Source organism: Vicia villosa, linkage group LG5 (genome assembly GCF_029867415.1).
Source record: "Vicia villosa cultivar HV-30 ecotype Madison, WI linkage group LG5, Vvil1.0, whole genome shotgun sequence".
NCBI lineage: Eukaryota > Viridiplantae > Streptophyta > Magnoliopsida > Fabales > Fabaceae > Vicia > Vicia villosa.
The window spans coordinates 25,135,080-25,207,168 of NC_081184.1; the positions used below are offsets into that span (position 1 = coordinate 25,135,080).

General features: G+C 35.4%; 1 protein-coding gene across 1 annotated transcript; it reads right to left on the reverse strand.

The window, feature by feature from the left end:
• Positions 1-33,903: 33,903 nt before the first annotated feature.
• On the reverse strand, positions 33,904-37,822 carry LOC131606406 (axial regulator YABBY 1-like). Its single transcript, XM_058878636.1, has 7 exons — positions 37,400-37,822; positions 37,167-37,319; positions 36,836-36,968; positions 35,941-35,989; positions 34,890-34,965; positions 34,376-34,450; positions 33,904-34,249 (listed from the first exon to the last, which is right to left on the reverse strand). The coding sequence occupies exons 1-7, from the start codon at positions 37,517-37,519 to the stop codon at positions 34,181-34,183; spliced, it is 675 nt and encodes a 224-aa protein (XP_058734619.1). The 5' UTR covers positions 37,520-37,822; the 3' UTR covers positions 33,904-34,180.
• Positions 37,823-72,089: the final 34,267 nt, after the last annotated feature.

Sequence of the window (72,089 nt, forward strand, 5' to 3'; positions counted from 1 at the left end):
GTCTTAAGAATATTCTAGATAACATTATAATATAAAACTAATAAAACTAATAATAATTGATTCTATTAAGCTCTATATCATTACTCACCCCTTTAAAATCAACATTGTCCTCAGGGTTGTAGAGAGAAAAATTTTGTTGATGGAATATTTTCTCTTCCTTCACGATTGAATAGGGAGGTGTAGAGGACTTTATTTCACCAGGAGAAAGCATAAAAGACAATTTCCAATTGCAAAACAACTTAAAATTCATCCTCTTAATAGGAACAAGACAATTCCAATTGTTAATACACTTTAACAAACTGCTTGTGCTGAGAACAAGATGAAGGGTGAACTTTTTCCCTTCTGCATTACAAATGGTATGCCCAGCATTAGTTCCACCCTGAAATAGAGAAACAATTTCTAAATGTTGAGATAATATGTCAACTAGCTTTCCCTTAATTTCCCCAGTAACCACAACAATTGTTGCCTTATACCACCACCTTGCTTGTGTTGTCTTTCTTAAGATGTGTAACCTTGAGCAACCTTTAACAGTGTTGTAGAGCATAATATTGGAGCAATACGAATCAGCTTCATCAAAAGAGAACAAAAGAAAATCTTCAATGTTCCTAAAGATTGAATTGGTAATGCTCATTGTGTCTTCCGTCAATGTCAAGCCATATCCAACACAGCAATGTCGCGTGTGGCGTGGTCCAGGGTCAAAAACCAGAGTAGCAGTTAGTAGCAGATTTGCAAAGTTCCGACAAAATTCCTTAACTACAACAAGAATCCTTCTATTCATACTGGACTGGAGGATGAGAGCTAAAGAATTTGTCTCTTGAATAATAAGACCAACATGAGAACAAGCAAAAATGACACATAACTTTGTGATCTTATCAAGAAGTATGCTTTGTCGTATCATTTCATTGAGCAATTTAAGAGTCTCTCGAGGCCGATTACTTTCAGCATAACGAAATATCATTTCACTCCAACACACCAAGTCATTTCCAATCATATGGTCAAATATGAAACAAGCATCCTTAAACATTCCAAGTTTTGCAAAACCATAAAGCATTTCAGTTGAAACAAATAAATATGTGGAAGAAAGCCTGACTGATATTTCCTCAAAATTGAAGGCATGGTAACATAAACCACCTGGAGCAATATAACTTTCATACTGATATAGGAAAAGTTTATTGGCATATGGGGGCATAGATGAACCAACAGTGGGAAAAAAATGAGCTCAAGCCAAATTCTACTAGATAGAGAACAACTTTGACAAAAATCAAAATTAGGAAACAAAATAACAGTTCCATTATAAAGCCCAACAATGATTACCTCTAGGCCCTTCCACTGAATTATGTTCTTGATCTTTTTCTCTATAAGGCCGATCCCTTCAAGAACATTTGTTATATCATATATCCTCCTCTTTTGCACCTCGAAAGAGTTGTCATATCGACATGGGTCAGCAAAAGTCGTCAAAACACCGGCAAAGCCAATAGCCGGGAAGAAAGTTGTAGATGTGAAGAAAGTTGTGGTTGCAAAGAAAATTCCGATCAAGAACGTGTCACTACGCCAAATTTAATCTTTAACAGCACCCCTACTAAAGCGCTTCTAGTAAAAAGCGCTCTTATAGGTTGCACTAAAAACAAAATAAAAAAACACGCTAAAAAAGCGCTCTTAAAGGGGGGGGTATGAGAGCGCTTCTGAAAAGCGCTGTGGTAGGGGGGGTGTATGAGAGCGCTTTTGAAAAGCGCTTTGGTAAGGGGGGGTATGAGAGCGCTTTTGAAAAGCGCTTTGGTAAGGGGGGGGGGGGGGGTATGAGAGCGCTTTTCAAAGTGCTGCTATAGGGGGGTTTAATGAGAGCGCTTTTTGCTAAAAAGCGCTGGTATAGACCAGGCTATGAGAGCGCTTTTCAGAAGCGCTTTAGTAGCCTTTATTAGTAAAAGTTAAAAACAAAAACACGCTTTCACTTTCTCACTTTCTCTCTTTCGTTTTCTTTTTATTATTGTTTCTCACTTTCTCTGCAACCGAAAAACCCTCCGTCGTCGCCAGCCACAGCCACCACCGTTCGTCCCTCCGTCGCCAGCCACCACCGTTCGTCCCTCCGTCGCCAGCCACCACCGTTCGTCCCTCCGTCGCCAGCCACCACGAGCAACCTCCGCCGTTCTTCTTCCTTTCAGATCCAAAACACACGAGTTTATGGTGAGTTGAGGTTCGTGTTGTTGCTGAGTTCGGTTTCGATTCTGAATCTACAAACCAAAACCGGGTGAGACCTTTCTGAGTTTATTTCTTATTCTCTCTTCCTCTCTCAAATTTCTGAAGGGTTTGTTTGATTAGGAAAGTGATGAACAAATGTTTGGGTTTGATGAATGTTTGTCTGGTTATGTTTGATGATGATTTGTGAATGGTTTTGTTTCTGATGAATGGTTATGTATGAGAAAGATGAACAATTAGGGTTTTGGTTAGTGTTTGCGGCTGTGTATTGTGATTGTTGTTGGATGAATATGAACAATGTATTTATAGTTTCTGGAGAGGTTTTTCGAAGATGATGAACAGAATTTTTTTTAGGGTTTTTGGTTGTTGGCTCTACGGCTCTACGGCTGATTTTTTTTAGGGTTTTTGGTTGTTGGCTCAATTGACTTGTTCTTTTATCAAAAACTATTTTTATGTGCATGTGGTTGTTAATTGATTTCTTATAAATTGGTTTCTGTTCTGGTATAGCACTATTTTTATTAACTATTTTGTCTTTTGTTCGGAGATGAGGAAATTTTTGGTTGATAGAGAAAATATTGAGAATGTGAATGTTGTGTAAATAATCACGTTTTTCTATTGTAGGTTGAGCTTCAAACAGTGGATGGACTGGTAAAGGATAGAATACAATGTGCCCCTGCCGATTATGTTCCACAGAATAAGAATCAAGTAATGTACCCCGAAGCTAAGTCTTCTGTGGCAGGATCGTTCGGGGTACAGTTATTTGATTCATATTCTGTGACACAATACAACATAGCTCAGGTGACTACTGGTTCTCCACTAAAGCATCAATACAACATAGCTCCAGATAATACAGGAAGCGTACATTGGTTGCATAAGAACTCGGAAGTTGTTTCCCATTTAGTTGTTTTGGTTTAGAAATATGTGAATTGGTTTAGTTGTTTTGGTTTATAAATATGTATATATGTATTTTGATTTACATTAATGGTATATAATATAATACTTTTTTGTATATAATCGATATCGATTATAATGGTATTTATCGATTTGAAATGATAAATTATAGGTTCATGAAAAAATACTGCCAAAAAATAGTAAATTACAGGTTCTAAAATATTGCTGCCAAAAGTGCAGGTTTAGAAATAATAAAAAGCATAAAAAAAAAAAAAAAACGCAACATACGAAAGCGCTTTTGAAAAAAGCGCTCTTATAGGGGTGCCTACCAGAGCGCTTTTTCTTGAAAAGCGCTCTTAAAGGGGGGCCTACAAGAGCGCTTTTTCCAGAAAAGCACTCTTATAGGGGGGCCTACCAGAGCGCTTTTAAAAGCGCTTTCGTAGCCTATGCCAGCGCTGGCTTTGGCAGCGCTTTAAAGCGCTGTTAAAGGCCAAAAAAAGCGCTTTTAAAAGCCTTGCGCGTTGTAGTGGTGTAACACATGACGCGTAGAAACCACTTGTGTCTATCTCGTTCACAGTTTTCGAGGAATAAATGGAAATGTTCTTGCAACTCCACTGATGCATAGCATAGAGATTCATAATTAATAGTTCGTACATAATAATTAAGTGGCTCAATAAAGATAACAAAAGGAAACGGTGGAATATTCCTTTTCATTAACAACTGGATTCCATGTATTGGCATTTCTTGAAAAATAAAGTGTTCAGATATAAACATGTAACAACAAAGCAACGATTGTGATGCATCTGCACTTGTAAGGCGTGGAACAACTAACATTGAATGTTGAGGTGGAATAAAATATTTTGAACATAATACGTGGCACACAGTGGTTGGATGAGAGTTGGTCACACAGATTATGCTTTCACTTAATGGTTGAGATATACTTTTGCATGAAAGATTCCGATCTACCGGTGAAAAATAAATCAAATTTGTTGGTATCATGGCAGCTTGTAACAAGATGTGAAACATGAAAATTTCTGGGTATGCCTGAGATAATTGGTAATCAATGTAAAAATTACCAGACAATGAAATATGATTTGAAATGGATTTAGTAATTTCCATGTTGAACGAATTCAACGGTGGTGGTTTTGGGGGTGGTGACAAATATGAAGTAATACTTATTGGTTTCCATGATGGTGGTGAGATGAATCTGTTCGGAGGTTTTAATGGCGGTTTCAAGGGTGGCGACTCTGTTTCTGCTGGGAGTGGTGGTGGAGTTACCAACGATTGCTCATGTAGCAATGTTAGTGGTGGAAGATTAGGAGTAGATGATATTAAACCCAAATATGTATAATCTTTTTGTGTCTTATTTATTTGTTTGAACCTGCAAGCATCAAATGGCTTCAGCGTTGGATTAGGAGCATCTGAAACATCTGTTTCACCTTTTTGTTCTTCAACAACTTGTTTTGGAAAAAATATTTTTATGAATTTCATAGATTTCATATGTGGCTCTTTTAAGAATGACGGTTCTTGAACAGTTTCTTCTTCGTTCTCTAAGACAGAATTATTATCCGTTGATTCATATGAAGGTTTATCTTCTTCATCATCTAGCGGTAAAATGAGTCTCCACTCCGGCTTGAAACGCCATAATAGTGCTGTTGTAAATGTATCCCAATTATATCTACGATGAACACGACACCACCATATCCACCATGTGAAAGCAGAACCTCTCAATGCTCCAACAACTTTCAAAACCTTCAACGACTCGGGTGTTTTATGTTCCTTGAAAAATTTCTCAAAACAAAGAATCCACCAATAAGCATCTTCTTCCCCATCAAACAATAATATTGTCATGAACTCAAACGGAAGTGAGATCGAAAATGAAAGCACCAATTGATAGGAAGTTATTCCTAACAAACTAATAATCTAGGATTTCTACTAGAAAAGGGGAAGAACACTAAAATGAGTAAATAAAATAAAAAGAATAAAGATAAATTTCATTTGATTTCTTTGATACCTTAAAATGTGTCAAAGACACTACATATATAATGCTTCTAATGGATAAATAACTAAAAGCCCAAAAAGTCTTAAGAATATTCTAGATAACATTATAATATAAAACTAATAAAACTAATAATAATTGATTCTATTAAGCTCTCTATCATATAGGGCTTTGTAGCTTTGAGAAGGGGATAACAATACAAGTTATTTTCATGCTTTCTTCAAGAGTAAGATGAAGAGATATGTAGTTTTGGACCTTCTTGTCGGTGATTACTGGGTCAAAAAGGTATGTGAGGTTAGGGAAGTTGTTAAGGTTTTGTTTGCGAGTTTGGAGGGGAAAGGAGAGGAAGGCTTCCGAAAACGAAATTTAAAAAAAATATAGGAAAATAAATGACATTTTTTGAAAAAAATGACTTTATTTAAAATGATAAAAGAGTCATTATCATTACTATATTTTTAATTTTCACAGTACTATAACAACCTAAAAGATATTCGGAAAATTTATATTAACCCTCTAAAACCCTCATTCAATACAATTTTTGAGTTCCTCCATATTATGGGCTTTTTGGTGTTATGAATAAAATCAAATCCTCCAAAACACTCATACTCAAAATCTTTCTATTCTTTTCACCCAATCCTTCTTATTTTTCAAAGTCATCCCCTCCCTTCCCCTTCAAACTCGCAAATAAAGCCAAATATTTATAAAATTAATTCTTAGAATTTTTATTTGACATACGTTATCTTGATAAATTTGAGCTTCAGAATATCTCTGATATCTCTGTTGTGGATGATCAAGCTTAGTCATCCCATTTCTGTAACACTCCATTTATTTTCATAATTTAATTTAATTAATTTAATTGAATTATGGGGAATTATTTGGAATTATGGAAAATTATGAGGAATTAAGCAAATGGGCTTGAGTTGTGGTTAGTAAGGAAGGGGGTGCATTGGTAGGCCCTATTACTAACTAAAACAATTTTATTTCAATTTTAATAAAATAGAAGGAGTTGTGGAATAGAGAGGGTTACAGCATTTTGGGAAAAGAGTCTGAACGTGAAAAGAGAAGAGGAGCGGAGAAGTGAGACAAGAGGAAGAACGAAGAATCAACCTTCAGGTAAGGGGGGACTCTTCCGTTTATCTTCTATTATGGGATTATAGGTAGTATGATAGAATTTGATCGTGTTATTCGTATCAATTGAGTTATGCTTAGGTTGTAGAATTGTTAGGTTTTTGGGAGAATTGATTTATAATGATTGTATTGATCATGTATGGTGTTAATTGGATGATTTAAATGTATTATGATGTGTTATAATATGCGTTTGTTTCACTGTATGCGAAATCTGGTTGGAATGGGATTGGTTTGGTAGTGATTCGGTGAAAGAGGGACGAAATCGCAGGTTGTTTTCTGCGATTCGGAGTTCTGGAAATCGCCAGTTCGCGCCGCGTCCAGGGGTTGGCGCCGCGAACTGCTTGGGAGAAAGCCAGGAAGTTTTGTTGTGTTCAGTACGCGCCGCGAGCATATGGTCGTGCCGTGAAGGCGTACTTCTTTCTCGTTTCGCGCCGCGAACACATGTTTGCACCGCGAAGTGCTTGGCAGAATGTTGGGGATTTTTTACTCGCTCAGTTCGCGCCGCGAACCAAGTTTGGCGCCGCGTGCTGTTGGTGACAGGCCATTTTGAAAAGTTTAAAAATGTGTAACTTTTAAACCGTAAGCCGGATTTTGGTGCCGTTTCGAGTACAGTGAAGCTAATCAAATAATTTATGTAATCAAATGGTGTTTTGAGTTGTGGCTTGAATTATTTTTAAAACACTTGATCTTATTTGGTTGTGGTGGGTTATGCTTATAGGTACACTAATGAATGTTTTACCTACATGATGTCGTGGTTGTAACCGGTGTTTGTTATACATGTATTGTTGGTATAAAATATGTGTTTTACTATGGTCGAGGAATAGTATGATTGTGTGTGACTATTTGCTATTGTAATTAATGATTATGATATTTGGTTGATTTATGTGGGTGATGAGCATGTTATGGTTGATGCATGCATTCATAATCATTATGTGGCTGGTCCTTGACGATGGTGGATCAGTGGTAGCTAATTCCCATTGTGTGGAATTAGTGAGTGGGTGTTACCGTATCCTTGACGATGGTGGGTCGGTGAGTTGGGTTATCCCAGATTTTGGTACCACATGCATGTAGTTGCATTGCATTAGGCTGTTTGTGCTATTATAACATGAATGGAAGATTGTCCAATGTTATAATATGTGTTGATTGGTTGTTTGCTTACTGATTGCATGGTTTGAATCTGATTGTAACTGTGATTGGGTGAATGGCATGTGAAATGATACTTTATTATCTATATCTTATAACATTGGTTAAATGTGAATGAGACTCACCCTTACTGTTGTTATTTTTCAGATTGAGGAGTAGCTCTTGTACTTGGTGAGGATTAGCTCGTCAAGTAGTTCGTTAGAGTCAGTTGGGTCCGTGTCATGCTCTGATCGTGTAACACTAGGGACGTTGTTTAGAGTCATTTGTGGAACTCTTTTTATTTCAGTAATCTATTATGGTGGTGTTTTTAAGTCTATGACTTTGGATGTTGCATTGTTCAGATGTTAAATATATTTCCGCTGTGTTGACATGACGATCTGAATGATATTTGGGTTTAACGTTCCTTTTTATGGCATGGCATGAGTATTAATTTAATTATATGGAAGTTGTAATGCCCTTTTCATGTTTTACTCTGATTATTGTTTAATATTTACGCGGGGTATTAGAAGGGTGTTACAATAGTGGTATCAGAGCATAGTCGGTCGTTTGAGTCAAAGTCTTAGTGTCGGTTAATCCCTCGTATGCGATTAGTGTAAGATTGACACTGTCGATACTTCTTGTTCTAATAAATATTGTTTTATACTTAGCAGAACGATGGCCGGAAGAGGAGGAAGAAACGACGACGCGATTGCTGAGGCTCTCGGTATGATTGCTGGTGTGTTGGGAGGGAATGCCAATGGGGCTGGAATTGGTGCTGACAGGCAGCTGAGCAGTTTTCAGAGGAACAACCCTCCGTTGTTCAAAGGCACTCACGATCCCGAAGGCGCCCAGAAGTGGCTAAAGGAAATTGAAAGGATCTTCCGGGTGATTGATTGTGACGAAAATCTGAAGGTGAGATATGGTACTCACATGCTGTCTGAAGAAGCTGATGATTGGTGGATGGCTAGTAGGGACGAACTGCAAGCTGCAGGTGTTGCAATCACTTGGGCTGTGTTCAAGAGGGAATTCTTGCGGAGGTACTTTCCTGAGGATGTTAGAGGCAGGAAAGAGATTGAATTTTTGGAGCTGACACAAGGTAACATGACCGTGCCAGAGTATGCGTCCAAGTTTGTTGAGCTGGAAAAGTATTATGTCCACTACAATAATGATGAGGCTAGCGAGTTCTCGAAGTGTGTTAAGTTTGAAAATGGTCTCCGTGATGAGATTAAACAGGGTATCAGATACCAGAGGATTCGCAGGTTTGTCGATTTGGTTGACTGTAGCCGAATCTTTGAAGAGGACAATATTAAGCTGAAGTCGTCACACTCTCGCGAGTTAGTCGACAGGAAAGGGAAAAAGCATATGGATCGCGGTAAGCCATATGGTAAGGGTAACTCGAAAGCTGGAGGCTGGAAGAAACCTAGTGGGGGAGACTCTAGTGCCCCTATTAAGTGCTTCAAGTGTGGAGAACCTGGACATCGCATTCACGAGTGCAAAAGTGAGGAAAAGAAGTGCTATAGATGTGGAAAGACAGGTCACATTGCTATTGAGTGCAAAGGGAACACTGTAACTTGTTTCAACTGCGGGGAAGAAGGTCATATTAGTCCTAAGTGTCCTAAGCTGAGGAAGAATCAAGCTGGTGGTAAGGTGTTCGCCTTATCTGGTTCAGAGACTACTCCAGAGGATCGGTTGATTAAAGGTACGTGTTTTATCCATGGCACTCCTTTAATTGCAATAATAGATACTGGAGCAACTCACTCGTTTATTTCATTGGATTGTGCTAAACGCCTGAATTTGGAAATATCTGATATTAACGGAAGTATGATCATTGACACTCCTGCGTCGGGTTCAGTGACTACTTCGTTTGCTTGTTTGAACTGTCCAATTGATATTTTTGGTAGAGAGTTCGGAATGGACTTAGTGTGCCTTCCGTTGGAACAACTTGATGTTATCCTGGGCATGAATTGGTTGCAATTTAATCGGGTTCACATCAACTGTTTCGTGAAGACGGTTATTTTTCCTGAGGATGTCAGTGTTGAGGATTTAGCGATGACGGCTAAACAAGTGGATGAAGCAATGAAGGACAGAGCTGCCGTGTTTATGTTGATTGCATCCATGGAAGTGAAAAAGAAAGCGGTGAGTAGTGACTTACCGGTAGTATGTGAATTTCCGGAAGTTTTCCCAGAAGATGTAAGAGAATTACCGCCAGAGAGGGAGGTAGATTTTGCTATTGAATTAATTCCTGGAACTAGTCCTGTGTCGATGGCACCTTATCGTATGTCGGCATCGGAATTGACTGAGTTGAAGAGTCAATTGGAAGAGTTACTTGAGAAGAAATTTATTCGTCCTAGTGTCTCACCGTGGGGTGCACCGGTGTTACTAGTGAAGAAGAAAGAAGGCTCAATGAGGCTGTGTCTGGATTATAGGCAATTGAATAAAGTTACTATCAAGAATCGGTATCCATTGCCGAGGATTGATGATTTAATGGATCAACTGGTTGGTGCGAGCGTGTTCAGCAAAATTGACTTGAGGTCGGGATATCATCAGATTCGGGTGAAGACAGACGATATTCAGAAGACTGCATTTAGAACGAGGTATGGTCATTACGAATATACTGTGATGCCATTTGGAGTTACTAATGCACCTGGTATTTTCATGGAATATATGAATAGGATTTTTCATCCATATCTCGACCAGTTCGTAGTAGTATTTATTGATGACATTTTAATATATTCTAAGAATGAAGAAGAGCATGCAGATCATCTTAGAGTGGTATTGGAACTATTGAAGGAAAAGAAACTTTATGCAAAACTGTCAAAGTGTGAGTTCTGGTTAAATGAAGTAAGCTTTCTTGGGCATGTAATTTCTAAGGATGGTATTGCCGTTGACCCAACGAAAGTAGAAGCAGTGTCTCAGTGGGAAGCTCCGAAGTCAGTTTCCGAAATCCGTAGTTTCCTTGGTCTTGCGGGTTACTATAGAAAGTTCATTGAATGTTTTTCAAAGTTAGCGTTGCCGTTAACTAAGTTGACTAGGAAGGGTCAAGCTTTCGTCTGGGATTCGAAATGTGAAGAAGGATTCCAAGAGTTGAAGAAGAGGTTGACTAGTGCGCCGATCTTGATTTTGCCAAATCCGGCAGAATCTTTTGTTATTTATTGTGATGCTTCATTGATGGGATTATGAGGTGTACTAATGCAGAATCAACAGGTAGTCGCTTATGCGTCGAGACAACTCAAGGTGCATGAGAGAAACTATCCGACTCATGACTTAGAGTTGGCAGCAGTGGTATTTGTGTTGAAATTGTGGAGGCATTACCTATATGGTTCAAGGTTTGAAGTATTTAGTGATCACAAGAGTTTGAAGTATCTCTTCGACCAAAAAGAGCTGAATATGAGACAAAGAAGATGGTTAGAATTTCTCAAGGATTATGATTTTGAACTGAATTACCATCCGGGTAAAGCAAATGTTGTTGCCGATGCATTGAGTAGGAAGTCCCTGCATATGTCTATGCTTATGGTGAGAGAATTGGATTTAATTGAGCAATTCAGAGATTTGAGTTTAGTATGCGAAGACACTCCTGTCAGTGTTAAGTTGGGAATGCTGAAGCTGACTAGTGGTATTTTGGAAGAGATTCGAGAGGGTCAGAAAGCTGATGTAGAGTTGGTGGATAAATTGACTCTGATTAACCGAGGCAAGGGAGGTGAATTTAGAATTGACGAAAATGGTATTATAAGGTTTGGTAGTCGTGTTTGTGTTCCTGACGTTGCCGAATTGAGGAAGAGTATTCTTGAAGAAGGACATCGTAGCGGATTGAGTATTCATCCTGGTGCTACCAAGATGTATCATGACTTAAAGAAGCTGTTTTGGTGGCCTGGAATGAAAAAGGAGATAGCTGAATTTGTCTATGCTTGTTTGACTTGCCAGAAGTCGAAGATTGAGCATCAGAAACCGTATGGAGCTATGCAACCGTTATTTATTCCGGAATGGAAGTGGGATAGTATATCTATGGATTTTGTTTCAGGTTTGCCAAGGACGGTGAAGAATTGTGAAGCTATTTGGGTTATTGTGGATAGGTTGACAAAGTCTGCTCACTTTATACCAATGAGAATGGATTACCCGATGGAGAAGCTGGCTCAATTGTATATTGAGAAGATAGTGAGTTTACATGGTATTCCTTCGAGTATCGTGTCAGATAGAGATCCAAGGTTTACATCCAGATTCTGGGAAGGTTTGCAGAAGGCTTTGGGTACTAAGCTGAGATTGAGTTCTGCTTATCACCCGCAGACGGATGGACAGACGGAAAGAACTATTCAATCACTAGAAGATTTGTTGCGTGCTTGTGTGTTGGAAAAAGGCGGTGCTTGGGATAGTTATCTACCCTTGATCGAATTTACTTACAATAATAGTTTTCACTCGAGTATTGGTATGGCTCCGTTTGAAGCTTTGTATGGTCGGAGGTGTAGGTCGCCTTTATGTTGGTATGAATCTGGCGAAAGTACTGTGATTGGGTCGGAAATTGTTCAGGAGACAACAGAAAGGATTAAGATGATTCAGGAGAAGATGAAGACTTCTCAGAGTCGTCAGAAGAGTTATCATGATAAAAGAAGAAGGACACTTGAATTTCAAGAAGGAGATCATGTGTTCTTGAGGGTGACTCCTACAACTGGGGTTGGTAGAGCACTGAAGTCAAGGAAGTTGACTCCGCGTTTCATTGGTCCGTTTCAGATTACGGAGAGGGTTGGAGAAGTGGCGTATCGTATTGCGTTGCCACCGACACTTGCGAATCTGCATGATGTATTCCATGTGTCGCAGTTGAGGAAATACATTGCTGATCCATCTCATGTGATCCAAGTCGATGATGTACAGGTGAAGGATAACATGACAGTTGAAGCTTTGCCTATGAGGATTGAAGATCGAAGGCTGAAACAATTGCGTGGCAAAGAGATAGCACTGGTCAAAGTAGCTTGGGGAGGACCAGCAGGTGGGAATGTGACTTGGGAACTGGAAAGTCAGATGAAGGATTCCTATCCAGAGTTATTTGCCTAAGGTATGTTTTCGAGGATGAAAACTATTTAGTGGGGGAGAGTTGTAACACTCCATTTATTTTCATAATTTAATTTAATTAATTTAATTGAATTATGGGGAATTATTTGGAATTATGGAAAATTATGAGGAATTAAGCAAATGGGCTTGAGTTGTGGTTAGTAAGGAAGGGGGTGCATTGGTAGGCTCTATTACTAACTAAAACAATTTTATTTCAATTTTAATAAAATAGAAGGAGTTGTGGAATAGAGAGGGTTACAGCATTTTGGGAAAAGAGTCTGAACGTGAAAAGAGAAGAGGAGCGGAGAAGTGCAACAAGAGGAAGAACGAAGAATCAACCATCAGGTAAGGGGGGACTCTTCCGTTTATCTTCTATTATGGGATTATAGGTAGTATGATAGAATTTGATCGTGTTATTCGTATCAATTTAGTTATGCTTAGGTTGTAGAATTGTTAGGTTTTTGGGAGAATTGATTTATAATGATTGTATTGATCATGTATGGTGTTAATTGGATGATTTAAATGTATTATGATGTGTTATAATATGCGTTTGTTTCACTGTATGCGAAATCTGGTTGGAATGGGATTGGTTTGGTAGTGATTCGGTGAAAGAGGGACGAAATCGCAGGTTGTTTTCTGCGATTCGGAGTTATGGAAATCGCCAGTTCGCGCCGCGTCCAGGGGTTGGCGCCGCGAACTGCTTGGCAGAAAGCCAAGAAGTTTTGTTGTGTTCAGTACGCGCCGCGAGCATATGGCCGCGCCGCGAAGGCGTACTTCTTTCTCGTTTCGCGCCGCGAACACATGTTTGCGCCGCGAAGTGCTTGGCAGAATGTTGGGGATTTTTTACTCGCTCAGTTCGCGTCGCGAACGAAGGTTGGCGCCGCGTGCTGTTGGTGACAGGCCATTTTGAAAAGTTTAAAAATGTGTAACTTTTAAACCGTAAGCCGGATTTTGGTGCCGTTTCGAGTACAGTGAAGCTAATCAAATAATTTATGTAATCAAATGGTGGTTTGAGTTGTGGCTTGAATTATTTTTAAAACACTTGATCTTATTTGGTTGTGGTGGGTTATGCTTATAGGTACACTAATGAATGTTTTACCTACATGATGTCGTGGTTGTAACCGGTGTTTGTTATACATGTATTGTTGGTATAAAATATGTGTTTTACTGTGGTCGAGGAATAGTATGATTGTGTGTGGCTATTTGCTATTGTAATTAATGATTATGATATTTGGTTGATTTATGTGGGTGATGAGCATGTTATGGTTGATGCATGCATTCATAATCATTATGTGGCTGGTCCTTGACGATGGTGGATCAGTGGTAGCTAATTCCCATTGTGTGGAATTAGTGAGTGGGTGTTACCGTATCCTTGACGATGGTGGGTCGGTGAGTTGGGTTATCCCAGATTTTGGTACCACATGCATGTAGTTGCATTGCATTAGGTTGTTTGTGCTATTATAACATGAATGGAAGATTGTCCAATGTTATAATATGTGTTGATTGGTTGTTTGCTTACTGATTGTATGGTTTGAATCTGATTGTAACTGTGATTGGGTGAATGGCATGTGAAATGATATTTTATTATCTATATCTTATAACGTTGGTTAAATGTGAGTGAGACTCACCCTTACTGTTGTTATTTTTCAGATTGAGGAGTAGCTCTTGTACTTGGTGAGGATTAGCTCGTCAAGTAGTTCGTTAGAGTCAGTTGGGTCCGTGTCATGCTCTGGTCGTGTAACACTAGGGACGTTGTTTAGAGTCATTTGTGGAACTCTTTTTATTTCAGTAATCTATTATGGTGGTGTTTTTAAGTCTATGACTTTGGATGTTGCATTGTTCAGATGTTAAATATATTTCCGCTGTGTTGACATGACGATCTGAATGATATTTGGGTTTAACGTTCCTTTTTATGGCATGGCATGAGTATTAATTTAATTATATGGAAGTTGTAATGCCCTTTTCATGTTTTACTCTGATTATTATTTAATATTTACGCGGGGTATTAGAAGGGTGTTACAATTTCCTTCTCTTAGAGTTAGAAATTGTGGTGGTACAATGTAATGGCAACAAGACCATGGGACCGGAAAGTTTCAATTTCTCTATCTCAAAATGTTTTGGCATTGATGACTGAATTTCCGTTTGTGTTTTGAGATATTTTTAGTATAACATGTCTTATTTTAAGAGGAAAATGGAACAATATTAAGAAGTTGAAGAAATATGACAAAGATGAACTTTTGTGAAGAATTTTTGAAGAAAAACTTGAATTAGCCCCTGAAAATTTCGCGCCAAGATTCCTACCATACCACGTGCAAAAAAACAAATCGTGCCATGGTGCAAATGTGTTGTGGCACAATCCAACATTAAAACATAATTTCGTGGCAAGAAGAAAAGCTGACGTGGCACAATTTCTTCATATTTTTAGCGTGTTTAAAAGGATGGAGGGCTTATTTGACAAGGGTTGGCAGTTTTTGGAGAAGATTTCTTACGAAAGAATGGTGCAATCGAACAAAGGTTTTCACCAGCAAAGATCAAATTCCATCAAGAGTTTCATTTATTATTCTAGTAAACTTATTGCTGTCAATTTCTTTACTATGAGTAGCTAAGTTTCTTTCAAATTAGGTCTTGTTAGATAAACCTGTATGGATTTGTTGGAACATATGTTTGGTTTTTGCATTATTTGCAAGAATTTATATCCATTATTACATGCAGTTAATCTCTTGTTTAAAGCTTTTTTAAGTGTTGACGAACTCAAAGATTGAACCTAGGTATGTAGGGATTACTGACTCTAACTCTATGAACCTAAACCTGATTAATTGTTCAACTCAGTAATTGATTTAAAAATAAATGAATATAAGTTGCGACTTAAAAATTAACGTATCAAATTTTTATATTTTTAAATTGAACTGATCTAAGGGATTATGGAGTTGCAATGTAAATTAGTGAGTTATACACCAAGGAATTAGGTATAAAGGCTTTGTTTAATCATCGTAATTTATGAGAACTCAATTTACAACAAATTGGCACATTCATCAACAATGGCATACATGGTATTTGAAATAAAACCTGATCGTCTATTTCTGATAATTTTGGACAATTTTTTAATATCATGTTTAACCAAAATCATGGCAAAGCCCCCAGTTTTATATTTTTATTACACGTTACAATTTCTTTGTTAGAATACAACAATCTCTATGGAGATAAATTATTTTATTACTTGCGATATTTTTTTGTACACTTGCTAGAAATCCATCAAGTTTTTGGCGTCAGTGTCATAGATTGTTAAATCATTTCAACAAGGAATTTTAGGTGTTTTGAATTTTTTATTTTTATTTGTTTTTATTTTAATTTATTAATTTTTTATTCTTCTTATTTTCATTTTTTATTTTAAATTTTTAATCTATTTTGTACTCGGTGTTGTGCTACTAAGATATTTTCTTATTGATTATGTGAGGTTCAAGATCAATGTTACTACCTTTTGATTCTGAGATCGAGAATATAATTAGAGAAAATCGAAAAGCAGCGAGAGTAGCACATGCAGTTCAAGAACAAGTAGAAGAGGAACATACACCAATTTCTTCAGATCATGAAAATGAGCAAGAGGAAGTAGTTATGGCTAATACACGACATAGGAGTTCTATCTATAACTATTGTAGGAGAATTGACGCTGAGTAGACTTTTATACGTTTCCAGCTAGCGAACTTTATTGCTTTTTGAAATTATGTTCTCCTTCAGGAATTCCAAACACAATGTGCATGATAATATGTTTGAGAAGATTATTAATGAATCAATTAAAATGCAACAAGGTAAATTGAACACAAGAATGTGGTAACCCAGTTCGTTGCAATAACACCTACGTTTAGAGGGTGTTATCCCAAGAAAGGAAATCCACTCTTAATAATAAAAATACAAATTAGTCTTAGATGAGCTCTTGTAGTTCAAAACTTTTTTTCTTAATACTACTTGGGAATTTCTATTTAGGACTCCCCATATATATGAGACCCCTCTTATTTTATCTAAACCATTATCCCTAGTGTTGGAATAATAATAAAATAACTTGAATGATGAAACGATTAGAACTCGACGCAAACTCTATTTCGTTGTATATGAATGATTCAAACGAATAGAGTTTCAGAAATCAGAACAAAGAAAATACACAAAGACTTAAAATACTAAAACACGCCTTGCTCAATATCCCAAAAGTCAGAGTATTCTAAATGGAAACCTTCTCTTTAAATAGAAAAGAATCCAGCTGCATAATATGTTAGGGTTTTGATGAAAAACTTGCGGCTGAAGTAAAATTCAAAAAGCGTAACTCAAGAGTCCAAAATTTATTTTTGATTTGCAAACAAACACTAATTAAATATTAGTTAATCTAATTTGGTGTTGATAATTGATATTTGAGAATTATTTCTTAATTCTAGAAAGGACACAAATAATCAAACAAATAAGGAAACAAATCAGGCGCAATTTTTTTCTGCGTAGCTGGCTTCTGAGGCAGAATTTTCCTCAATGTGTGGGACATCTTGATCGACACCATTGCCTCATATTTTGAGCTCATAGAGACCAGATGTCTCAACATAATGTCATTGCATCTTGCATTACATATTGTCTATAAAATTATGCCAATCACTTGTAACAACAATCTCCCACCTTTGATCAATTTTTAGGCAAATACAATATGCAAGATGTGCTACCAAAAGATGAGAACAAGCTTCATGACGTGTTTCAAAAAACATCAAAGTGCAGCGAAAAACAAACAACATATGTTAAACCAATTTTGAGGATCTATAAAACTAGCATATCATAATATGATTAGCAAAAATATGTCTCGCATTACCATATTTGAATCATTTTATCATAAAATTTGTTCTCTCCCTAATTGCCTCAAAATGGGCATGGGATTATAAATTCCAACCATATAAAAAAAGAGTCTAGAAGGGGTAGAAAACCATAGAAAAAACTCAGAAGAAATAAAATGGAACTAACCCAGGAGGGTTCTTGGATCCATTATCCTGTTCTGAGGGCTATTAAACAAACTTAAGAAAAATCCATGCATGGGTAAGAAATTATTAGAACACACAACATTAATCAACAAGGACTTTAATTTTCAGAGTCTTCAAACGCCCCATATTCAGAACCATTTTCATTACTTTCACTCTTAGATTTAGTCTCATTCTTAAAAGTATATGCAACATTTCTTCCATTATTCTCTTCAGCAACTTGAGATGTAGTAGCTTCAACACCCTTGGGAACCATCATCTTGATCAGGTCATCCCCTTTGTTCTGGAGAACAGTGGAGGTCAGTATGATTTCCAACAATCTTTCTATTCTTCTTGACAAGACTTACCAAAATTTCGACCAAAATTTCGTCCACATCATCTTCAACAATTCGTGTAGCAGAACCAACCTTTCTTTTAGGAGTTTCTTTCTTCTGACCAGTATACCTATCAGTGACTGCCACACTTTTTGTTTTTTACCTAGAGATCAATGCACAAGGCTACCCATTCCAATATTGTATCAATGCTACAATGTACAAGCAAAAAAATTGTTTTCGAAAATATTCTTAAACTCTTAATTTCATTAACATGCATCAACATTGAGATCAAATTTTGATTATGGTTATTGTGTATAAATGTATTTCATCACTTTCCCCTTCATGCGATCGAAGAATGCTTAAGGCCCAACCAAATAGAGATCAACATTGTTGATATTGATACAGAGCATGTCTACCCTTGTGTTGTCAAGACTGGTAGGTTGGAGAAGGAGTAATATATTTGTGCTAGTGGGTACGAGTATGTTCATGATAATTTTCTTAGGGATGATGATGTTCTGATGTGTACTGTTCTCCATCATCCAACTATTATGTAATTTTCTTAGGGATAGTCTTCTTAACCTAAGTCTTTGAGCCTTCAAAACCTGTTCAGCAGAACCTTGTGTTCAAAGTCTTTAGTACTTGGTCTTCAGAAGTGATGTCTTCAGGTCTTCATAACTCATTCGACAAAACCTTGTCTTCAGCATCTTCAGAACTTGGTACATGGAAGAAAAGTCACGATCAGAAGCTCTTGTACTAACGTTTCTTAGAACCGTTTCATAAGAAGCATTAGAGAATCTTGACTTACTTTGTAACACATCAAATGTATTCTTCCAGAGTGTTGAGTTTAGAATCTGATGACATTATACGCCTTCTTACCAAAGTCAGAACCTGTTTAGCGAAAGCTATACACTAGACAGAAACCATTAAAGCATACAATTTCTCTTTAAGATAACATGTAATGTTATCATTAAAACTCAATTCCAGATGCAAAACCAATCTTATTCTTACAATCTCCCCATTTTTTATGATGACAAAACCATGTATTTTGATAGAATAATTCATACAGGGTAATCACCAATAGAAGGGAAATTCAAAAAAAGCTAACTAGCTCCCCCTAAATCTGTTAATTGTAACACCCGGAAATTCGATTATTCGCTAAATCGACGTTCGGAGTGTTTAGTGAAGTTTTCGTATTTTGAGATGATTTAGTCGGTATTAGTTCGGGATAGCGGATTGATATTTAATCAAGAGTTTTGATATTTTCAGTATTAGAAATATTATTGAAATAATATTTGAAGTTTTGGGAATTTTCTGAGTAATTAAGATTAGACCGGAAATACGATATATTAGTTAAATTTGGATTGTCGGTGTTATTTTCAGAAGCGTATTTGAATATATTAAGTTAAAAGTCGGATTTTAGTCGGACGGTCGAAGAATAATATTAATAATAATATTATTTACAAGTCGAAATTTATTATATTGTTGGAATATTATTATAAGTGATATATTGGTCATTTTGAGTTATTAGACTTATTGGCCTAAAATTGGTTTGTGGAGTATAATAAAGAAGAGTTGTTATATTCTAAGCCCAATTGGAATGATAAATTAGGGTTTTAGAGATATGAAGTGTAGTGTTATCATTTCGGGAGAAAAAAAAGATTGAAGAGAAAGAGGCAAGTCTTGAAGAAGAGGAATGAGGTTGAAGATTTCCATTCATGGTGCCCAATCGAAAATGCAATCGGAGACCCATTGAGTTGCTTCAATTGATAAGGTAAGGGTGGGGTTCTCTTCCTATAATGGGGCTCATGAACAATTGTATGTGGGAATTGAGTGTATAGATTTATTGCATTTGTTATGTTATTTGTTGCTGGAAATTATGAATTTGTACCATGAATAAATGATTTTGAGTTGCTATGTTGAATCCTTTGCTGTTATTGTTTTTAAATTGATGCGCGTATTTGAAATAACGGAGGAAATGAGAAACAAAGGGTACAGGCGTCTTTGATGCCTAACGGACGGCATCCTTGGAACATGATGCTGACGGTCGGCTGGTCCTTTGGCATGACGGGCGGCAAGGGCATGTGTCCATATTCATTTCATTTCCTTTCATTTGGTCTTCTGTACATTGCTACTGTTCGTGTTCATTGTTCTATGCATACATAAGGTATATAAGTTTAGTTAGTAAGTTAAATAAAATATTTTATCAAAGAATCACGTTTTGGAATTATATCAGTTTAGTCAGTAGAAATTATAAGGTATATAAGTTTAGTCACTAGAAATTATATGATGCAAAACAGACCCATTTGATCGAAATAGCCGAATTATGAGGTATAATTAGTTGCCCGGAATTTGATGAAAATTGACGTGGTAGCTAAATTTAATTAGTACATTAACATGGTGGTGTTATTTTGTCGTAATTGTGATATTAATCGGTCGATTAATTAATGATTGAATTAATATCCAATAAACCTATTTAATTGGAATAAACTTGAACTTAGATTAACTATTCGGTTTATCGGTAAATTACGATATCTTGAGAATTTAACCGAACGAATCGAATAAGCGGTAAATGATAGAATTGTATCCGAATTAACCGGTTGAGTTGTGTTTTTGGTGACTTGGAAGTGTAACCCGAAGACTCATAAAGTCGTGAATATTAAGAATATAACCGAAAATTAGATAACCGGTAGCGACGCGAAATTTGCACAATTAATTGAAGTATGCTTTGTGAATAATTTTGGTTAGTTGCTAGTGGATTAGTGAGTTAATTAGAAGACTAATTTATAGAGGATTATGAGACTAATGTGAATTGACTTAATGAATTGAATTGTTGTGATATACCGAAGCATGACGTTGTCGTTTTGATACTTAACATGATATCTAATTTAGTTAAATGTTAATTGGAATTTGATTCGGTTTACTTGATAAATTAGCATGTTGAGATTACTCTATGAACCGATCGAAAATTGTGATTTCGATTTAAATGCCTTTGTTGCGAATAATGTTGTGATTTCCAATATGTTTATTAATGTGCATCATATGTGATTAGACTTATGGCATGAACCCTAGCAAGTTGTCGTTAGTTTAGTCGATTACGATGATAGTTGTGATAGTCCTGATGAAGTGTGTATTTGTGATGACGTGTCGAACATGATGATAATTGTGATGATCTTGTTTATATGAGAAGTAGTATAATTACGATGATGTGTCGAAACATAACAATGTTTGTGATGATTGATAATATGTGATGTTGTATATATTTGTGATGATAATTTTGTGTCTAAGTGAAGATGAATGATTAATTGTGACGTTGAATTACCTCTAATAATTGGTAATTATAAGTGACGTGGGCGCATGCCTAGTGATAATGTGTGATTGTGATGAGTATGTTGTGTATGTCTTGTTTGTCGAGTCACATTTCATATGCATACTCTGTGACGGCCTGGATTGGCAAATTGGTGACGACCTGGATTGGCAAATTAGTGACGAAGGCTTATGCCTTATGCCTCATATTCGAGCAATTGGTGACGGGGGCTGAAGCTCCGATTGGTACCACATGCATATACATGAGTCATGTCCCATGTGTCATATGTGATTCATAGTTGTGACATTTTGTGACTATACCGTGATTGTATTTCGTGACTTATTAAATGATGAATGTATGTGAAAATGTGAATTGATGATTTTATGAATAGTATGAGGATATCAATACTTGGGAATGCGATTAACTGAACATGTCTTATGTGAATTATATGTGATGTTTTGTGACTAGATGTGTGACTTATATGTAATGTTTTGTGACTATATGTATGACTTATATGCGGTGATGTTTTAGGACTAGAATTGTGATTCATACATGTGATGTATCGTGAATTGGCTTGCAAAGTAAGTGAATGAGATATATTTATAATTGATGTAAATATGACGTGTAGTGACTTGCAGTAAGACGAAAAGTATGTGAGATTTGTGAGTTAGTGAAAGCATGAAGTGTATAGCAATGTTAATACTTGCGATGTAATATCTATATATGCCTGAATCCTAATATACAATTTATCATGCGCTCACTTATATGATTTGATATCTCACCCTTTTCTTTTGTTCGTCGTTGCCTTTATATTGGTAACGTGCAGGTATTCAAGTATGAAGATTTAGTTGCCGTTAATCGAGTCGGTTGTCGCTCTGATACGTAGCACTCAGGGGAACGATTTATGATGTTATGATGTTATGATGTTGTTGTTTATTTTTTTGTCTTAGCTGAATAAGTGTTATTGATTTAAAGATTGAGAACTATGATTCCGCCATGTTTTCATAAAAGAAATTATTCTGTTTGAAAGTATTATATGTTGAGCACTTGTTTGATTGAATTAAAGAAGTTCTATGTATCCGCTAAATGCAATGAAGTGATTTATTTTAAGTAAATATGTGACTCCCCATTTGTTTGTCGAGAAATTTTGAAACCCTGATTCTTGAATAATTGCCCGGTAGAAATGGGGTGGTACATTAATACCCAAAATTCATTTATGCTTGTTCAGAGTCTCCCGCTGAGCCCAAGATTCACATAATAAATTCTACAATAAAGAATTGAACATAGAGAAGGAATACTTTGAATTAATGTCTCATTAGAGTCTGACTAGAATGTCCTGGTCTTCATCTCAGAACCTGGCTTACTATCAGAACACTATGAGGTATCAAAACCTATTTACTAACAGTCTTGATGCCTCACATCAAACATCATAACTAAAAACTTTGGTTCTTCCAGAAACTTGATCATGCCATCAGACAGTGCAATGAATTATGTCATCAGAAGGTTCAGAACCTGAACCGTGTGTTAGATTATGTCTTCTGACCATATCTTAGACCATGTCTTAGATTATGTCTTCTGACCATGTCTTAGATCATGTATTTAGACCATGTCTTCTGAACAAATCTTTAGAAGGTCCACAACCTCTAAACGATGCCAAATTGAGAGCAGACTTACTATTCTTCAAGAAATTTCACAACTTCTGAAATATCAGAGTTTCGTTTATCAGAATCTGGTTACAAATTTTTTAGACAGCTTACAACTTCAGAACAGCTTCATAGAAACGAAGCAAATGTTGCCAAAGCACACGTTGACATGCTTTCAAACAGTTTATAACTTCTGAAAAATGCTAAGTAATCGATTACCCTTGTCATGCTTCTAGAAAGTTCACAACTTCTGAAGCGTTAGAGTCTGATCACCATAAAAAGTTCACAACCTCTGAACAATAGGTGTTATTAAAACACGATTACCTTACTTTTAGACAGTTCACAACTTTGAATAGTGTGGGTATCAGAGCTTGATTTAACCATATTTTTAGGAAGTCCATAACTTCTGAAACATATGTTGTATTAGAGCAAACATGTGTTGTATCATAGCGTAGGTCAAAACTACTTCACTCAGAAGGTTCACAACTTTTAAAGTATTCATAATATTAGAGCAAAATTAAATTCTTTGAAGAATTCATAGTGTCAGAGAAGGAATTGTTTTAGAAAGTTCACAACTTCTAACGGATACAATGTTCCCATATGATTAACTCATCAGAGCATATTTCATGCATCTTGATCAAATCTTTTGATGCCATCTCTTTACCTCTTCTGATGCCTGATGATCTTATGCTTATGCCAGATGATAATCTTTTGATCGCTAATTAACTTGTCTATGAAAATCAATGAACTTTCACAAAGTTCCTGAATCAAAGATCAAACATATGGTTAGAAGCAAAAGCATTATATCATGTTTAGGCTTACAATTCTGAGATTAGATACTATCAAAATCATAACTCTTTCTCCTCTTTTGTCAGAAATCAAAAATATTTAAATGTCAAAAATAAATATTTCATTGAAAATAAGGGATAGAGATACAATTATTTTAGAAACAGAAGAAAAACTATTCTTAAGTTCTAATACAAAGGGCTAAGGCTAAGGGTTTAGGCATACTTCTTGTCAAGCCATGAACTGCATCAACACTTCAAACAGTTGCTTGAACGAAGTATCCTGAGCAGAAATCTTTTCATCCTGCTTATCTAAGCGTTGATGGATGAGAAGATTGTCGTCCCGCTGTTTTACCAAAACAACCTTCATCCCAGCTGGCGGGTCTTCGGTTTCCATAACTTGTTTCCCCTTAAAACCATAAGGTTGACCATCAACTAAAATCCTTTCAGACCTAGAAGCTTTAGAAGCAGCACCTTCTAAAATACCAGCGAAAATATCAACTTGTTTAATAGAATCAGAAATCGGAACCTCTAGAGCAAGCAAACTTAAAGGAAAGTTTGTGAAGGTTTTGAGCCATTCCTCATACTTCCTCTCAGTCTCTTGACGAAAAATGGATTTCATGATATCACAGTTAATCTCCATCCATCTTATGAAGTTCATCCAGATAGCTTATGTCTTCTCAGGATCCATGTCAGAAGAAGAGCTTTCCAGCGTATGCTGAAACGTGAGAAAACATTTTGCTTAAACTATTCCATACGTTCAAGGAAGGTTGGTGGATGAACATAAGTTTTATGAAAGTCAGGATGTAAATAGGTGTTTGTAAAGTTATAGAAGGTGTTGGAGGGAAGTTGTATGTGGGTGATTTCTGGTAAAGGAACATAAGGACTTGCTTTTGAAACCAATTGATTTATTTTAGGAGATTTTGTTCCAAGTGTGGAATCAGATGGGATAGTTGAGGTGGTAGGTATTGGTGTATGAACTGAAGTGTCATAATAAGAATCATTAGATTCCTTCCTAGGAATATCTGAGACATGCATTTTTGTGTGATGGTTTGAAATATGTTCTTCTTCTGAATCAGATGAGAGCTCAACAATTTGATCAGAACTAGAAGAGGTTTCATTATCAAAGGAGTTTAGAAATTTTGTAACTTGATGAATGTTGATAAAGTTGGGTTTAGAAGAAGACAAAAGGATTGTTTGAAGGGTAAGTGGTTCAGAGGAGAATGAAGGTGGTATAGCATGTGGAGCAAAAGATGAACTTAAATTATCTTCACTAGATAAACTATCATACTCCATGCTTGAAGAGTGTTCACTATCAAACTTCTGATGAAAAACATCTTATTTCCTTTAGATTGTTGCATAAACTTCAGAGATATCTGGAAGTTTATCAGCATACTCATAGAACTCAGCAATAGCGTAGATACTACTGAGAACTTAATGAGAAATGATTTTAAGAAGATCAAGAAAAATTGATACCACAATTTTAGGAGACATACTGGGTGGTTCCTTCATAATAAGACATTCTTCCAAATAGCTGAGAAGAGTCATAGGTCCATGTACCGTTGTGAACAAGTATCCATCATCTATGTCGAGTGAATGATAAGGTATAGATCTTGCCATAAAATCTTCTTGAGGGAGATTAATTAAGGAGAGTATAGACTTCAAATTTCTTCCATCAAATAGCTTTCCAGATCAAGGAGACAAATATTCCATCATTTTTGTGCTCTAGAGAGGGTCTACTAAACCACGATTTTTTTTAAATATTGGTATCCATCCTTGCGACCGACTAATCCACGAGGACCAATCCCACCGTCCACTAGCAGAGGTCCCGTTTAAACCAAAATTAATAAGAAAAACTGTAATAAGTCTTCCTAGAGGATTCCACCTCGTAGGTTCTTTCACATCAAGTCTAGAGCTTTTGAGCAAGTTCCTTAAATACTTAAAGAGTATAAAGGGAAGATTAACCTATTTCTTGCAAGCTAGTTTGAACAATATCTCTTTCACATCACCGTTGATTCTGGATGATGCGTTGGTAGAGGGCTTCTAGTAAATGCATTCTAGGATGATTTTAGTCTAGATGCTGAGGGAAGGTAGAAGATCTTTGACCATTGTGGAACTCTTGCTGTTTCTAAAGATCTTTGAATTAACATATTTTCGTTTCCTTATACTGGTGTTCTTGTCATTCAAGCTACAACATTTCATGTCAGTTCCATCATGATTAAGTAAGTGAGCAATTGATTCCTTAATAATACTTACTTCCATTCCAACCACATTTGCTAAAATACTGTGTCTTGACTCCTTCGCCATTACCACAAATTTCTTTACTAAATCCGAGAGAGTACTACCTTTGAGGATTTCAAAGAAGCTTTACCATCCTTGAATATGTAAATCTTTAGAAAGGTCAAAACCATTTTCCTTTAGATTTTCAATGTTCACAATAGACTCGGGAAGAACCACCAACTGAGATACAAGAATGACACATTAAAGCTCAGGAAAATTATCATTCACTTGACCTTGTTGAGAAGAGGAGAACCCAGATTGTTGTAGATATTGTTTTTGAGCGGTCATTGTTGAAGAATAACAACCACAAACATGAACCGACGGTTTTTAGGGTTTGAGAACTTTTAGGATTTAAAAGATGATAGTGTAGGATAATATAGTGTAAGTGTCTGAAGTGGAGTGAGTGGGTTTTAAAGAGTTTTTGCAATGATAAAAAAAGGTTTTGAATAATGCAAAAAAATCTTATAGATGTAAAGTGATGTGATTTATATTTTAATCCCAAGATTACCTCGTTTCCCAAAGTGTCGCATTGAATGCTAGGTGTGGTTCAGAAAAGACAGTTGTCTTATATTGAATCACTGACCTTTCACTATATTGACACCTCATTTAATGAAGTAAACTCTTCAGTTTCTAACGGATAGAGAAATTCTTAAGAGAGTATTCTGACCATGGATACTTATGATATATTAGAACTTCACTAGTCTAAAGCATCACATCCCAGAAGTCAATGATCCCTAAAGCATCACATCCCAAAAGCCAATGATCCTTAAAGCATCACAATAATCTCCATTTGGATGGCAAGCTTTTAATAATCTTTTTCACGTGATGTGTAACATCCCATTTTTGTAGTTATTATTTTATTAATAATTTTATGTATTATTTTGTTATTCATTTGGTTTATTAATTATTTTGTTGTTTGTTTATTTTATTAATTATTATGCGGTGTGATAAGTAATTAAATATATGTTTTGTAGTATATTTGTGATAATTGTGTTTTTGGTTAGTAAGTGTGAAAATGAGAAAATAGTCTATTGGGCCTAATGTTGATTAGAATGAGAAATGGTGTGGTGTTAATGAGTAAGCCCATTTAGATAATAAGAATTAGTAAGGTTTCACAAAACAAAAGAGAAGGAGAAAGATAGTAAGAAAAGAGAAGAAAAGATGAAAAGAAGAGAGAAGAGAAGGAAGAGAAGAGGAGAGAAGAAGGAGGCTAACCCTAGGAGGATAAATCACTAAGGTAAGGGTGGGATTTCTTTATTTATGGATTATATGATTGTATGCAATGTTTAGAAACATGTTAAGATTGGGAATTTGTTGATTCTAGTTTTAACATGTTAGGTTTTGTTCAGATTTCATGAAATTGAATTATTGAAGAATGTTTTGATTATTATACTTGTTGTTATATGGTGAATACATGCTAAGAGTGTTTCTACTTCATGAGATTATGGATTGTTCATCATTTTCATAGTTTTGAAATGTTAGGGTTTGAACATGAGTGATGAAATTAGTATTATGAAATTTTGTTTTTATGATGATAAATGATTCTTTATAGTATGTATATGTCAGAATACATCATTTTCATGATTAAATTGTTGTTTTGGATGGGTTTCAGTGAAGAATTCGTGTTGGACATAATGTTGTTCGCACAGGAATTTTTCTGCAGAATCGCAAGGCCGCTTAGCAAGCCTGATCGGGCTAAGCGCGGTCTGCAATTCAAAATTTTATATTTTCAAAAATTGGATGGATTTCATGTATGGTTATTATTTATCATGAATTGTGGTGAATTTTCCATAATTCTTTGGAATCGTTTGGTGTGGTTTTGAATGAATTCTTTAAGATAACATGATACTTGAATTTTCATGTATGTATGTTGTGAATTGTGATTACTTGAGAATAACATTGTTGAGCTATGTTTTGCTATTTGTTATTTGGTAAGTTTTGTGGAGAATGTTTTCATGTATTATTGATGACATGAATTATATGTATGTTTGTGCAAATGTGTGGTGAATTCATAAGTGATCAATTGGTGAGATATATGCTTGTATAATTAAAATTGAGAGATGGTCTTGATTTCACATGTTGGTCAATATTTGCACATGAATTCATTTATCAGGTGAGAAAGAGGCAATGTTTGGTAGTTTCGAGGAGTATTGACTTGTCCCAAACCAGGAGATGAGTTTGAAATCTAGATGACGAACTTATTTGGTGGTTATCTGTCTTGAGATGATAGACGCAGAGAATCCTCTAAGGATAACATTGGTACCATATGCATTTGCATTGAGTCTCATTGGTGTCACATGTGTCGATGTGAATTGCATTTGGTGTGTTTGTGTGCTATTTATGTAATTGGTGCTTTGTGGATAATTGTGATTATATTACGTGATATCTTGAATTGGTTGAACTATGTTGTGTATGTAATGGTATGATATGTATCTTATAAGGTGTTGAATACATGTATACTTGAAGTGTGTGGAATACGATATTGTATATGTTATACATTGCTCATTATAATATATTTCCATAATGATATGAATTCTCACCCTTCTATTGGAATGATATTTTGTACGACATCGCTTAGGTACCAAGGAGTATAGGTGCTCGTTTGCTTACGAGGATTTAGCCGATGAGCTTTTCATTCGTTTTATCATTTTCCTAGGTAGAAATAATCTCATGCTCTGGTTATGTAACACTTGGGATTACGTTTGGTTTCTTGTTATGTTTTGAGAGATATTGTATTACTCTCTATATAATTTCGAACATGTTGGATTTTGTGATGTAGCCTTAGTTCTTAATGCTTGTATGCATGGATTATTACATGTTGAGATATTGTTAATTGGTATCATTTTTTTATTCCGCTGTGATGTTCATATGAAACATGATATTCAAATGTGTGTTATGAACATAACCAGAGGTTTTATGTCGCTTTTGTTTTGTTGTATTTTAAATTAAATGTGACCCCCTATTTGATATGCATGCTTTTACTCTGATTATTCAATATATTTTCCTGGGATTTAGAGGGTATTACAATCCAATGTTGAATGCCCTTTGTTCAGAACTCTCATTCCTACAACTAAGGTTTGAAAACTTGAGAACATAGTCTCAACAATTTATTGTCCTCCATCTTGAAGGCTTCATACTTCTGAATCAAGGCCAGAGCCTTGGTCTCCTTGACTTGATCATTTCCTTCATGATTCATTCCGAGAGAGTCAAATATAGACTTAGTTGAGTCTCTATTTGTGATATTCTCATACTCAGTATAAAAATTAGCATTCAACAAGATGGTTGTTTCTTTATGATGCTTCTTATAATCATTTTTCTGTTGATCAGTCATAGCTTTCCTTTCAAGTTGCTTTCCATTAGCATCTGTGGGATGTTCATAGCCATCAACTACCGTATCCCAAAAACCAACATTATGACCTAGAAAGAAACTTTCTAATCTATATTTTCAATATTCAAACTTTTCACCATCAAAGATGGGAGAGTAAGAATTGTAATTATCATTTGAAACTAGAGCAGGTGGTGGTGGTGTAGGATCAACTATAGTGTTTCTAAAACTCGTGTGGATATTTAATTGACACGGTTAAGTGTTTGATAATAATCAGTTCCAGAACCGGAGCTTTGATACCAATTGAAGGTGCGAGAAACATAAGAAAGTGGGGGATTTGAATTGGGTTACACCAAATGTAATCTTTTCGCAACTCAAACACAAAGCTAAAAGTGAATAAATTAAATGAACACAATTACTTTTATCCTAGTTCATTATTAACGAATTTACTCCAGTTCTCCCACCAAGGTGATTTTGCCTTATCAACAAGGATTTAATCTAGTATAACCAAACACATTACAAACGACCACAATAAGTCTGATCAACCTTGTTGAATAGTCTAACTAGACCGTTGATCCTTAATGTCAAGCTGCACACAAACACACTAAGTCTGATCAACCTTAATGACAACCCCAACAAGTTCAGCTGATCTTCAATGTCATGCTAGAGACAACCGCAATAAGTTAGATCAACCTTGCTGACAACCCCATAATGTTCATTTGATCCTTATTGCTAAACCACTATGACCACAGTCAAACTCTTCTTGAGAATTCTGACTAAACCTAGTCTCTCAAGGAACCTATCAACAACTATTGATTACAAAAGTGTGTAAACAAAAATGCTTCTAATAAGTAGATTACATAATGTTTAAGTGCAACAACACAAATGTTGAAAGCATGATATGAACAAAAGCTCCTTGTTAAAAATATAAAATTATACAAAAAAAATCTCAACAGAGTTTGTGAAGCGCTTTGGTGTAGTTTTGTAGAAATGATTCGTTATATTCAAATTCTTCCAAGTCTTCCTTTTATAGTTGAAGAAAAAGATCCGTTGGAGGGTATAATAGGAAACCCAAATGCAGTTGTAATGTCCCCAACAGTCATGGTGGAAATGGTAGATAACAAGTAAAAATAGGATCGTCCTTACGCCATCCAATAAGAGTAGAGGTCACAATGTACTATTTACTTTTATAATCACCATCTCACGCAAGCCATTCTTGGTCTTTGTCTTATATATCTTCACAGACTTTTGATTGTATGTTGATTGAAGCATGTTATAGAAGGATAAGAACTTGAGTCTTCTTAACCTAAGTCTTTGAGTCTTGAAAACCTGTTCAACAGAACTTGTCATCAAAATTCAAGACCAGATGATGAACCAATCTTGTTCTTACAACTATCACTTGTATAAGTTGTCATTAGAGTACTTTTGAGGGCTTTGGAGTAATTTTGAGTACTTTAGTGTTGTTGTTGAAGTTATAAAATATTGTTGTGGAGTGGTTTAGATATTTTGAGAACTATGTTGAGTTATAAATAATAAAATACCTTGTTGAGATGTTTTGAGGGTTTTGGTTGATTTTTGAGTTGTTGAGTAACAATATGCCTTTATTCAATTATTAATAATTTTTCAGTTGTAATACAATTATTTAGACTTAATTATATTTTTGAATAGATTAATTCAGTGGAATTATAGTGAGGCCAATTGTTGGCAAATTTATGGTTCAAGAGTGGAACCTATTTTGGGTATGAGTTTTTGAGATGATTTTGATGATTGAATTGAGTTGTGATTGTTATTCCATGATCATGCATATATATATATATATATATATATATATATATATATATATATATATATATATATATATATATATATATATATATATTTCTTTTGAGATGATTTTGATGATTGAATTGAGTTGTGATTGTTATTCCATGATATATATATATATATATATATATATATATATATATATATATATATATATATATATATATATATATATATATATATATATATATATATATATATATATATATATATATATTAGAGTAGCTAGGACTTCAGTCCAGTGAGGTTAGATTTAGAGAGGAGCCATGACGGTCTCATGTCTAAAGAGGGAAACCGTTCAGAGAGGAACGGGGGACATGGACAACTAGTAAAATACCTCTCATGTATATTCCACTTTTTTTTTTTGCAATTCAAGCTTTGGTATCCTGAAAATAAAATGAACAAAAACCAACCATACATCTTCTTTCTAGTTTGACATTATCAAAAAGAAGAAAGAAATAAAATCAAAAGCAAAGTACGGTAGGGAAAGATGCATCGTGAGTGATTAAGTGACTAGGTGAAGGAATATAATAGTCCATATTTAGACACTTATCTTTTTCACAATTATAAGTACTAATGTTGATGTTAGTCATGATAGGTGAACCAATACCAATGTTATTGCTCTTTTGAAATTGATTAGATGCTCTTTTGAAGGTACCAAACTTTCCAAATCACCTTTATCCAAAAAAAAAACATTTCATTCTTAACATATCATATAGTCTTAATTATTGTATCTTGAACAAATAATCTTAATTTAATAATTTTAGCACATGGTTTCCAAGTACCTACAAGAAACAATAAATAATACTTTCTAGGTACCCAATATTCTTTGGATCGTTTTGGGTTAGTTTCTTTTCTTACCCACACATACTCACCGTTAGGAATTCCAAAGTTTTTTATGTAGCAAGCATTAGGAGTATGACCTTTGTATTGCAATTAAATCATGTAGGCTTAAAGAATTCTTATCTTTAGAGACATAAGAATTATTTTTAATATAAGCCCTATTGTGATGAATTTCAACTTTCACTTTCCTTGATTCCACGTTATTGAATTTATTGTTATTATTAAAAAATAGTTTTTATTGTACTTGATTTATCAAATTTAGAGTATCCAAGCCCACATATATCATTAAAGAATTTTTGGTTTGCTTAGCACATTTTCTTGACCAAGTTTCTCATATTTCTTTAAGACTTTGTTCAATTCAAGAATATATGATTCAAGTGTCTACATTTATTACATTTTGAATTATTGGCTTTGTCTAATTACATTTTCATGTCATTAGCTTTACTTTCTAGAGATAAAATTATTTTATTTTGTTTTGAACATGTTCTAGAAAGTGTCAAATAATTTGCATGCAATTCAAGGAAAGAAGTATACAATTCATCATAAGATGGTTGAAGAACACTAACCTCGTTTCCTTCATCATTGGAATGGTGAGAAGTTATTATTTCCATGTGTGTTTGTTCTTCATCAAAAGATGAACATATCTCATTGTTTTTGCATGCCACATAAGCTTTTTTTTTTTATTTCATATCCTTTTTGTTATTGATTTTTATCTTCTTTTGAAGGGTAGAGCACAAACTTTTGACATGTACTCTTCTACCATATTCAAAAACATTTTCCATTTTTAATTTGGCGTTTTTCTTTGAGTAGTTTCCTTTATCTTCTCGTTTCTTAAGAATTTTTCAAAATTCTTTACTAGTGCATCATCTTTGTCTCTATCTGATTGCAATTCTTCTACACGAGAACTTTCATATTTAGACTTCAAAGCAAGGGATATAACTTTATCTTCACGGCCTTCATGTTTCTCCAATTTTTCAAGATTCGATTCGTATCTTTCCAATCAATCAAGTTCCATTTTATGTTCTTGAAATTTGCCAAATAATGCAGCCAATGGAATTTTAGAAAGACTCTCCTTTTTAGATATTACTGCCACTTTTGGTTGCCATGCTCTAGATAGTGATCTAAAGATTTTTATGTTTGGTTCATCATTGGTGAGGACTTTTCCAAGAGTGTTCTAGTGGTTAGTTAGGAAGATGAACCTTATTTGCATATCAAGAATACTTTTCTAGGATAGCATTTTGAAGAATTCATATTATTGAGATAAAGTATTCAATTTTGATCTTTTGGCTTTTTCGATTCCTTCGGGTGTTACTTCCAATGTTTCCCATAATTCTTTGGCTTTTTGCAATTAGTTACTCGAAAAAATTCTTCCATTCCTAAGGCAATGCAAGTATTTTTTTTTGCCTTCTTATCTTACTACACTTTCTTCTTCTTGTTGTCATCATTCAAACATGAGTTGGTTTACATTATTTATGACAATTGTAGGAAAAAAGATTCCAACCTTGGCATCATCATTCAAACATGAGTTGGTTTACATTATTTATGACAATTGTAGGAAAGAAGATTCCAACCTTGGCAGCAAGCAAAATTTCATCCCATTCATCTTCTATGTATATTTTCATACGAGTTTTCCAAAAATTATTGTATTCACCAACAAAATATGGTTGTTCGTTGGTGCTTCCACCATCCGCTAAGAACGGTGTCACAAAATCTCTATATATTTGGATCGAGGAGAAAGTTAGCTTAACTTGCTCTGATGTCACTTATAATAATAAGATGCAACCTAAGGGGGTATGGCCTTTTTTATTGCAATTAAATCTTGTAGGCTTAAAGAATTCTTATCTTTAGAGACATAAGAACTAATTTTAATATAAGCCCTCTTGTGATGAATTTCAACATGCATTTTCCTTGATTCCACATTATTGAATTTATTGCTATCCTTAAAAAATAGTTTTCAGGTTTATCAAATTTAGAGTATCCAAACTTCCATTTATCATTGAAGAACTTTTGTTTGATTAGCACATTCATAATTAACTAAGTTATTCTACCATTGTTTTAATGGTTTTCACTAGTAGAGTTATTATTGATGTATTTTTATAAATATAATATAAGTATAAATATAAAGTTAATTTAATGTCACATATTTATTTTATCTTTATTTATTTCTTAAAACAATATCAATTAATTAAACAATTATCTCATTCAAAAATAAAATAAAAACGACAATTTTACTATCTTTCCAAGTCATTGAAATTCTAAACATTTTTCAAGTACAGATCCAGGAGTGACCCATATTAGAATATTCCCTCATTATACCATATAAATTAACTAAACAATATTGTAACACTAAAAAGTACTAATACAAGTGCACAACATTAATATCCATAAGACAAACTCTTAAAACAAATATATAAAACATAATTAGAGACAAGAGTATGACATAACTCAAAAGCCCTACACAATAAAAACAAACACACTTTTTTCTTCTAGTAGGGAGAGACACCTACATTTGCTTGTGTGAAAAACCCATCTTTCATAATCACGTCCTCTGAGTCCTACACAATGAAAAGAATTTTAGGTATTAGAAACCCTAGAAATAAGTGTTATGCTTTTTCATTCAATGTGCTGCCAAAAAAGAAAAAGTGGTTACAGTATATAGCTAGCTAGGGTTTTCAAAGTACCTGACGAACATTAGCTTTCTTCACGGGTTGATGATCAGGCATAAGTCCGAAATGAATGTGTGGAAAGTGGGCCCACTGAAAAAATTAATATGGACCCCACACATGAGCAAACTCTTTTTAACTTTATACATACATCAACAAAAATATTATTAATCTAAATAATAGTAAAAAAAATGTCGATAAAATTAACTTGATTGATAGTTGCGTAAAGATATCAGATATAAATGTGCGATTTTAAATCATCGACAATTTTTTTGTTATCATCACCAATATAGTCCGGTTTGAGGATTAGCTCTGACATTAATTGTCAAACCAAGTCTAACACCAATCACTATTGAATTAACTATTGATAACGATGGTATCAGAATTTTTATTTTACTTAGAAAGCTACTTGACTAAGAAAATAGCTATGGTAAGAAAGATAGTTTTTATGTTGTTAGAAGTGATTGAAAATAATCTAAAATGGGAAAAATGTACTTAAGAGAGTAAGGTTTAGAATTTTATTGGATCTCACATTTTTTGCAGCTGCACTAAAAGCCTCTCTGTGGCTTATATCAGGATTTCCAGCTTTGATACGTTGAATCTCATCCCTGGAATTTAAATCATGTATATTTTGTCAATGCCATTCTAATAGAAACAAAAAATAAAAATCTATCGAGCACTGTTCACCACTACAATTAGATGAATTATCTACAAAAATTTGAAATAAAAAATAAATTTTTTCCTTTAATTTAAATATCTCAAATACTAAATAACAAATTGAAATATATATTAATTTTATCTCCATTTTTTTTAGATATTTCCTTTTTCTTTACTAGTAATTTATACACAGGTTAAACAACCATGCACCAGGTGTGTAATAGTTTTTTTACATAGCAATATCTAATGAATATTATTTTTTTTAAACATAAATTTAAGTTGAAAAATTAGAAACAATTGGTTTGTTAGACCTTTAAAAATTGATTCATTGGTGGAGAATTATTATTTTTAATAAAACTTAAATTTAAAAGAAATACAAATTTAAGAAAAAACTAGTAAGTAAATATTTTATAATAATACTTTTGTAAAGAAAATCAATGACAAAATTATATATGTTTCAATTTTTTCCTCTAAATTCATATTTGTAAATAGATTTTTCAAAGAAAATACTTTTTTTTCTAAAATTTTGAAATGTTATTTTTTTTTAAATTCACAAATAAATTATATGAGTTGATATGATTAAACATTTGTTAATATTCATGTTATAATTAATGAAAATCTTTTTAGATCCATATATCATATATTAGCAAGGTATTAAAAAACAGTTTGTTACCACAAAAACGACCGCAACACCAATATTATTATTCACATTTTTCAATTAATTTGCACTGCAATAAGTGTAATCAATGTCGCAACATTTATACCAAACGAAAATCGCAAAAAACATCGGTGATTTAAAAACTTGGATATTAAGGTTATATAGAAGTTACTTATAAGTGTTGACAAAAAAAAAAGTTATTTAGTATAAGTTAGTAAAGTATGAATTAATACTATAAATAAGATGAAATAAGTGATATTAAACTTACTTAATGAAGCGGTTGTAAGCAGATGGAACTCTCTGTCTCTTCTCCGGAGCTGGACAAGCAAACACACGGATATTGCTCAGGCAAACAGACAGGAACATTAAATAAACATTGCTGACCTTATTGCCAAATCAGAACCCTTCTTTCTCTCTCTACATTTTCTCTCTCTATCTATCTATATTTTCCATCATTACCTCATCATTATCATTTTTTTCTCTAGCTAACAATCACTCTCTCAATGGATTCACCACTATTTTTCCGGGGGAGAATTCTGTCTCACTCAATGTTTGCATGGTAGGAGACATGCATACATACAATGAGAAACAAAATACTGATGTTACAAAATTTACATTTTTTTTAATACTTTCTTGGTAATTAGGGTTTGCCAAAATTTGATAATTAATGTTGAATCTTGAGTAGAGTTTTTGCATTGATTGATGTAAGATGAAAAAAGCAATGCATGAGATAAATGTGATAAAGATTGTTCTTTCTTTTCCACTTGCAGTATAGTATAGCAGAAACATAAACACTGTTTCATATTGAGAAGTGAGTTTTTTGATAGGGATAGAACTTTTTTTTTCTTTTTTTTTTTTTTGCTTTTTTATTTAATTGGTTGAGTAGCACAACTATGAATGAACTCAAAAGATGTGTAAAATGGACACAAGTGTTTCAGGTGTTTTTTCTTTACTTTTCATACCTTTTCTTCCATTGTGGTATTAAAAAAACGGAAATGAAAGAAAAATTGAAAATAAACTAACTTCACATAACAGAAGAAAAAATGACAACTTATATACATGAAAAAAAACGGAAAAGGACATTGTGTTAATGTACTTTGAAAAAAAAATCATGATGGGTACAAATTATTCAGCAATTGAAGAAGATAATAAAAAATTCTTACGTCGGTTCGCAGGTGGAGGTTTAGGGATTTCTTCATGATGTCCTCCTCTCATCATTGTGTTCATCATCAAATCATTTTGATTTGGAAGCTGATTCATCATCATGTTTGTTGAAGGTGCATTTCGAAACTCCTCCTGAAATTCAAAGATTGTTGAATTAAACCTAGTTTCTCAGAATCAAACAAAATTTCCAATTCCAACTCAAAATATGAAGAAAACTGAAAACCTAATTCATGAAATACAAACCAAAAAATCTATAAAAAAAACTAGATATTTTTATATAGAAATTCTGATGCAGAAAACGCACACGCAAGCACGCAGGCACGCACATACCATAAGATTTTGAGGGTTGAAGAAGTTGTGTCCGAGGTGAAACTGATTAGCAGCAGGAAGGAGCAAAGCGCGCATGTTAACCGAGAGAAGGTTGGTGCAATGGCCACATCTCACTGTAACAGTCTTGAACAAGCTTGTGCAAGGAACACTCACCTTAAAAAAAAACAAAGAAAATTAAGAGTGTGATGCGAAAAAGAAAAACATGTTGAAAAAAGAAAGAGAGAAGAAAATACCGCGAGAACAGTGTCACAGAAATTGCAATGAACATAACAGAGCTGGTCGGAAGGAGAGAGTTGTTGCTGCTGCTGTTGTTGCTGGTCCGGTGAAAAGGAAGTTGATGATGAAGAGGACATGTTTTTTCTTTTGTTTTCTTTTTCTTTGTTTCTCTTTTTGTTGATTCTTCACTTTCTCCTTTTCTGAATTCTTGATTTTATGATTTGATTGATGGGATTGACTGATCAGTGTGAAGTTTTTTTTGGTATGTGATAGACAGATAAAACACTTCCTATGGATCTGATCCTCTTGTTTGTTGAGAGTTACTGTTTGGGAAGGGAGATAAATATGAAAGCAAATGAGAGAGAGAGAAAGAGAAAGAGAGAGATCAATGCTACTTAAGTATTAAGGGATTGAATAGACCTAGAAAGTGTTTTTCTTTCTCTCTCCATTTTTTTATCATTTGCTTAGAATATTTTATTCTTACACAACATAAATAAATAGCAATTAATCACACAAAATTATATTTAAAATATGAGTTGAAGACCTACTAGGAATTACCAGTAATTATAACCCCAGATAAAGAGGTAGAGGTTTAGGTCTTGAGAGTGTGTTATTTTTATATTGTGTTAATTCATATAAAATACTTAAGTTATTCAGAACCTAACTTTTAAAACGAAGATCCATGTTAAAAATAAATAAATTACTGAAAATCTAGCTTTTAAAATGAAGATCCATGTTAAAAATAAATGAGTTCAGAAATTCTATAATTCACTTTGTTTTTTTTTTTCAATAACCAAGATATAATTCACTTTGTAGAGCACGTACTTCAAATATTACGTATTTTAATAGAAAAAATACTCTAATTGTTTTAAAATGAGTCTCGTTTAAGGTTTTTGTACACGGATTAAAAAATATAATAATTTTTACTAAATTAACCTTATTAATATGTTGGAATAAAGTATAGACTAATAATTAAAGGATAAAATTGAAAAAATAGTAATTATTGTTACATTAAAAAATGAGAATGATATACATTTTAAAACAATTTTTTTTCTAAAACGACATTCATTTAAAAACGGAAAAAATAATATAATAAATATATGGAGATGAAAATCACCAAAATACAATGAAGGTAACCATATAGCACAAGAAATGACACAAGGTTATAACCTTTTCACAAGCGGGATTATTTTAGATCAGGCAGTTAAGAGACTACATGCCATTTGTTCTAGACCTACAATTTCAAGTCAAATTTTTGGTACATAATGGTTAATTTGTTAGAACAAGAGTTTGTTCTTCTATCTGAGTTGTTGGATTTATTCTTGATTTTTTATTTGCTCTAAAGTGGTCCCATATTAAGCACCACTTAAAAATTGTTTCACATTTAATGATAAGGTGGATTTGAAAGTTGTAGAATAACTTAAGTTTATCAAATACTCTTGTGATCTTTTAAGTAATTGGGGGATCACATTATATTCTTTTCTTGGAAGTAGGTTTTAGAAGTCCTTGGGACCTCCTTGTACTTGGATTAATTCTTTCTTTGTCTATTGAGGCAGCTCATTGCCATATCATGTTTTTATTGATTGTGGAGCCTTTTATTTACGTAGGAGGTATTGTTAGGTGCTTTCATTTTGGTGTTTTTTGGTCCTTTATATATATATATATATATATATATATATATATATATATATATATATATATATATATATATATATATATATATATATATATATATATATATATATATATATATATATATATATATATATATATATATATATATATATATATATATATATATATATATATATATATATTAGGGTTAATAGTAGTTTATCCCCTGTAATATGAGCGTGTTTCGGTTTACCCTCCACCGTTGTCAAAGGCTGGTTTTGGCAACAATTTTTTTGAAAAAACCGTTGCCAAAAGATAGGGAGAGGAAAAAGCAAAATTCGCTAACATTACAGGGAGTGAATTACTATTAACCCTATATATTATTAGTAATTTGAGAAAAGATTATTTTTTAAAGATACAATAATTTAAATATATCATTTTTAATGAAAATAGTTGGAATCATATCAAATTTTACAATTTTTATCAATAGTTAATCAAATTATCAATTTCTCATTTTTTGTGTGTGTTATCTTAATGATACTTATATTTAACATAATTTACTATTTTTACAATTCTATTTGTTTCAAGATTCATAATATTAATTTTTGTCTATTGCATATCATATATGTTTAGTTTTTTTTTTTTTAAAAAATATATATTTTTGTAATATACACTAAAAGAATTATTTATTATTATATAATTAATGTATATTTTTAATTTTGTAATTTATTATTTATAAATTCACTTTTCAAAAATAAATAATTAAATTTGCCCATCAGTAACTAAGTATATGTATCTCTACATAGATATTAATTAACTTGACTTAATGGAATAATTTACATTTTGTTTTTAAATCATTTATATTTTGTTTGTAAAGGTTGATCCAATTGAGACAAGAATAAAATCGATGGAATCATTCAAACCTAACTAAATCACATGCCATTTAATATTTTCAAATAAAATTTTGACTAGAAACCAAACAATACCAACAACACACTCTAATTAAAACCATAAAGTACATCAACATACTATTAAAAGTATATCATTACTTTTTATGAAATAATGAAGTGTCATAATCAAGTTACATCAATCAACCGGGGTCCGAGAAAACATTTTCTTACAACATAACTAACCCTATAAATATTGATGTGATTGCTTATTTCTATGTGTTTTTGGTAATATGTGATTGCTTATTTCTTTAAGTAAAGAATTGTTTTGACCTTCAAACTTCAAAGTTCATTGCCCTTGACTTATTTATATCTATACAAGATTAAGATATAATATTAAAAAACTATTTCAATCAATTTTAAAGTCAATGTAATCAGAATATTTTAAAAAATGATATCAAATTGAATTCTTTCTATTATTCAATAAAAAATAATATAATTATTATTAAAATTAGAGAAACTCATTGTGGAACTAGATCCAAATTTGACTTGAATAATATATTTGATTTGAATATTAAGTGAACAACTAATTATTTTGATTTCTGAATACATAGGTTAAATGTAGGGGTGGCAAACGGGCATGTCCGTCCCATTTAGGCCGTCTCGCAAAAGTCCGTGAAATAATGGGGCGAGGCGGAGCGGGCATATTAGAGAGTGCGAGTCTAAAACCTTGCCCGTCCCGCAAAAAAGTGAAGGCGGGACGGAGAAAGTCCGCGGGCATTGAACAATTTAGGCCTAAAAATAGCGAAATTGTATGAAAAAGCTCATGCCCGCAAAAGCCCACAAAAAAACGGGGCGGGCACACTAAAAGGAGCGGGCCTAAAACCTCCCCCCTCCCAGCGAAAAAGTGCTATCATTATAACTTTTAAATATATTAAACTTCCAAATATATTTCAATATATATTTGGTTAATTACTTTTTAGATTAAAGTAGTCAAAGTAAAACATATTCAATGATTAAATTAAATTGTAAAAGTAAATTAAAATATTAAAATTCAAAATTCAAAAAAATACTTGTGAGTGTTTTTTGTAAATTTCAATATACTTAGAAATCTATCAATTTAAAAATAAGCTACTCCCGGTACAATAAAAATAAAAATAAATATGGTGAATAAAAGTTGATATATTTAAATTAAAGTTAAAATAAAATAATGATTTTTAAATGAATTTTTAACTTTTTAATTTTAAAAAGAAGATACATTCTTCTCATGATTGTAAAACAACATATTTGATCTTATAAACATATCAGTTTTGTATGCATTTTTCTACAAGACGAGTCAAAATTTTAAATATATTTCTATCTTATATTTCGGTCTTACTATGTATCGTTTTTTTATTGAATTTTACATAATAGACTTAAACAAGAGACATGATTCCTTTTCACCAAATATTATATATATATATATATATATATATATATATATATATATATATATATATATATATATATATATATATATATATATATATATATATATATATATATATATATATATATATATATATAATTAAATAGAAAAAGAAGCAGAAAGACCTAGCTAACTAGCTAGCTAGAAATGAATGGTCGGCATTCCCAATGGATATGTGTTACTCCTAGAGAGAGAAAGAAGAAGAGAGAGAGAGAATGCAGAGGCGGCAGAGGTGGGGGAACGGAGAGCGAAAGGGACGTGTGCATGGGAGTGATTAGCTTTGCTTCATTCACCTGTTGTTTTCAAAGTTAAGAACGTTTACAGAGTGTCCTCGATTTTCTACAATTCCATTTCATAATATAATAATATCATAGTAATATCATAATCATATAATAATAATAATATTGCATGTGTCTCCACTAAATCAAATCTTTGTTCTTCTCCTCTCTATACATTACATTTTAAATCAAACTTGGCGGGCCAGTACTACAATCAAGATGTTTTGTTTAGAGCCATCTTGTTTTCTAACCCTTTCTGACTAGTTCAATACTACTGACCCACCATACTTCTGTCATCAATTTTTCTTTATTTTTTTTATTATAATGTAATAAATTTAAGCATGGATACAGTAACAGTAGTACCTGATCATCTTTATTTTGAATTACTACTGTTCATTTTGATTCCTTTGTTTGTATTTTTCTATGGAGCCAATCCAAGCTTTTTCTTTTTCTTTATCTAGACGTACGAAACTTACATATAGGAGTATTATATAACTTGTTTATTTTAACAGCAAAAAAATGAAATATGTTGAAAATTTATTGGAGAAAAAAATTCCTTAAAATTGCATTGAGAAGTGATATTTTTCGTTTGTTTTTATTAAATTAAAATATAAGTATATTTTTTTTTATTTCAAGGGCATTTGAACAATTATTTGGAAGTGGAATGTCAAATTAGCGGGAGCCTTTCGGTTTGTTATGGTGATCAAAAGGAGGAGTCGAAAATTTGTAGAAACAGGAGACCGACTAAGATAACTAGTTTGGAAGAGGAAGTTGCTAAGAGTTTTTGGAACTCCACAAATATTGGATATTCCTCTTTAATTTTTTGGGAAGGTCGGGGGGTTTGTTGATTTTATGGAAGGCGATAATTTGGAGGTTTTAAATAGTTTTAAAGAGGAGGGCTATTTGGGGATTAAAATCTGTTGGAAGAATAATATATATTATTTGGTGAATATTTATTCCTCGTGTGACCTGAGTAAGAAGAAAACTTTGTGGATGAAATTTGTTGTTGTTTAAGGAGTCTTTCAAAGACGAAGAATGGATTTTGGGAGGAGATTTCAATGCTATTAAACATAGTAGAGTAAGGAAAGGTAAGGCAGAGTTGGTAAATCATAATGAAGAGGAGTTATTTGCAGATTTTATTAACAAGAGTTCTTTGGTAGATATTTCGGGTAAGGAAAAAAAATTCTTGGTATAATGGAGATGGGAAGTCGATGAGTAGAATAGTCCGGTTTCTCTTATCGAATAATATTGTTAATCGATGGGGAGTGATTTGTCAATTAATTGGTTCAAGGGATATTTCAGATCATTGTCCGATTTGGATAGTGGCGGATAATTCAAATTGGAGGCCAAAACCATTCAAGTTCAATAACGAATGGTTTTCATTTGATTATTTTCTTTGTGGAGAAAGAGTGGAAAAGTTTGAAAGTGGGAGGAAGGGGAGATTTTGTTTTGAAAGTAAAACTTAGACTTCTAAAAGACAAACTTAGAAGGTGGAACAAGGAAGTGTTTGGGAAGACCGATTTGGAGGTGGAAGAGGGAGATTGAGATTTAAATTTGGCCGATGAGAGGTTGAAAGTGGAAGAGGGAGTTCAAGACTTAAATTTGGCTGATGAGAGGTTGGAGGTTGATTCAACTTTTATGCTTACCAAGAACTTAGAAAAAAAGAAAAGAACCAACTAGACGTTTTTGGAGAAACTTGAGGATTAAGAAAATACGCTTTTACAAAAATCAAGATTGAGATGGATTAAAGAGGAAGACTCAAATAGTGGTTTTTTTTCATAAGGTGATGAAACATAGAAGAACACTTAATCATATAGGTATTATTCTTACTCCGGGAAGGATGGTGGATTCGGTGGGGGAAGTTAGGGAGGCAGTTTTGAATCATTTTGGGAACAAGTTAATAGAATCGAAAGAGGTTAGGCCCTTGTTGGATGGGGTTCCATTTAAATTATTAGTGAGGCAGATGTGATGGATCTTGAAAAACTTTTCTTGAAGAAGAGATCAAGGAGGCAATTTGGGGGTGTGGGGGAGCGAGAAGCCCGGGTCCGGACGATTACTCTTTTTTTATAAAGAATTGTTGGTCTTTTCTTAAAGATGATTTTATTAGCTTCTTCAATTATTTCTTTACCGGAAAAGTTCTTTCAAAGGTAATCACTTCTTTTTTGGCCTTGGTACTAAAGTCTCAAAGTCCATTAAGCTTGGACGATTATAGACCTTTTTTTTTTTTCATAAATAACTCTTGTATTAAAAAGAGAGTACTAGGGGTACTCAACCCTTACAAGAGAGAACAAGATAACCTAAAAGCCAACAGTAATCAAAATTCAAATGCACAAAGACGGATTTTTAAACCACTCATAAAAGTTACACATAATTCTATCTTTGGCTACTATTGCAAGCCACCACCAAGTATACCAAAGTATCAAATAAAATAATTCCTCCCTATCAAATACCAAATTTATTGAATATCATATCATTTCTAAGCTTCCAAATGCACCACCAAATAGTCACCCAAATAGCTTCCACCCTCTTTCTTTATATCTTTCCCGACAGAGAGGTTACGCACATCTGAATTTGGCTGCAACAATCTACAGCAAAATGGGTGTCTAATTCCATCCATTGAGTAATACTTGACCATAGTCTTTGGATCTTAGGACAGAAAATGAATACATGGTTTGAATCTTCACTATGTTGTTCGCAAAATACACATAGAGCCTCTAGGTTATGCAATATAACTCTTCTTCCTAATAATTGTTTCCTCGTCGACAATCTATCCTGCAATAATCTCCAGCCAAAAATATTTAATTTAGATGGCACATACCTGGGCCTCCCAAATCATGTTCAGCCCCTGGTTATTACCAAGCTCCAACACACCACCAACTGGATCTTGCATTAACAATTTGTAGCAAGATTGAACCGTAAAGCATTTTGACACGTCAAAAGTGTTAGAACAAGATTTGTTCTGATCAATATTCTTAGTTTTGATGATAACAATGTATATGAATTTTGCTTGAGACAATGTGGTACTCTAATCCTATGCAATTTCCATTTCAGGAAATATATAAAGAGTATGCACAAAATCAGCGCAAGAAGCACTGACTCAGAAGGTTCAGCATGCAACATCAGAACATGCTCTGGAAATACATCAGAAGATGGTCAAGCAGAATCAGAACATGGTCTATTGAAGCATCAGAAGAACTTGAGATCAGAAGCAGAAGCACTGAAGTTCTCATGGTATCACGCTAGAAGCACTTCAAGGTCAGAAGACAAGAAGATGCTCTGCACCAAGCTGCTATGACTCTGATATATTCAAACATTGTATCTACAAAGATCAGATCAGAAGCAAGTACAAGATGGAAGGCTACGCTGACTGACAAAAGGAACGTTAGAAGCTATTAAAGGCAAAGTCAATTAAAGCAGGAAAAGCAACGCTCGAGGTAGTTGACAAAAGAGTGAAACATTAAATGCAATGTTGTACGGATCACGCAACGCATTAAATGCTCCCAACGATCATCTTCTCAAACGCCTATAAATAGAAGTTCTGATGAGAAGCTGAATACAACACTTTGCGCAAACATACAGAAACGCTGTCAAATTCAAAAGCTCTCAAACTTCATCTTCAACCTCACTTCATTACTGTTGTAATATCTTAGTGAGATTAAGCTTAAACTTTAAGAGAAATATCACAGTTGTGATTATAGCTTTTTAAGAAGCATTGTATAACTCTTGTAAGAATTTGTTTACATTCATTTGTAAAGAACTAGAGGAGATTAAGTTGTGATCGGATTCTCTAGAAAGTCTTAGAGGGTATCTAAGCATTGTGTTCCTAGAGTGATCAGGTTGTGATCAGAATACTCTAGAAGTCTTAGAGGGTATCTAAGTGGAAAACCATTGTAATCAAGATTGATTAGTGGATTAAATCCTCAGGTGAGGTAAATCACTCTAAGGGGGTGGACTGGAGTAGTTTCGTTAACAACGAACCAGGATAAAAATATTGTGTTCATTGTTTTTATCTTAAGAGTTTTTAAAGTCACACTTATTCAAACCCCCCCTTTCTAAGTTTTTTTCTATCCTTCAAAAAGGCCAAACAATAACATCTTCATAGTTAATATTCAATTCGATATCAAGCAACAAGGATTGCAATCCTTGTTGCTTGATAAAAAGTTTACTAGGCTTCAAAGTAACTTCTTGTGGGGGGGAGTGGAGGAAAAGATGAAGATATATTGGGTGAGTTTGAAGGATGTAAACTTACCTTTTGAGAAAGGGGGGTTGGGCGTTAAAAATATTTCGGTGTTTAATTTAGCTCTTCTTAACAAGTGGAGATGGAGAATTCTTCAAGGCCAAAACTCCCTTTGGTTTGATATTTTGAAAGCGCGTTATGGAGATTTATCGTCTCAAGTTTTTTTGTGGTGGAAAAGAAAAATATTCCACTTCTTTTTCAACTTGGTGGATGGATATTTTAAAAATTGGTAAATATTCTTTTCTTGATCCTATTGTTGCTTGTAGTAGGTTTATTACGTATAATGGTTTCAATACCCCCTTTTGGGAAGCTAAGTGGTTTGAAGGAATTATTTCGAAGGAGGAATATTCGGAATTATTCACGTCATCTTGCTTGAAGAGAGTTTCGGTGGCGGCTATAGGAGGTTGGTTTGAAGGAATGTGGCAACGGTGCGATTTTGTCTTAAACACAGCAGTTGTGGAAAATCCCGGTCTCACGGTCGGTTTCGCTTCTTTTCGGGATCAGATGGAGGGATTTTATGGTTTATTAGAAGGTAAAGACTTTGTAGAATGGACTGATAACTCGAAAGCAGAATTTTAGGTCGCCTCGTGTTATTCTTTTTATGGTAGCTTTCAAATTTCTTTCGGTCCTCCAAACAAGTTTGATGGAGCTTTTGGGCTAGTGTGGAAATTGGATGTGCCTTTCAAAATTAAGGCTTTTGGATGGAGACTTCTTCTTAATAGACTTCCAACAAATGACCTTATTGATATATAGAGGTATTTCTTTCCCTTCAGATAATTTAAAGTGTATTTTTTGTGGAATTGATTTGGAGAATCGGGATCATTCCTTTTTTTAATTGCTTGGTGGTTAAGAAGATATGGAGCGAGATAGATTTTTGGGTTGGTAAATTGGATAGGATGGAGGATGAGTGTTTGTCGCATTTTATAGATTGACACTTGTTTTTTTGCTTACATGAGGTTAAAGAAAGTAAGTTAGGAGTATCGTGGCTCGCCATATTGTGGACTTTATGGTTAGTAAGGAATGGGGTTTGTTTCCGGAATGATGCTTGGAACATTAACAACACCGTGTGGAACATAAAGTTTTTGGAATGGAAGTGGTCTTTTTGCGAGAAAATTACACACTCCAATTATTCCTTTTACGAGTTTAGTAAGGATCAGTTGTTATTTCTCTCATAATATTAATTGGTGTGTAATCTTTCTTTTTTGTCGGGGTTTCTCGTTTCATTATGTAATTGGGTTGGGGAACCCTTAGTTCTCCCTTATATAATATCTTGCTTACACAAAAAAAATTCTAGAAGTATCAAATTTATTTTTAAAATTAGTTATATCTTTAAAGTTATGATTTGAAGTGTGGATTTAACCTATATAAATCTTGCATGTCCTAAAAATTTAAATTTATTGCAAAACATCGACAAATTGATAGATGGATTTTTGAAATTTACAACTTTAAACGTTATGACGTCTATATTTGTAACACCCTTCTAAACCCCTATTTTTTGTATGGGTAATCGGTTACACCCCTTTCAGTAACCGATTACCGACTCCCAGTCAGCAATCTTTACCATTTTACACAGCAGTAATCGGTTACCCTGCCCTCAGTAACCGGTTACTGCGTACCTGCAACCTCAAATATGTAGAATTACAGCATTCTAAGCATTCCAATTCCCCTCAAATTATACCATCACGGATTTTAGGAAATAGAACACACATAGAACACACAATACACATCATAAAACACATAACAAGCATTAATTGAAGTCATAATAACAAGCACTGTGGGCTAATGTGACCTTCTTCACCACAATTGTAACAAGTCACAATCTTCTTCTTACAATCAGCAGCAACATAACCCACTTCCTCACACTTGAAACACTTTTTCTGGTCCAGCTTACATTCATTCCTACAGTGCCCAGCCTCGCCACAGTTGTAGCACCTGACAAAAGCATTGGAGTCTCCCCCACTAGGCTTCTTCCAACCACCAGTCTTTGGATTACCTCTACCATACAGTTTATCTCTTTCCATAGGCTTCTTACCCTTTCTGTCAACTAACTCGCGAGAGTGAGATGACTTCAGCTTAAGGTTATCCTCCTCGAAGATCCTACTACAGTCCACCAAGTCAACAAACCGCCGAATCCTCTGATACCTGATACCTTGCTTAATCTCATCACGGAGACCAATCTCAAATTTGATGCACTTTGAGAATTCACTAGCTTCATCATTGTTGTAGTGAACGTAGTAATTCGCCAACTCAACAAACTTCGAAGCATACTCTGGTACCGTCATATTACCTTGAACCAGCTCCAGAAATTCAATTTCCTTTCGGCCTCGTACGTCCTCAAGGAAGTACCTTATCAAAAACTCTCTCTTGAACACAGCCCAAGAAATATCCACACCATCAGCATCAAGTTCAGCTCTAGTGGCCATCCACCAGTCATCAGCTTCTTCGGACAACATATGCGTACCATACCTCACTTTCAGGTTCTCAGCACAATCAATGACTCTGAAAATTCGTTCGATCTCCTTCATCCACTTCTGAGCACCTTCAAGATCATGCATACCCTTGAACAACGGAGGATTGTTCCTCTGAAAATTCCCCAATTGCCTGTCAGCACCAATCCCGGCTCCATTCGCATTTCCTCCCAGCACACCAGCAATCATGCCCAGAGCCTCAGCGATAGCATCATCATTTCTTCCACCTCTTCCAGCCATTGCTCTACTTAAATCACAAACAATTTAATCAGAACAAAAGTATCGAAAAGTTAACTCGTACTAGTCGCATACACAGGAAAGACTGACACTAAGACTATGGTCATAACGACCGATTATGTTCTGATACCACTATTGTAACACCCTTCTAAACCCCTATTTTTTGTATGGGTAATCAGTTACACCCCTTTCAGTAATCGATTATCGACTCTCAGTTAGCAATCTTTACCATTTTACACTGCAGTAATCGGTTACCCTGCCCTCAGTAACCGGTTACTGCGTACCTGCAACCCCTAATATGCAGAATTACAACATTCTAAGCATTCCAATTCCCCTCAAATCATACCAACACGAATTTTAGGAAATAGAACACACATACAAAACACAATACACATCATAAAACACATAACAAGCATCAATTGAAGTCATAATAACACAAACATCATAGATTCCAACAATATGATCAATTATCATTCAATTAACCCAAATCCCTAAATCTATCATATGACTCAATCGACACGAATTCTACACCTATTCAGTACTATCAATCCCTAACCCGATAATAGATGTTAACCAGGTAAGTCCCCCCTTACCTTAGCCAAATTCTTGAACTGGGTCTTCTTCCTCTTTGGTTCTCTTTCACGTTCTTCAGCTCTTCTTCTCACAGCTTCCTTTTCACTTTCTAACTTCCTTCCTCCTCTTTTCCTTATTTTATGAAAACATAAAATTAGTAATGGGCTCCTTCACAATTACATCCCCCACACTACTAACTTCACAAAGGTCCAACAACTAACATTTTATTATTTCTTTCCACATAATTCCAATAAAATGCTAATTTAAATTAATTAATTTAAAACTTAATTAAATTAATTAAATAAGAAATTTTGGGATGTTACAACATTGACTATATATAATCATATAGAGATAGATCTATTGGACAACAGTCATGTCAAACTATTGTAATTACTATTACAATGTTATGTCCATTAGATAAGAATGCAAGCGCCATCTATAAGAGATTAGTGGATGTTGTATTTTCCAGCCAAGATTTTGGGATTCATATTTACTAGAATGAGAATAGAGGTGAACCCTGACAAGTTCAGAACATCATTAATATGAGAACCCTCGTCCCATTGAAGAAGGTTTAGTAGTTGACGGGGTGATTGGCCGACTTGTCCATGTTTGTGTCATGCGTAAACGATAAAGCCTTCGACTTTTTTTACGCTGAAGAAGAAGGAGATGTTTGAATGGAGTGGTGAATGCGAATAGGCGTTTTCAAAGCTAAAGATATTTTTGGCATCCCCTCTGTAACAACACACACAGATGGTGGTGTTCCTCTATACTTATATTTGTCAATAACACACTGGACAATGAGCTTTGTATTGGTCGAAGAAAAAGACAAGACTGGACAACCAGATTACTTCGCCTGCAAAGTATTCAGAGGTGTGAAGCTAAGATAAAAGAAGATAGAGATAATTGCATTGTCAGTAGTTATAATGACGAAGAACATGATTCATAACTTTCAATGGCATTATGTTATGGTAAAACAAACTATCATATAATTTAAATTATGAAGAATAAGGGCAGGATGGTTCCTTGGTTAGTGGGTTTGCTAGAGTATGATATCAATTTTGTGCCAAGAGGCAACATCAAATCTCAGGTTATGGAGAATCAACTAAAAGTTTCCAGCTTCCTAGTAAACAAGGGGGTCTTGCACGTCAATATCTTGTTAATTTACGGTGCCTCAAAACGAAGGGAAATGGAACCGGGGTAGTGTCATACCCAAATTTTTATCCCTAAGATTCTGTCATACCCAAATTTTTACCCCCTTAAGATTTCACATCTTATATCATCTTACATACATATATACATCATCAACTCAAGGCAGATACCCAAAGCAGTTGCTTGTTCACCAAGTCTTCAAATTAGGGGTTCAGCATCAGGAAATTCAGGCAAAGGATCAATCATTTACTGAAATGATCCTCAGTGTATCATGAAGATCAAGATGTCACATTCATCCACATATAATCTCAAATCTCATGGCATCAAGCCTTAAGTCATCAAAAATGCCAAATTACAGTTTTTTATTCATTAAAGAGAAAATCAAGGTCTACAACTTTGTCACGGTGAAATTTTCTCAAAAAGTGAATGGTTTTTAAGTTATGAGCTCATGAAAATCCTTCCAAACACTTAGAAAAATTTTCCAAGTCATTTTAACCAATTTTCTTACCAACTTCAAGTCCATTTTTTATGGTGATCCAAGATGAATCAATCCAAATCTTGAACATGAAAGTTGAAGTACATCATACAATCTTTCCAAAAAGTCCTAGAATACTCTTTGATTTTACTTGAGCAAGAAGTTATGGAATTTTGAATAAAGCTTCATAAACTAGTTTTTAAGCATAACTAGTTTTGCATTCCACCAATTTTTCACAAGTTCTTCTTCAATTTAGCACATGTTTATGAATTGTTATCAACCAAGAATCAAGTGGAATATTTAGAATCATTTCAAGAGGACATCAAAGTACCAAAATTTTCACTTGCCATGTGAAAATGTAATCATTACAAATGGGAAATTATGAAAAAAATGGTGATTCATCAACAATTATCTTCAAATGCCAAGTTGATCACTCACAAAATCAGAAACCAACTTATAATTAGAGGTATGAGAAGTTAGAGGATTTAATCCTAACTAAGCCAAAAAAATCATCATTGTAAAATGTAATATTCTTCATAACTTACACACTAAGTTATTCAATCTTCAAGCTCATTTGTTATCAAGATTACCTCATGACCTTTGCCTATAAATATAGAGCTCTCCATCATTCAAAATCACACCAAAGCAACTTCAATTCTTGCTTTCTCCAATTTATCTCCTTTTCTCATTTTTTCAAAGTTTCATGAAGTGAAGAAGTGAATTCTTCAAACTTGAGCTTCTCCTTTGAAAGTGAGCATTCAAACACTTCACATATATCATGTAGAAGTTATCCAAGTCCTTGCTGGAGTTCTAAAACATCAGAATCATCATCTTCATCTTCAACTTGGAGTTGCTGCAGTTGAGGTTGGGTAGATCCATCCAGAAAGTTTTAGTCCAATTGAAGCATCCAAACACCTTCCATAATCATCATAGAAGCTTCCCAGATCATTATCTTGCAACTAGAACATCCATATCAAGATTTTAATTTTCAACTTTGAAGGTTAGTGTCTCTTTTCTGAACTCTATGATTCATGCACTATAACTGCTCAAACAAGTTTCCATCACCTTTCTGCATGCATATAGATCATTAACCCTCACTTAATTGAGCAAAAACATGAACACGCACGATTTCACATCAAATTTTCAGTTTTAGGGTTCTTAGTGTTCATGCGTAAAATTTTGAGTTACACTTAAAATAAATGGAATTAAAGACCACCATCATGTTCCTTGTCGAAGATTGAGTGAAATCCATGTTTACATCATTGCATTTGGTTGAAAGAGAGATAGAATTTCTAATTTTCAAAAGCTTGAGGTTGAAGATGAAGATGGAGGTCGCGCCATTTTTTGAAATCAGAAGGCATTTTAATATATTTTGAGTGGAACGCGTGTTATTAAACGAATACATCGTTCCCCCTAGTGGCCCAGCACATGCTCTTACTCTCCTCTCTTGCCCTAGGTCTGGGGTTCGGTCCCCCCTTAGACCTTTTCATTCCTTTTATTTTTAAAACTCATTTTAAACACTTTTTTCACATATTTTCAAACCAAGTCATCTCTCTATCACCCATAGCGTGTAGCTCAGTTGGTAGAATTTTGTGTGGTAAGCATAAAGGTGTGAGTTCAACTCCTTGGAGGGCCAAAACCTAATTTTTATCACTATTTTCCTTCATTTTGTTTCAAACTTCACTTAATTAATTCACCTAGAAAATTTAATTATTTTCAAATGATTTTTTGCACACTCTTCTGTCATACCCCAAAATTTGCCCATAATATTTCAGTCCATCGGACTTTCAAATGCTCAAAGATCTCCAATTGCTCAAAGCTACCTATCTCCTAAACGAATACCTCAAACTAGGGTTTTGATTTTCTCAAAGTATAATCAGTCTTTGATATCTCAAGTAGATCCCATGGTCTCTCATATGCCTCAGAGAATCCTCACATCAAGTTTCAAGTTTTGATCCATGAGATCGCTCAGTAAACTGCTCAAACGATCAATAATCGACTAGTTGACCTAAAAGTCAAAAAAACTTCTGATTTTTGGTCAACATCCTCATTATGAAGTATCATTAATCATTTGATCAAGGATTGATCATGATTCATCAAGAAAAGATCAGAAATCAACACATTCAAAGGTTTCTAAATTAGGGTTTCATAGGAGAAAGTCAACTGAACTTTGACCGGCCATAACTTCCACATGGAACATAAAAAATTTTCCATCCAAAGCTCAATTTGAAGGAAATTGAATTCTCTATAATTTCGTCTCTCACATGCCAAGGCCAGAAATGCGCCATTTGGGAGATATGAGCCAAAACATTACAGGTCCCTCTAAAGGATCGCAAGAAGTCATTTTTTCTCAAAGCTCATAACTTGAACATTGTAAACTCAATTGAGATGAAACCAAAAGGAGCTTTTAGAGGACTCTTTGAACTTTCTAAAAAGTCCTAGAACATCTTCATATGATGAATAATGAGGGAGATATTCCTTGTCGAAGATGGGTGATCAGTGCATTTTGATGCACATTCCTCTACGGTTGTACTTATACATTTCCATGGTTTGCTTGTCTTATTTTTGTATTTTATAATGTTTTTATATTTTAAATTATTTTTATTGTTATTTGATTTTCGTATTTATTTTTCAGCTTTAGCAGTCTGCGCGGAAACGATCATAACTAGAGTTCCGAGAGTCCGATTGAGGCGTTCTAATAATCGCCGGAAAGCTAAGAGAAAGAGCTACAACTTTTATGTTGGAGTCAAAGTCAGAATCGGAACCTATATTTCCCAGAATTGCGTTTGAAGCTGCAGCACTATTTTATTTTCAGTTTTTGGGTCGTTTAGTAGTGGACCTGGTTTTGTCATTCGACCCAGTTGGGTCATAAACGTTTTTTGGCTGATTCCTAATAGGTCTAGCAGCCGTGTTACTGTTCATCACAAAACACTATTCACGATTTGGAAGTTTTGCACGAACTCATGGAGAACTAATCGCTTTTGAGTCGATCTACTGTAATTCAGGTTCCAATACTTGAGATTATTATAATGTTAATTCTAGTTTAATTCCTTTCTATTATATTTTGTGTTCTTGTTTGCTTAATTCAATTACATGAGATATATTGATTAAATTTGGTTAATTGTATGATCCTAACATAGACGCGTTATGTTTGCTTAATTCGTACCGTGTCTGATCGATCGTGTTTGCTTAATTCATGATAATTTATCCCGTTTGCTTAATTCAGACATTAGGATCGCACATCTCGCAAACCTCGCCGCGCTTGTCATTGAGTTTGCATCCAAATAGGATTAGAATCCGCTTAGGGAATTAAAATTATGATAATCGATGATAGTAGGAACTGATTCAGTAGATTGGCTTAATTCCATAATCACTTTTTCAAAACAGCTTATTTTCATAATCACTTTTGATAATCATGTTTTTGACCAAACCAAAACCCCATTAATCGTTTCAGAAATTAGTTAATAAGAATAAGAATCCTTGAGAGACGATATCCAAGTTGTCGTTACCGTTACTACAGTTTTTACAAAACACTCGTTTTTGATCCGTGCGCGACAGCGGATCAAATTGGCGCCGTTGCCGGGGATTTTTGTTATTATTAACTGATTTTAGAGTCTTAGATTTAGTGTTCATGCGTTTAGGCAGTAGTTTACTCACGGTTTTGGCCAATCCGCGTTTAGAGTCGAAAAATTCAGTTTTTGAAAAACTTGTGTTCGATTGTAAAAAGTTTTTGCCTACTGGAAGTAGAAAAATCGTGCGATCAATACTCTCTTACTCTAAAGAGTAAGAGAATTCGACCTAAAATTGCCAAATTCATCATTTTTCTATTTTTAATGAATTTTTTACTGTTTTCATAGAGTCGAAAAAATCCAAAAAAATTCTCAAAATTCTTATTTCATCTAATTAGATTAAATTTTGTGTTTTTATATTTTTATGAACTTATTTTAATCGTTTCCTTCATTCTATTTGTTTATGGCTGTTATAGGACATTGTTGGCATTTTCGCATTTGTTGCTGCATTGCTTAATTGATTTTGATTCTGAACTTGATTTTGATAATATGGTTGATCAAAGAACACTAAGGCAGCTAGCTGCGCTTGATGTTAATTATACTGGTTTATGTATTGAATATGCTGATGTTGTTGTTCCCTTTGAATCGAAATCTGGTTTAATACACTTGTTGCCAAGGTTTAGTGGTCTTACAGGCGAGGATCCACATAAGCATATGAAAGAATTCCAGATTGTTTGTTCTACATTATTGAGACCTAAAGGAATAACAGAAGACCATATCAAGCTGAGAGTCTTCCCGTTCTCACTTCAAGGTGCTGCAAAAGATTGGTTATACTACCTTGAGCCAAATTCTGTTACAAGCTGGAATGATCTCAAAAAAGTGTTCTTAGAAAGATTCTTCCCTCCCCAAGTTACAACTTTTGCATCTTCCAGACCTTCACTAGAGGATATTGTCAAACAAATGGCTGCAAATAATCTCCAGTATCAACAACAAATAGATTCTACTCTTCAAACTTTGCAAACACAAATTGGACAGCTTGCCACTTTGATGAATGTCATGCAACAAGCTCAAGGATCAAACCAACTACTTTCCCAAAAAGTAGTGAATCCAAAAGGTCCTAATGTAAGTGCGATTTCCTTGAGTTTCGAAAAGAGTGTTGAATTAGTTGAACCAGCACCAGAAAAAAAATAAAGAGGTGGTTAAGCCCATTCCTAAACTTGATTCTGAAATTGTTGATGACACTTATAATGATTTGTTTGCAGCTGTCAATTTTCCATCTTTTTCTGGTTTTGATGATGTTTACTCGTGTTCTGATTGCACTAACACTAACGTGTGTGTTGTTTGTGCTGAGATTAATGATGCCTTGCAGGGTGACATTTTTCCTACAGGTGAAGTTGTCGATGAAGTTGTTTATGCTGTTGAACTTGAAATCTCGGCTACCCAAAACACACCATCCGTTGAACAACCACCTTCTTTAGAGTCTGCACTACTTCCTGAAGATTTAAATTATTCATCAAAGACTGAATTTGAGAATGAAGAGAAATCATTGAAGAAACATAGAAATGGAATTGGATGGACTTTGATTGACATTCTTGATATTATTCCATCATGTAATGAGCATAAGGTCTCACTTTCAGATGAAGAAAAATTAGTGAGGCAGCCCTTTCAACCATTGATCTTTGATGTTATGATAAATGACATCACTTTCACGTACACATTCGACACTTTTACTTTTCGGAGATTGTTCTTTGATCCTGGAATAAAAGGCGAAGGCACTAAAATAAATTTCAAGGTCAATGTACACCGTATTAGGCTATTCCATGAGAGCCCTACTTTGGAAGGAGATTTTGTAAAAGAGGGTTCACTAGTAAAGGCTGTTTATGCGATCACATATCCTCCTTGAATACTCGGGTGTGTTCTTTCCTTTCTCTCACTCTTACTTTATATTTGAGTTCTTTTCATTGAGGACAATGCTTGTTTAAAGTGTGGGGGAGGGAATCATTTATTTTCTTTGCTTTTGTTCTTTGTTTTATTTTCTTGTTTTGTTTTCAGTTTAAAAAAATAAATAAATATGCATCGTTTTGAAAGTTTTAGGCTATAGACTGATTTGAGTCGAGTTTGCGGAGACTTGGAAAAAAATTCACAAGATCGGTATCGTTCTAACACCGTAAGTCTCCTACATATGGAAATTGATTTGAATTTGTTATTATGTTTTAGCCTTAATTTCTCATTCTTTGACAGCTCTTGAGTAGTTTATTTCAGCAGTCGGCACCATCTCTCACACACTTTACGCAGGGAAACCGATGAATATGAGTGAATGTTCCGAAAAGAAAAAAAAGAGAAAAAAAAAGGTAATACACCTTCTAAGTTTGGTGATCCTCACCCGTCATTTAACCCAACGGTTGTGTAATCTTCAAAAAAAAAAGTTTTCAATACTCTTTGTTAGTTGGTTCAGCGGTTTCTGGTGCTGAACTTGGTAGGGAGGATTACGGTCCGATCCCCCGCAACTACATCTGAGTAAGCAAAGGGTTATGCCACGTCAGTACCGGAACCCCGTGCAAAAAAGGTTCAGAGTCACTAACCGGTCGTCCTGCTATAAGTGTGTGGAGATAACGGGCTTAATGTGATTGCACCTGAATGAAAAAGAGCAAAAAGAATGAGTAAGTTAGGCTATGGTATATGTCATACCCCAATTTTTGACCTAAGATACCACCTCATATCATTTGCATATGCATCATTTGCATCTCTAACAAATTGCATAGCTTGTGTTTGCTACTTGTGACTCAGCAGGGTTTAATCTGGAAATCACTCATCAGTACAAGTAACAATCAATTAGGGTTTTGTTCTCCCTTCATCTCAAATGAATCATCTTCATCAATAATCAACATTTGGTCCTCAGAGATTCATTTCAACAAGCTCAACAACTTTGAATCGACTGAATTAGGGTTTTGACTGAAGACAGCACACTCCTGACTTTTGCTCAGAATTTGACCTAATGGCTTGGGACATGATATCAAGACCTCAAGTGCATCATTTTGACCTAATCCATTGGCTCATAACATCTCCTACACAAAGATTGATCAGACAAATCCTCAGATCAGGGTTTTGAACTATCAGGGACTGAAATCAGGGATCACATTTGGGAAACCCTAAAAATCCCCAGGAAGTCAATCAAAGGTTTCAATCATCTTCAAATAATCCCTATGACAATATCCAATGAAGATTGTGTCTCAATTCAAGATCCACAGTCATCAATTTCATCAGGTCGACAATTAGGGTTTTTGACCTAATTCACTGAACAACTGACTTTTTAATCAGGACATGGTGCCACAACTCAAACCATGGCTCAATATCCTCTAATGCTTCAATGTGATCCATTCATACCATTCATTTGATGAGGGTAGCCTGTTTCATTTGAAATCTCCAGAAACGCGATTCGTTTGAAAAAGTCAACTGAACAAGATCGCCATTGACTTTTGGGGAATTTTGGTCAACCATGACTTTTGAAGTTTTAAATCATCAATATATGATATGAGAAGTCATTTGATCAAGAAAAATCAAGAAAATCAATCAAGAATCAAAAAGTCAAAAGTTTGACTTTCATACTTAGAAAATTTTTCTAAGTGTTTTTCATGGTTTTTTCCAAACTTTGGAGGGGAATAACTCACAATTTCACCTACAAACTGAAAAAAACTTCCAACATGAAAGTTGTAGATTTTGATCCAATAAACAACTTTGACACATATAAATTTTTTCCATAAGATCAACCATTTAAGAGATATGGAGCTTCAAAGTTGGCATCTTTGGAAAATTTCACTTGAAACTTCATTTTTCTCAAAGTTCATGGATCTTTTTCACCCACTTCCTTAAGGATCTTGAAGAAACTTTCAACTAGGGTTTTGAAGTGTGTAATATGAGCTTTCCAAAATGTCCAAGAGCATGAAAAAATATGGAGTGTAGCTATGGTTTTGAATTTTGCAATTAGAGGTCATTATGCATGAAATTACAAGCCATTTTCACTAAGTTCAATACTATATGGCCTATAATTCAAGCAATGACACACCAAAGCAATGATTGAATGATATTTTCTGATTTGAGATCAGAATGGAAAGAGATAAGAAGCTTGGCCAAAATAACCATGGTTTAGTTACTTTAACCATTTGCATTTAATGTGAAAGATTCCATTTTATCTCTTAAGCCAAATCATCATTCTTGATCAACTTGCAAGAGCTTTGTATTCAGAAACTTTGGCCTATAAATAGAGGTCATTTCCACTCTTCAATTCACACCAAAACTTCATAATCATAGGTTTTCTCTCTTCTTTCTTAAGTTGCAAGTTTCATGAGTTTCAAAGAGGGAGAATTGCAATTTCCATCTCTTGCAATTTCTGGCCAAAGTGAGGGTTCTAACATCTCATAAACATCAAATGTGATGTGTTTGATCCATCCACACACCCCAAAAACACCTAAATCTCAGAATCACTCTTCAACCACCATGTTTGCATAAAGAGAGCCTTATCATGCCAAAATTCACACTAGCCCATATCTGTCCAAGTTAATCATCCAAACACATTCCATATATCATATATGAGCTATACCAATCATCATCCATGATCTGAAACACCTCCATCATCAAATTCGATCCTCACTCCAAGCAACTGCAGATCGGGTCTCATGGCTATGCTCAGATGAATTCAGTTCACTCCAAGCATCCAGACATGTTCCATAATCATCATTGAAGCTATCCAGATCATTGCAAAGCATCTGTAACACCTCTACTGAAGAATTCAATCTCCACTTTGGCCGTTTTTGAAGGTAAGCCTCATGAACTTCAAACTCATACTTGCACGCATCATAAATGAAATGTGAGCATACCATCTTGTTTCTGCACCTATGAGGATCATTAACCCTCAATCAATTGCATCTTAACTTGCACATACACGATTTTAGAATGAATCATAGAATTAGGGTTCTTCGTGTTCATCAGAGAATCAATGGCCTTAGGGTTAAAATAAATGAAATTAAATGCTATCATCATGTTCCTCGTCCAAAACCGAGCAAGATAGACCCTTTACTTGATCAATTTGGTTCAGTTTCAAGAATTTTCAAAATCAAATGGGGATGGTGTTCTTGGCGCCATTTTCTGTTCAGAAATTTCAAATGTTAATTTTCAAATATAATTAAATGGAGTTGTTATAGTAACAAGCTGCGCGCGCAGCTGGGTTGGCAAGTGTTTTGGCTGGTGAACACAAGGGCGTGGGTTCAAGTCTTAGTGAAGACAAAACCATTTTTTTAATCACTTATTTTGTTCATTTTTTTCACAAATTCATCCTTTAATTTAACCAATCAAATCAACTTATTTTTGATTCATTTTTTACACACCTCTTATTTAATATACATATTTTGACAATATCAAAAAAAATCACAAAAAAAAGATTTATTTAATATGCTTTTAATTAGGTTTAAAATGATACATTTTTAAGTGTTTTTAAATACTTTAAATATTGTTTTTCATTTAATTTTTAACCTAATCACTTGTAAATATTTTTTGTGATCAAACCCTAATCATTTAGGTCTTAATTGAGTATTAAAACTTGTTTTAACTTAATTAAGTTGTTTTCTTTCAAATTCAAATCGTTTTAAGACGAGCAATCGCGATTCTTTTTCAAAACGATAAACCACTTCTTTTTTAAATCCTTTTTGATTAATCAATCGATTTTCAAAATGAAGTGGGGCCTCTCGAATATTAGAGAGTGTAAGTCCCATTTCTTTTTTTTTTTTTTGTACAGTTTTCAAAACAATAAAACTTCTTCAAAACAAAATCTTTTCAAAACAATTTTCAAATCATTTTCAAAACAACAAAACTTCAAAGAAACAAAACTTTTCAAATATACCATGGGCCTCCACGTAGGTATAAGTCCCAAGCCCCTTTTGTACATACCCATTCCAGTACATGAAATTAGGTATTTCATTGTACGCCTTTTGTACATATCTCAATCAATCTGTTTTTTTAACTTTGAATAACAAACCAAAAATGAAGGTTTCTTTAAATCTTCCCAAAAATACCATGGGCCTCCATGTAGGTATAAGTCCCGAGCCCTTGTAAATACCTGTTTACATAGCTTTGAATAAACTCAAGTGGACCTCTCCTCGAGTATAAGTCCCGAGCCCCGTGTATACAGATGGATCATGCTTACAGGTATATTTCCTTCATAAACTCCATTATATACACACACTTTGTCATATATATAATTGTTCATACCTGTTCATGTTTGTTCGTACTTGTTCATACTTGTGATTGTGTTATATATGCTTGTTCAACTTAGTACAACACTAGGTTCCCCATAGCCTCCTATTGGGCTTCGTGCAAAGAATCTCCACTAGTTTAGGTTAGGACATAGAGTATGGTTTCCCGGTGAAATCGCTCTAAGAGCTCGAACCAACTATACCATGCCTCCCCTTGGGCTTTGTACAAACGAGTGACCCTCCCATAGCCTCCTCTTGGGCTTACAATGCAAGGACCCTGGATTGTCCCTCCCATAGCCTCCTCTTGGGCTTACAATGCAAGGACCCTCGGATAGCCTCCTCTTGGGCTTCGTACAAGGACCCACGGGCTTCTTATAAGCATCCCCAATATCCAAATCAAATACCCTAGGAGATTAGACATTTATCATCTCTATGATAGGAGTATCTCTTCTATATCATCACAAACAATCAATCAATCAAACTTTTTTGCCACAAGGCTGGCTAATCAATCAAACCGTTTTGCCACCGTACTGGCTGATTAATCAAAGTTTTTGTCACAAGGCTGACTTCATTGAAACTTTTGCCACGAGGCTGGCTGATTAATCAAAACTTTTTGTCACAAGGCTGACTTCATTGAAAGTTTTTGCCACAAGGCTGGTTAAACAAACAAAAAAACATCTTTATCATTCTAAGCGCCATAAGTGGCATGGCCCAGGGCTTATAATGAAAAGATTTTCAAACAAAAACAAACAGATGTATGTGATGATATAGATTAGATACATCGAACATTGAGATGACATATGTCTCTTTTCCTTTGCTTCCACTAGCATAAGTGGGAACTACGATTGCTCTGACTTTCTCAACATCCCTTTGAGAATACGTAGGCACAAGGTCGTATCCTTGGCGAGCAAAACTTCTCCCTCAAACCATTCAAACCTTAGCACCCGTAGACCCCGAGCTACAGATGCTCTGATTCCCTCTAGGGGATATGTATGCAGAGGATCGCGATGATCTTTGCGAGCATAATCAAACAAACACCTTAGGTCCCACCTCTTTCTCACAAGAACCTCTCAATAACATGGAATGAAAAACAAAGCAAAGAAACCTATAGAGTACTATAGATACGTTGGGTGCTAATACCTTCCCTTCGTATAACCAACCCTCTTACCCAAGATCTCTCCCCCACTTTTAGGTTATTGCAGCTTTTTTCCTTTTCCTCTTTTGGAAATAATAAAAAGTTTGGTCGGTACAAAAGAAAAATCATTTTTTTTGAGCACTCGAGCCCAAAGAAGGCATCAGGTGTCTCATCCACAAAAAAGAGGAACAAAACGATTTTTCGCCCGCGACAGAAAAATGGCGACTTCACTGGGGATATTCTTTTTATTATTTCCAAAGGAAGGGTTAATTCTATTTGCTTTATTTTTCATTTCATTTTTTGTTATATGTGTGGTTCTGGTTCTGTTACTTGTGTGGTTCTGTTACAAGTGATACATTATGGACAAATCCTAACCCGGATTAAGTACACATAAGAATTAGGTGGAGGGTATAGTCATGTGCAGGCGCACGTGAGAATCCTTCCGCTCAGTGGAGGTTCCTTGTTTGTAATATATGTTTAGCGAGTTAATTGCGAAGACATTATTGCTTTCATTGAACTGTAGAAGCTGAGTTGGCTGTAGAACCCCAACCTATCCTGGCCTTATTAGGTTATGGTGCAGAAACTATTCAGGTGAAGACTTGGATTAGTTGTCATGCGGAGAACCACACTCAGACGAGTTTTTCTTGAGAATATTGCTGGCTCATGAGTTTAATTGTGGAAAGCCGGTAATATCCGAAAGAAAAATGTAGACTCTGACGTATCAGTAGAACATGTTGTACAGGTGATTAACTAGAACTATCCCATGTTTGGTTCTCTGACCTCATGCTCGTGACGCTGGACCTTTGAACCTGTGTGTACCATGTTTGTGTTACCATGTTTGTGTTGCCATGTTTACAGTACCATGTTTGCGTTACCATGTTCGTTTTACCATGTTTGAATATGTGGCATCCATGCATCCATGCATTCATACATCCATAAAAAAATAAAAAAAATCTTTTTCCATAAAAACATGATTTTTTCCAAACAATTAGAGAATTTTCTTTGCAAACATTATAGGATTAGGTTATGGAGTGAGTAAAAAGGCATACCAAGAAGTACGGTTTCAAAGAGCCTAATGTGGAAAGACTGAAAGAGTTAGCGTCTTTTGTACAAGATCCTTCTGATTTTAGGAAAAGCCATGGAAAGCTTTTGCCTATCTTGAACACTCATGTTGATGAAGGACTTCTCAAAACTCAGGTTCAGTTTTATGATCCCGTCTACCGGTGTTTTACCTTTCCAGACTATCAGTTGGTACCAACCTTGGAAGAATATGCCAATCTTTTGGGTATTCCTGTGTCTGACAAAATACCTTTCAATGGTTTGGAAGCCATTCCTAAGTCACCAGTCATTGCAACAGGTACCCACTTGAAGAAATCTGAAATAGAGAGTAATTGGACTACCAAAGGAAACCTTCCAGGTTTGCCTTCACAGTTTCTAATAAAGAGAGCCTTTGATTTCATCGAGACTGGTAGCATGATAGCTTTTGAAGCTGTACTAGCCTTGCTCATCTATGGGTTGGTTCTGTTTCCCAATATCAACGACTTTGTTGATATAAATGCCATAAAGGTCTTTTCGAATGGAAATCCCGTTCCGACTCTGCTTGGTGACATGTATTTCTCTGTCCATCATAGGAATCACCAAGGTGGTGGAATTATTGTATGTTGTGCACCTCTGTTGTTTAAATGGATTGTTTCACACTTACCTAAGTCTCCCATTTTCACGGAAAACCGGGAAGGTTTACGTTGGTCTCAAAGACTTATGTCTCTTACTAATAATGATATTCAGTGGTATACCTTGGCTCGCTGCGGTACAGAAACCATTGAAAGTTGTGGAGAATTCGCCAACGTACCCCTCATTGGTACACAAGGAGGAATTAACTACAATCCGGTCCTAGCCCGACGACAACTCGGGTATGCAAATTCAACTAAACCCATTGGCCCTACAGTGGAAAGCTACTTCTATCAGGAAGGAAATGATCCTCAAGGGTTGAAAACAAAAATGGTGAAAGCCTGGTACGACATCCGATGGAAAGAAAAAGGTGAGATAAGGAACTGTATCGCTACGAACGCCTACATCTGTTGGGTAAAGAAAAGGGCAAAGGAGTTTCAAATGCCTTATGATTATGAAAAACCCATGTTCCCTGTGGTACCTCAACGACCCAACATTCCCGCTATGGAGGAATACCAAGACACTTTGACCAAGATGAGGATAGAAAAAGACGCTTGGAAAGAAAAGTTTCGAAGAACTGATGTGGAAAATAGAAAGTTGAAGAAAAGAGTGAAAGATCACGAAGAAACTCTCTATTATCAAGACGGATGGCTCATAAGCAAAGATGAGAAGATTCGTCGGAAAGACGCCGCAATCAGGAGGTACATCAAAGAAAACAAGAAAAAGCTTGAAGGCTCAACAAGCAACGCTCCGATACCTGACAATTGGAAGAATGTGGCTGACAAGCTGAGAGCTGAAAAGGCCGAGTTGAAAGCTTACTATGGGAAAGAAATCATGAGGCTCAAGCTGCACAATGCATTTGGTTCTTCGTCTGATGAAGATGTTTAGGATTTGTTTAGATTTTCATGTATCATTTGATTCTGTAAGGAGCTACGCTCCAATGTTGTAACATTTCCCATTATTTCAATAAAAGAATTGTTTGTGTTCAAATGTTTGCAAGGAAATAATCTTTAAAATGTTTGGAAAAATCATAAATTTCTTTTTGCATACATCATTCTGCATATCGAGTCTGTTGTATAGAGTCTCATCTTTTGGATCTTTCTCCAATAGATCGTCAAGCTGTCGCGTCTCAAAGTTTCTCGACCGCGCTCGCAATCAGATCACAGATACAATACTCGTTCAAATAGAAGAAGAGTAATGGAACACTCTGAACAAGAGAATATTGAGCTCCGTGGTACAGTGACCACCCTTCAGGAAAAGTTGGAAAGTCTCACTACTCTGGTTGACTCCTTGATGGCCGCACAGAATCAGCCGCCACCACCCAACAGTCAAGCAGCGGTAACATCTGAAGTCACTACTCCAGTTTCTACAGTTGCATTCGGTATTCCATCTTTCTCTATGCCAGAAGGTTGGGGCCCGCCTTTCAGCTTTGGTACAGGTTTCCGCCATAATTTCTCTGGGGTTCAAACAGCTACAACTGAAGCGCCTGCTGCACAAGGTTCGGCGTTTATTCCACATTCAGGGGTAACTTTTTCCCAAATCACTATGGCACTTTCTCAACCCACTATGACAGTTCCGACCCCTACGGTTCACACTGTTCCTTATGATGGCAATGAGATTTATCATGATCAAGGTGATAGCACAAATCAGCGTAATCTTGTGGGAGATCTCCAAGAGCAGTTTAACAAGATACAGCTAGAAGTCAAAGCTATTCGTGGCAAAGATTTGTTTGGAAAGAACGCCCAAGAGCTATGTTTGGTTCCCAGTGTACAAATACCGGCTAAGTTCAAGGTCCCAGACTTTGAGAAGTACAAAGGTAGTTCTTGTCCACAAAGTCATCTCGTGATGTACGCCAGAAAGATGTCTACTTATGCAGATAATCATCAGTTGCTTATCCATTACTTTCAAGACAGTTTAACTGGTGCCGCACTGAAGTGGTACACAGGCTTGGATAGCACTAATATTCGAACATTCAATGACCTAGGTGAGGCCTTTGTCCGACAATACAAGTATAACTCGGATATGGCTCCAGACAGAGATCAGCTTCGATCCATGGCTCAGAAAGATCATGAAGCTTTCAAAGAATATGCCCAACGATGGAGAGAAACTGCTGCTCAGATTAATCCACCGTTAAAAGAGAAAGAGATGACAAAGATCTTCTTGAATACTCTCAGTCCGTTTTATTATGAACGCATGATTGCTAGTGCTCCAAGTGATTTCACCGAAATGGTAAACATGGGGATGCGTCTAGAAGAAGGAGTCCGAACCGGACGTCTGACTAAAGAAGGTGGATCTTCAAGCGGAACCAAAAAGTTCGGAAGTGGTTTCCAAAAGAAGAAGGAACAAAGTGTTGACATGGTGTCCCAAGGAAAGTCAAGAGGGAACGTCAATCGTCGACGACAGGTTGCTGCTATCACACCAGTCGTTAATACAGCACCGAATCCGGGATTTACCCCGCAGTTTCAACAACAGCCTCGACCACAGGCTCAGCAGTTTAACAATAATCAGAATCGTGTACAAAGAGCTCCACAGTTTGATCCGATTCCAATGACTTACACAGAATTGTACCCGGCCTTGGTTGAAAAAGGTCTTGTTCAAACTAGAGCACCACCACCAGTACCTGAGAAACTCCCATGGTGGTACAAAGCAGAGGTCTCATGCCCTTATCATCAAGGAGCACCTGGCCATGATCTTGAGCATTGCATAGCTTTGAAATATGAAGTTCAGAGGTTAGTAAGATCTAATCTCCTCTCATTCAGAAATTTGAATCCAAATGTGCAAGCAAATCCGCTGCCCAATCATGGAAGGCATGTTGTAAACATGGTGTATGGATGTCCTGGTCCGTACCGAGTCTATAATATCAATTACTCAAGAGCAAATTTGGTACAAATGCACGCCACTCTCTGTCGAGGGCCGAGTTTTCGCCAGCATCACTATGGTTCCTGTAGCATATGTTGTGTAGATCCTCACGGATGTTTGATTGTGAGAAGAGATCTCCAAGTGCTGTTGGATAATGGTACTATTCAGATCTACAGAAATAGGGATGAAAATGAAGTTAACATGATAGGATGTTATCCGCATGAGCTTTTAGTCTCAGATATCAACTCGGAAATGCCTAAAGTTAACGTCATCATTCCTCATTTCAATATGCCCGAGCGCATAGAAGTTACCTACAACAAGCCAAGGGTTCCTGTTACTCCTTTGATCATTTGTCTACCTGGACCTGCTCCTTATGACTCTGACAAGGCAGTTCCCTACAATTACAATGCCACAATGATAAAGAATGGACAAGAGGTTCCTTTACCTACTCTTTCATCTGTCGTGAATATCGCCGATGTGAGTCGAGTAACAAGAAGTGGACGTGTGTATACTCCACTACCCCCAAAGCATCCTGTAGCTCCTGCAGCCGGACAAAATCCTGTCAATGTTCCAGTGGGAAATCCTGTGGAAACTCCTGTCAGTAATACAAACACTGATGTTGGTCAGTCCAGTGGAACCAATGTCAATCCTGACTTTGATGAAATTTTGAAGCTTATCAAAAGAAGTGAATACAAGATTCTGGATCAGCTTATGCAGACTCCTTCAAAAATCTCAATACTTTCATTGCTGTTGAATTCAGAAGCCCACAGGGAAGCCCTGATGAGAGTCTTGGATCAAGCTTTTGTAGACCATGATGTGACTGTTGATCACTTTGATGGGATAATAGCCAACATAACAGCTTGTAACAATTTAAGCTTCTGTGATGAAGAACTCCCCGAGGAGGGTAAAAATCACAATCTTGCTTTGCACATTTCTATGAACTGTCAGTCAGACTCTTTATCCAATGTGTTGGTAGACACCGGATCTTCCTTGAATGTTATGCCAAAGACGACTCTTGCTCGCTTGTCTTACCAAGGAATGCCTATGAAGTTCAGTGGTGTAGTAGTCAAAGCATTTGATGGATCGCGAAAATCTGTTATCGGCGAAGTCAACCTTCCCATGACAATTGGTCCACATACATTTCAAATCACCTTCCAGGTCATGGACATTCAAGCTGCTTATAGTTGTCTGTTAGGACGACCATGGATCCATGAAGCAGGGGCAGTAACTTCTACGCTCCATCAAAAGTTAAAATTTGTAACAAATGGAAAATTGGTAACAATAAGTGGAGAACAAGCCTTGATGGTGAGTCATTTATCCAATTTCTCTTTCATAAGTGCTGATGATGTGGAAGGAACCCAGTTCCAAGGTCTCTCTTTAGAAGACGAATCTTCCAAAAAGAAAGCATCAATCTCTTCTTACAAAGAGGCAGTAAAAGTAGTGAAAGATGGAACTACTACTGGCTGGGGGCAAGTTGTGATCCCGACCAAGAATGAAACCAGAGCAGGTCTCGGATGTTCACCAACATTCTCAAACTGCACCAAGAAGGATGAAACCCTTCGTCCGATCAAAGAAACATTCATTAGTGGAGGATTCCTCAATCCAATTCCTCAAGAGGTTAATGTCCTTATCGAAGAATGCATCGAAGAAGGTCTCTCCGATGATGAAGAAGAATGGAAATGTAATCTCAACGACTCGGGATATATATCTCAGGAAGAACCATATCCTCCTTCGGAGAAATCCAATGGCAAAGAAACTGAGCCTGTTCCTACAGAAATATGGGACACCTTGGGACAACCAAGTGGAAAATTTGATTACATGGTGAAATACACTGCACCTGAAAGTTCAAAGATCGCGATTGAAGATATCCAACCAACTGGATGGGGAGATTCCTTTGAATATAATAGTCAACCAGAAGAGGCTTATCAGCCCTGTCAATTTTCTCAGCAGCCTGAAATTACTAAAGATTTCAGCTTCAACGCACCTGCCAAGGTTTATAATCCTGAAGGTGGTTATTATCACATAAATGCCATTTTTGAAGATGAGGGGGAAGATGGTCCCGCAACTGACTCAGAAAGTGTCGCTGACAATGAGTCTCTTCATCCTGAAGACTGGGAAGAACATCCTGAAAATTCTGAAGATTGTGACTCATCTTATGCTCTTCAAGAAGTAGAAGAAGACCGTTTCAACTCTACAAAGAACAAGGGTGACAAACCAGGACCTTCAAATCCTGCTCGACCAGCGGTCAATGTCAATACTGAAGATCACTCTGGGGAGGATTTTCCTGAATACATAATACACAGAGGAGTTCGTTGCTACTGGAAAGCTGTCGACGTTCCGAATGTTGTTCGCCGCTCAAAGTAATCACCTCGCTGTTATTTTGACCTCCTGCCTTGCCCAAAGCAGAGAGATGTTTTATAGGGCTTTGCTTTTAAATGTTCCGCCCGAATAACTTTGTGTATAGGGCTTTGTTTTAAAAGTTTCCCTCTTTGTCCTGCCCAAGACAAATGAGTTTGTGTTTAGGGCTTTGTTTCAAAAATGAATCATAAATAAAGCGTCATTTTGAATTCCCTACATTATATGTTTTATTTTTGCTTTTTTCTGGAAATGATAATCCTAAAAAACCAAATAAAAAAAAACTTTTCAAAAAAATCTGCATACACTCTTGCATTCATAAATTTTCTGAAATAGATATAAATCACATGTGCAGATTTACTATTGATAAACCCATTGAATGCAATAACCCTATGCCCTCTCCCAACTTTGAGTTTCCTGTGTTCGAAGCCGAAGAAGAGGAAGAAGAGGAGATCCCGGACGAGATCTCTCGATTACTTAAGCACGAGGAAAGAGCCATTCTGCCTCACAAAGAGCCTTTAGAAAAGATCAACTTGGGTTCTGAAGAAGACAAAAAAGAAGTGACCATTGGATCGCTGCTTGATGCTGATGTCAAGAGTAAGTTAACAGACCTTCTCAAAGAATATGTTGACGTGTTTGCCTGGTCCTACCAAGACATGCCTGGGTTGGATACCAATATTGTTCAGCATTACTTGCCATTGAAGCCAGAATGTCCGCCAGTTAAGCAGAAATTGCGAAGGACTCACCCTGATATGGCTAACAAGATCAAAGTGGAAGTTCAAAAATAGCTCGACGCAGGTTTTCTAGTCATCTCTGAGTATCCTCAATGGTTGGCCAACATAGTGCCAGTTCCGAAGAAAGATGGCAAAGTCAGAATGTGTGTTGACTATCGTGACTTGAACAAGGCCAGTCCAAAAGATGACTTTCCATTACCACATATCGACATGCTGGTTGATAACACCGCTAAGTTCAACGTCTTTTCCTTCATGGACGGGTTCTCCGGTTATAATCAGATCAAGATGGCTCCTGAAGACATGGAGAAGACATCTTTCATCACCCCATGGGGTACCTTTTGCTACAAAGTGATGCCGTTTGGATTAAAAAATGCAGGCGCAACTTACCAAAGGGCAATGACTACTCTCTTTCATGACATGATGCATAAAGAAATTGAAGTTTATGTGGACGACATGATAGCCAAGTCCAGCACAGAAGAAGAACATATTGAATACCTTTTGAAGTTGTTTCAACGACTAAGGAAATATCAGCTTCGCTTGAATCCTAACAAATGTACTTTTGGGGTTAGATCTGGAAAACTCTTGGGGTTCATTGTCAGCCAAAGAGGTATTGAAGTAGATCCCGACAAAGTCAGAGCTATTCAAGAGATGCCTGCACCAAAGACTGAAAAACAAGTAAGAGGATTTCTCGGACGATTGAACTATATCTCCAGATTCATCTCTCAAATGACTGCTACTTGTGGGCCAATTTTCAAGCTTCTCCGCAAAGATCAAGGGGTTGTATGGACTGAAGATTGCCAGAAAGCGTTCGACAGTATCAAAGAGTACCTGTTAGAACCACCAATATTGATTCCTCCAGCTGAAGGAAGACATTAATCATGTACCTTACTGTGTTGGAAGAATCCATGGGTTGTATGCTTGGACAACAAGATGAAACCGGTAAGAAGGAACATGCCATCTATTACTTGAGTAAGAAATTCACAGACTGTGAGTCTCGTTACTCCATGCTCGAAAAAACATGTTGTGCTTTGGCTTGGGCTTCAAAACGTCTCCGCCAATACATGATCAACAATACTACTTGGTTAATCTCCAAAATGGATCCGATCAAGTATGTCTTTGAAAAGCCTGCCTTAACAGGAAGGATTGCCCGGTGGCAAATGCTGTTATCTGAATATGACATTGAATACCGTGCTCAAAAAGCGGTCAAAGGAAGCATTCTCGCCGATCACTTGGCGCATCAACCAATTAATGAATATCAATCTCTCAAGTTTGACTTTCCTGATGAAGATGTCTTGTACTTGAAAATGAAAGATTGTGACGAACCGTTACCTGAAGAAGGTCCTGAGCCTGGATCAAGATGGGGCCTAATTTTCGACGGAGCAGTAAACGCTTTTGGCAATGGAATTGGGGCAATCATCATCACTCCCAAGGGTACTCATATCCCGTTCTCTGCCAGATTACTATTTGATTGCACCAACAATATCGCAGAATATGAAGCTTGTATCATGGGTCTCGAAGAAGCCATTGATTTAAGGATCAAGATCCTAGACATATATGGAGATTCAGCCCTCGTGATCAACCAAATCAAAGACAAATGGGAAACTTACCACCCTGGCTTGATTCCTTACAGAGATTATGCAAGACGTCTGTTGACTTTCTTCAACAAGGTTGAATTGCATCATATACCTCGAGATCAGAATCGAATGGCAGACGCCTTGGCTACTCTATCTTCCATGTTCAAAGTCAGTCACTGGAATGATGTGCCTAAAGTCAGAATCACGCGCCTTGAAAGGCCCGCCTATGTGTTTGCAACTGAAGCAGTCATCGATGATAAACCGTGGTTCCACGACATCAAACGCTTCCTTCAAACTCAAGAGTACCCGCTTGGGGCATCAAACAAAGATAAGAAAACTCTAAGGAGACTTTCTGGCAGTTTCTTCCTGAACGGAGATGTGCTATACAAAAGAAATTTCGACATGGTTTTGCTCAGATGCGTGGATAGACACGAAGCAGACATGTTAATGCATGAAGTGCATGAAGGGTCCTTTGGAACTCATTCAAACGGGCATGCAATGTCCAAAAAGATCTTAAGAGCAGGATACTATTGGTTGACAATGGAATCTGATTGTTACAAACACGTGAAGAGATGTCACAAGTGCCAGATCTACGCAGATAAGATCCATGTGCCACCGACTCTACTCAACGTTCTTTCATCTCCGTGGCCTTTCTCCATGTGGGGTATTGACATGATTGGAATGATCGAGCCGAAAGCTTCAAACGGTCATCGTTTCATCTTGGTAGCAATTGATTACTTCACCAAATGGGTCGAAGCAGCATCTTACGCCAATGTTACAAGACAAGTGGTTGTGAGGTTTATCAAGAATAACATCATTTGCCGATATGGTGTTCCCAGCAAGATCATTACTGACAATGGTTCAAACTTGAACAACAAGATGATGAAAGAATTATGTGAGGAATTCAAGATTGAGCATCATAACTCTTCTCCTTACAGACCAAAAATGAACGGTGCCGTTGAAGCCGCCAACAAGAACATTAAGAAAATCGTCCAGAAAATGGTCGTCACTTACAAAGATTGGCATGAAATGCTGCCATTTGCTTTACATGGGTACCGTACTTCAGTGCGTACTTCAACAGGGGCAACTCCCTTTTCTCTAGTATACGGCATGGAAGCTGTGCTCCCCGTAGAAGTTGAAATCCCATCAATGAGAGTCCTCATGGAGACTAAGCTATCAGAGGCTGAATGGTGTCAAAGCAGATACGATCAGTTGAATTTAATCGAAGAGAAACGTATGACT

Coding starts and splice junctions, on each gene's coding strand:
- LOC131606406 (XM_058878636.1), bottom strand. CDS start 37,519: ATGTCCTCTTCATCATCAACTTCCTTTTCACCGGACCAGCAACAACAG. Junction 34,451..34,889: donor TTAGTGCAGCTGCAAAAAAT/GTGAGATCCAAT, acceptor TAATTTTTTCAG/TGGGCCCACTTTCCACACAT. Junction 34,250..34,375: donor AGAAAGCTAATGTTCGTCAG/GTACTTTGAAAA, acceptor TTCATTGTGTAG/GACTCAGAGGACGTGATTAT.